Below are 72089 nucleotides of genomic sequence, written 5' to 3' on the forward strand. Positions count from 1 at the left end.
TCTAGCAGTTAACCCTTCTGCTTCGATCATGTCCAAGTCATTCGGTGTAACTCCATCAGGAAGCTTCCAATCGAAGTGATCGATAAAGTAATTGAGATAAGGGATGTGCGACATTAGTTAATTAAACCAAATAATATTCCAGGACATATATATTCTTCTTCCAAATTCGAAGTAATAGAATTAATGTGTTGGTTTTTGATTGGAGATCCAAATTCCCCACTCTCCATTACTCTAATTAAAACATGTACCAAATTGGACTTCATCCATCCTTGAGTGGTCTAAACTGTCAAAAAGTGTGGCAGTTGGTAAAATGCCACATTTTTTGACCTAAGGCAACTTTTTTTCAGGGATAGCCTAAACAAGCGTAACCTTTGCTCTAAAGCAACACTTTCTAATGACCAAAGGCCACGCTTTGTGTACACCCCTTATGGCAACTCTTTTCCAACCCTACAGTGAAGCGTGGCCTTTGTTACCTAGAGCAACACTTATAAAATGTTATCTTCCTAACTATACATGCCACACCTTTGCCAGCACTCTATAGCCACACTTTCAAGAGTGGCCGTAGAGAATATAAAACAAATATTTCTTTTACAAATTTAAAATATTTTTAGGTAATTGCTTGAGTATGAAGATCTCTCACATTAAATAAAATAATAAATAATAAATTTCAAATATATGCAATGAACGTCTAAAAATAAATGTATTCATGTACTGCATTAACTAACAAAGCCAAATGCTTCAAGGTGCATACTAGCAATATATTTTACAAAACCGAACATATTCATATAGTGCCATGGCTAATAAACATCATAATTGTCCAATTGCCTTGATCAGTAACTTCAAACATATGAAATTGACTTCCCGCCACCATCCAGAGCATCGCCAAACATTTCCTACATATTCAAAGTGAACCTAAATATTAGATAGAAATCAATAGCATGCAAGTGCAAGCTCAATTGATGAAATCTCACCTTTATTGTTTTCATACAAAATTGAATGATAATGAAAATCATCAAACTTGCTTGCTACCAGAAGGAAAAAGTAGCATGTCAAATTAGTGGGTTAACCCACCGAGTCATGAACAGTAACCTAATCCAACATGAAAATAAGACATTCTAGTTCTTTTAAAGACATAATACTATAAAGCACAAAAAGATATAAAAATGAGAATAGTAAAAAAAGATCACACCTCACATTAAGTATTCGTAAGACAACTTGGTACAAAGCAACGACTCAAAGATGTTAAGTTGATCAACAAATGTACAATATTTGTGAGCAACATTTGTGCACCGGTACAGACTATAGTAACAAACATGCACTTAGTTTCCAATAAAAATAGTAAAAATAAGTTTCAGAAAGATGCAACAAGTAAAAAAGTAGTAAGAAACAATGCACTTTGCTACGTGAAAACAATACCTGACAAGTAGCCTAACTAATGCTGAAGCATGTAATCCAATACGAATGTAATGAACGACAACTGAAACATTAAAGCTTCTTATTTGCTACAGTAGCAACTTATATAGTCAATCTTCTTGTTCACCTTCATGTAGAACTGGAAAGAACTCATGTGCAAGATCATAATATTGATGAATCAATGAAGTAATGTGTTCCAACAACATAAAAAAATAAGTAGAGAAATAACTTTTTATTTTTTTTAGATACATTATTCCAAATACTCGCTTTTCAATATATTGCAAGCTTATCATGCATTGACTACAAAGAAAGCAGCATTGGGAATTCAGATTTAAAAAAACTAGATCTGTTTAATTCCTTTTGTACGAAATGCATATGATATGACTCTAAAATAATATTTTATGGCAATTTATATTGATTTACTTTAGGTAGCTTAAGAAATAATCTCTTACCTAAGTCACTAAGCAGCAACAACCTGCTGATTTAAGCGACTGAAAAAGTGTCAGATTTATCTGAGTGCATGTGTCAATCTCACTCCTTCCCTGTAGATAAAAGGAAGAATATATATCATCAAGATTATATCATAATTTTTTTAAGTTGCTCCCAATAAGACATCTAGATCTAGTAAGAAGAGACGGGATATTATAAACTATCCAAAGATAGACTGTGTGCTATCTTAACAATCTGGATTCAGTGCACAAGATGGTTCAGAACCAATATAAACAATAGGAGCTATCCACATCTCATGCAACTCTGCTATGAGATTATCAAAAAAAAAAATTAACTACAAAGAACTACATCAATACACAAAATGTAGTCACCTCTCTATATTTTTTAAGACGCATCGATTCTAGAGATAGGGAACTCTCTTCTGAAGACATTAGGTACACAGGACTGAAAAAAACAGAGAGAGATGAATAAATTACAGAGAAAGATTACTTTTGATCCAGAATGATGTCCAAAATTATTAAAATGAATGTGATATCTGAATGAATCTAGAGTTTATTGCTGAGATATAAAATAAGAACACAACCCCCTAGATGTTCTAAACATATATATGATGCACATGATGTTTCTATTTACCAGAAAGGTACTTTAAAATATACCAAGTGCATCTGGCGGACACTCATTTTCTAATGTTTTGGAATGCGGAATTTCTGGTGTCTGATGTCCTTCTACGCGACCGCGAAGACACAGACGCGATCGCAGGCTATTTGGTGAGTGACCCATTTTCCTTATTCGCGTTTGCAATGGATGGTTCACGATCGTGAACGTGTGAATTCTGCTACATCGCGTAATGCCTTTTGTGGGGCTGTAATATTTCTTCTCCGCGTTTGCACTTACCTGTTCGCGTTCGCGTAACACATAATTGGAAACTGGTATTTTTCTTCTTCGCGATCGTAATTCATGTTACTTGGGAAGAAAATATTAATTTCCAAAATCGAGGGCTTTGTTCTATTTTTCATCTTTTGAGCTAGAGACATCGAATTTGAGCAATGTTTGAGGATTCTTCATGTGTTCGATTTGGGTAAGTGTTCTTTATCCGAAATTGATTATATTTCATGATTCCATAGTTGTTTTCATCATTAAATTAGTGAATTGAATGGAAGAAAATGGGAATTTTAGAAAATCTTTCAAAAATGTAAAATGAGGATATGAAGGGCGATTTGATATTGGAATTTGATAATTTTGGTATGGTTGGACTCGTATCGGAATGGGTGTTCGGGTTTTGTGAATTTTACCGAGTTCCGAGGTGCGGTCCCGAAGGTTGACTTTTGGGTTGACTTTTTAGTTTTAATTATAGATCGAAGCTTTATTATCCTGAATTGTTCTATGAGTTTTATTTATGATTTGAAGTTATTTTGGCTACATTTGAGCTGTCCGAGGGTTGTTTCACTCAAGAAGGTCATTTTAGAGTATCGATCTAGCTTCTTTAAGGCAAGTATCTTGCTTAACTTTGTGTGGGGGAACAACCCTTAGGATTTGAGTCATTTGTGCTAATTTTGTCATGTGAAGGTCGTGTACACATGGTGATGAGTACGTACCCGGGCTTAATTATGGAAATTGACCGTTTAGGGCTCTAGGTTCTTATGTTCATTAGATATGAAGTTGTTTTATCTTGTTAAATACTCCATTTACTAAATTCACTCTTACGTATCTTATTTGGAATTAATTGATTCATGTTCTACCCTTACTGCCAATTAAACTCTTATGTGCCTTAACTGAAGTTGTTGCCTCTTTTATTGCCATGCTATCTCTTCTGTAATTGCTTAACCTTAATTGAAGTTATTATTAGCTCTTCCATAATTGCTTAACCTTAATTGAAGTTATTATTATCTCTTTCGTAATTGCTTAGCCTTTATTGAAGTTTTGTTATCCTTTTCATTGTTGACGTATCCTTGCTTGGGATCATTGATTCATGCTCTCTCTTTTATTGTCGAATTGTACTTTTGTGGAATCATTGTTACACATTATCTATCCCTTTTTGAGGTATTCTTGTTGATACCATTATTCCCTGTTGTGTCTTTCTTTGTGAGCTCGTTCTTCCGTTTCTTTGTGTTCTGATATTTTTGAGTTGATTTACTTGCCGTATTCTTATGTTATTATTGTTGTTGTTGTAATCTGTGTTGTTGGGCCGAGGACTATGCATGGTTGTGGTATTGAAACTGTTTTGAGGAAATATTATGGCATAAGGGCACATGTTGTGAAAGTCATTTTATTTTATTGTTATGTTTTGGCACACGTGGTATTTTTGAAAGGATTGTCGGGGTGTTCGCACGTGAGTTGTACGTGCTGTTGTTACTATTGATATTTACACATACGGCGTGACAAGGCGAGCTATATATGTGGGTTTGCGCATGTGGCAAGACAAGGTTGGAATATTATTGTGCGTGGGAGAGACAAGGCAGGCATTTACTTTATTATTATGCACGTGGCGAGACAAGGTAGGCTATGTCAGGGAATGATGTGTGATGACTTGTGATGGCCTGTGGGCATTGTTATTGTTGATATTTGTGTAGTGGTGGGCCTACCTTGTGTGAATTATATCGTGTACATTTTGGGGTGATCGTTTCTTATGTGCCATTCATTGTCTCTACTCTTAATTGTTGACTTGAATTGTGGTAGAACACTTGCACAAGCATACACGTAAACAAATCACTTATATCGGTTTAAGAAGATGAATCCTGATGTTATTGACCGTTTACATGTACTCCCGTGTACTTGCCTTCTGTGTGAGAGTTATCTTGTTGGCACGTGAGTTGTTTGTGCAGTCATGAGTCACTGTTATTGTTGGCACATGAGTGGTCCGTGCGAATATTAGATATTATCACTCTCTTAGAACGTGGGTTATCCGTGCGGTTATGAATTATAATGAGGGAACAAGATGCCAATTGATTAGGGTTCATGAATTGGGACCCGTGATTTTTGATTATGGGGTTTGGTACCTCGTAGAAATTCGGGTATAAGTCTGGTGTAATAGTGGTGGTTCTTAATGAGTTGTTACTTATTTTCCTTTATTTGGTTTTGCCAGACTTATACTGTGTTCATTTTAATCTACAACATTATTACCTATTTGCTTCATGCTGCTAATTATTGTTTCTAGTATTTCATTGCGAGTATTGTTTTGTCTTCCTTACCATGCTTAACTTTATATTAACATTGTTTCCCCGTTATTCCACCTTCATACTTGTTCAGGTTGTTTAGTCCAGTAGGTGTCTTGGCTGTCCCTCGTCACTACTCCACCGAGGTTAGTCTCGATACTTATTGGTTACCGCTGTGGCGTACTCAAGCTACGCTTTTTGCACATTTTGTGCAGATCCCGGTGTTTCGAAATTGGAAGATCAATAGCTAGTTGTTCGATTTTTGTTGTGTTATGACGTGCGTGCGCGGTCGAGTTCGGATTTCGGATAATTCAGGATTGATTTGGAAGAAGGATTCTTATTTTAGAAGCTTAAGCGGTAAGAGTTGAACCAGGTTTGACTTTTGTGTAGACAACTTCTAAATGGAATTTTGATGATTCCAATAGTTTCGTATAGTAATTTTGGACTTAGCCGTACGTCCGGATTTGGATTTGGAGGGTCGTAGGATAATTTGAAGCATTTCGGCGAAAATTGGAAAGTTAAAGTTTTGGAAGGTTAAGAGGTTTGACCGGGAGTTGACTTTGTTGATATTGGGTTCGGATTGCAGTTACGAGAGTTGGATTAGCTCTATTATGTTATTTAAGACTTACACGCAAAATTTGACGTCATTCCGGGTTGATTTGATATGTTTCGTTACTAGTTTTGGAAGTTGGAAGATTCGGAAATTCATAAGTTCAATTCGAGGTGCGATTCGTAGTTTCGACGTTGTTTGATGTGATTTGAGACCTTGAGCTGGTTGGTATGTTTTGACGGGATCCCGCGGGTCTTGGGTGTGTTTCGGATGGGCTACGGGCTATTTTCTTATGTTTTGGAATGCTGAATTTCGGGTGTCTGATGTCCTTCTACGCGATCGCGAAGATACAGACGCGATCACGTAGGCGATTTGGTGAGTGACCCATTTTCCTTATTCGCGTTCGCAGTGGATGGTTCGCGATCGCAAATGTGTGAATCCTGCTGCATCACGTTCTTATTCTTTCTTCTGCGATCACGTAGTGCCTTTTGTGGGGCAGTAATGTTTATTCTCTGCGTTCGCACTTACCTATTCGTGTTCGCGTAGCACATAATCGCAGCTGATGTTTTTCTTCTTCGCGATCGCATACAAATCTTCGCGATCACGATTCATGTTACCTGGGCAGCATATATTAATTTCCAAAATCGAGGGCTTTGTTCCATTTTTTTTTATCTTTTGAGCTAGAGACCTCGGATTTGAGCGTTTTTGAGGGATTCTTCACTTGTTCGATTGGGGTAAATGTTCTTTATGTAAAATTGATTATATTTCATGATTCCATAGTTGTTTTCATCATTAAATTAGTGAATTGAATGGAAGAAAATGGGAATTTTGTAAAATCTTTCAAAAATGTAAAATGAGGATATGAAGAGCGATTCGATATCGGAATTTGATAATTTTGGTATGGATGGACTCGTATCGGAATGAGTATCCGGGTTTGTGAATTTTATCGTGTTCCGAGGTGCGGTCCCGAGGGTTGACTTTTTAGTTTTAATTAATGATCAAAGCTTTATTATCGGAAATTGTTCTACGAGTTTTATGTATGATTGGAAGCTATTTTGGCTAGATTTGAGTTGTCCCGAGGTTGTTTCACTCGAGAAGGTCATTTTAGAATATTGGTCTAGCTTCTTTGAGGTAAGTGTCTTGACTAACTTTGTACGGGGGAACTACCCCCTAGGATTCGAGTCATCTGTGCTAATTGTGTCATGTGAAGGCCGTGTACGTGTGGTGACGAGTACGTACTCGGGCTTAATTATGGAAATTGAATGTTTAGGGATCTTAGGTTCTTATGTTCATTCGACATGAAGTTGTTTTATCATGTTATATCCTCCATTTACTAAATTCACCCTTACGTGTCTTATTTGGAATTAGTTGATTCATGTTCTACCCTTACTGCCAATTAAACTCTTATGTGCCTTAACTGAAGTTATTGCCTCTTTTATTTCCATGCTATCTCTTCCGTAATTGCTTAACCGTAATTGACGCTATTATTATCTCTTCCGTAATTGCTTAGCCTTAATTGAAGTTTTGCTATCCCTTTCATTTTTGACGTATCCTTATTTTGGTTCATTGATTCATGCTCTCTCTTTTATCGTCGAATTGTACTTTTGTGGAATCGTTGTTACACATTTTCTCTCCCTTGTTGAGTTTTTTTTGTTGAGACCATTATTCCCTGTTGTGTCTTTCTTTGTGAGCTCGTTCTTCCGTTTCTTTGTGTTCTGAAGTTTCTGAGTTGATTTACTTGCCGTATTCTCGTATTATTGTTGTTGTTGTTGCTATAATCAGTGTTGTTGAGATGAGGGCTATGCGTGGTTGTGGTATTGAAACTGCTTTGAGGAAATGTTGTGGCATATGGGAACATATTGTGAGAGCCATTTTATTGTGTTGTTATGTTTTGACACATGTGGTATTGTTGAGAGGATTGTCAGGGTATTCGCTCGTGAGTTGTCCGTGGTGTTGTTACTATTGATATTTTCATATGCGTGTGACAAGACGGGCTATATCTGTGGGTGCACATGTGGGAATATTATTGTGCGCGTGCGGCGAGACAAGATGGGCATTTACTTTATTATTGCGCACGTGGCGAGACATGGTGGGCTTTGTCGGGGAATGATTTGTGATGGCCTGGGCGCGTTGTTATTGTTGATATTTGTGTAGTGGTGTGCCTACTTTGTGTGAAATATACCGTTTACATTTTGGGGTGATCGTTTCTTATGTGTCATTCATTGTCTTTACTCTTACTTATTGACTTGAATTGTGGCAGAACACTTGCACAAGCTTACACGTAAACAAATCACCCATATCGGTTTAAGAAGATGAATCCTGATGTTATTGACCATTTACATGTACTCCCGTGTACTTGCCTTCTATGTGAGAGTTATCATGTTGGCACGTGAGTTGCCCGTGCAGTCATGAGTCATTGTTATTGTTGGCACGTAAGTGGTCCATACGGATATTAGATATTGTCACTCTCTTGGCACGTGAGTCGTCCGTGCAGTTATGAATTGTAATGTGGGCACAAGACGCCAAGTGATTAGAGTTCATGAATTGGGAATCGTGATTTGTGATTATGAGGTTTGGTACCTCATGGAAATTCTTGTATAAATGTGGTGTAAAAGCGGTGGTTCTTAATGAGTTGTTACTTGTTTTCCTTTATTTGGTTTCACCGGACTTAGATTGTGTTCAGCTTACCCTATAATATTATTACCTATTTGCTTCTAGTTCCTAATTGTTGTTTCTAGTGTTTCATTGCGAGTATTGTTTTGTCTGCCTTACCATGCTTAGCTTTATATTAACATTGTTTCCCCGTTAGTCCACCTTCATACTTGTTCAAGTTGTTTAGTCCACTAGGTGTCTTGGCTATCCCTCGTGACTACTCCACCGAGGTTAGTCTCGTTACTTACTGGGTACCGCTATGGTGTACTCATGCTACACTTTCTGTATATTTTGTACAGATGCAAGTATTTCGAAGTTGGTTGATCAATAGCTAGTTGTTTGGGTTTTGCTGTGGAGACTCAAGGTAAACCTGACGTCGCATTCGCAGGCATCTGAGTCACCTTATAATATCGTACCTGTACTGTTTATTTCTATTCTGAAACAGTTATATTTAGGAATTTTTCTAGCAAACTCAGTAGAGCTTATGACTTGTACTACCGGTTTTGGTATTGTTGGCTTGTATGGAAATTTCCATTTCAAAATTCATAGTTGTTGGTTAAATCTTGCCATTATTTCTGTAAGTGTTAGGCTTATCTAGTCCTAAAGACTAGGTGCCGTTACGACATCCTACGGAGGGAAATCCTGATCGTGACAGGAATATACATCTTTATGCTTACATGTCAAATCATAAATGTCACATTACCGTCTAACATGAGGAAAATGCATCTCGATGCCTAAATGCCAAGTATGCATGTCATATGAATGATTTCACGGTGATATCCCCAGGTAGTATCACTCTCAACATACTCAAACTGCCGGTCTCAAATGCCTACTTCACCACACACACACAAAAAATCACTCATCAGTGTACGGGTGTATGGCTCATAAGCCCCTCGTCAAAGCACGTGTATATATCATTGTTCCTTCGCGCATTGCTGGTATGTCAAAATCCAGAGGGGCGGGTCCTGTCCAAGCGCTAATGAAAATCCATATGGCCTGCTATGGCGTGCAGCCCGGTCCACAATAATAATAAAGCCAAAAAGGCCTGCTACGGCGTGCAGCCCGATCTACAATAGCCAGTATGGCCTGCTACGGGCCTACGGCATGCAGTCCGATTCATAATAACACTCTCAACATGGCTCTAAGACCCACCTCAGTCATCAACCTCTCAAGTCTCAAGGGCTCACAATCTCGTACCACTCAGCCCAACAACTCCACATGTGGAAAAACAACGATTACATGCGACGTAACAATGAATGATACATAGAGACTGAGGTATGATATGCAAATGAAGAACCATGACTGAATGTGTAACTACAATAAAATCAAACAATTCCAAACAACAGAAGTAGCCTCATTAGGTCTCAACCGAATAAGCACATAGCCGAAACATGATTTCTAACATGAATCACAGCTCTGGTAATCAACAAGTAGGGGAAAACACGGATACAACAGGATATGATAGCAAAACAAGTCTGGTACAGGTCTAAAAGTCAACTTGAATCGTGATTACCCCGGTGCACGCCCACATGCCCGTCCCCTAACATGTGCGTCACCTCAACACATCAAAAATAACATGGTTCCCATGGATAATTACCCTCAACTCCAAGTATAGAAATATTACTTACCTCGAACAAGCCAAATCCAATACCGAGCAAGCCAAACAATACTCTAGAAATGCCATCCCACACGAAACATCCTCCAAACGGCTTGAAACTAGCCAAAAGCAACTCAAAAATATCAAATAATACCTTAGAAACAAACCCAATCGAAAAAGGTCGAATCTTTAATCAATTACTCAAAGTCAACCAAAAAGTCAAACCCGGGTTTGCACCTCGGAACTCGACAAAATTTATAAATTTTGATAATTCATTTGAATATGAGTCCAACTATACTAATTTCACTCAAATCCGACTCTGAATCGATGTTCAAAACTCAAAATTTTACTTTAGAAAAGTTTAGACAAAAACCTCAAATTCTCTTTTGAAATCATCAATCAAATGCCAAAATCAAAGATGAAATCATAGATTATAATCAAAACCACGTACATACTTACCCCAATCCATGTGGTGAATATCACCTCTAAAATCGCCCAAATCCGAGCTCCCCAACTCAAAAAGGGAAGAAAATGAACTCAAAATCCCGAAATTTGATATTTTAATGCACTCCGAGGGGTCCTTCTTTGCGATTGCGGTCTCCAACCTCGCGATCGCGATTCATAAAAAAATTCCAACACGGTTTTTACCCTTCGCGATTGCGGCCATGTCCCCGTGATCGCGATGAACAAACTCCAGCAAGCATGCCTAACTTTTCTAGACAACCTCTAGTATAATAGATATAAGTTTTTGTACAAAACTCCAAATGGCAAACGATTTAATTTTCTGAAAACTAGACACAAAGGGCTACAACTTTTATTTTAGATCATCTCCAAATACTTTATAGATTACAAGATATAAGCTTTTCTAAGTAAGTCATGTGACGGCAAAAATTCTTCTATGCGATCGCGAGAAAGGCTTACGCGATTGCGAGAAAGGCTTACGCGATCGCAATTCCCAAGGCCCAAACAACAATTTGCTCTTCGCGAACGAGGCCCAAAGGTCCTGATCGCGATTCATACCCCTGAAGCCAAAAACCATCAACTAAAAAGGGCCTAGATATGGTCCGAAACCACCTTGAAACTCACCCGAGCATCTCGGGACCCCGTCCGAACATACTAAGAAGTCCCAAAATATAATGCGGACCTACTCTAGGCCTCAGATCACAGATAATAATATCAAAACCATGAATCATCGATCAAAATTAATCTCTTAAGTTCATAAACTTCAAACTTCGAACCAAGCGTTTGATTCAAGCTTAAAATCCGGAATGAACCCAAATTTTGCATACAAGTTCCAAATGACTTATCGAACCTATTCCAACTCCCGGAGCAACAATCCGAACCTGATATCATCAAAGTCAACTTTTGGTCAAACTTATGAACATTTCAGACCTTCAAATTGCCAACTTTCGCCAATTAGCGCCAAAACCTTCTAGAAACATTCAAATGCAAATTCGGGCATACGCCCAAGTCCAAAATCACTATCCGAACTTGACGAAACTATCAAAACTCTTATCTGAGGTCAAATACACAAAAGTCAAATTTAAAAGAACTCTTCTTAAGGCTTCTAATATAAGAATTATTCTTCCAAATTAATTCTGAATCACCCGAAAATCAAAACCAATGATACACACAAGTCATAATACATCATACGGAGCTACTCATGCCCTCGAATCATCGAACGGAATGCAAATGCTCAAAACGACCGATCGGGTCGGTACATATATGTTATGAAGGAGCCACCAATCTTCAAGTTTAGGGAATCAAGTTGGATATTTGTTTCCTTAGAAACTTGGCTACCTTAAGTTTATAATCAAGTTTAAGTTCAGGGCACTAGCAGTGTATAGATTTTTTACACCACCAGATTAAGTTGACCACTAATAATAGGTAATTCCTCATACCAACCTAAAAATGGTAACCTGAAAAATAGCTAAGTAACCTATTATCATTGGTTAAATTGCATTGAGGGTGTCATGTTTTTTGCACTGTCATTGTATGTAACTTAATTTCTTACCGAAAAAAGTGAGTAGCTATGTCGTCTTGCTTTTGCTTTTCATCCTCATTTTCGTCGTAAGAGAGCAAGTTGAGAGGGCACAAAAAGGCAGAATGGGCACCTATGAAGAATATTACCAAGCAAAATCCTAGATAGACCATAAGGCAATAAGGATATGAGTTCATTCTATTTTCCATGACCAAACAGGAGTAATTCTAGTGTACTTTAATAATCAGATATCAGATCATTCAAAAGTACAAAGATTAAGAAAGTTGAACTTGTACTCCTTTTTCCTTTCTTCCACCAACAAAGGGAAAGGAAGAAAGCAAAAGAAGAGAAGAAACTATCATTATAACTAAGCTCAAATGTCATATTTGACTGTTTGAGTAATCAAGCAGTTTGTGTATAAAAACTAAGATTTTCAGAAAGGGTTCGAAATCTCACAAATAATAAGTGGACCAATCCCACCTCCCAAGTAATAGGGTGAACAGGGGCAACCTTAATATGAGCCATATTCAGACACCAAGTATGAAACACAATAGATGGAACATTTACTGATCGATATGTAAAAGAGAAAATAGTCATTGGTTTTACAAGAATTGTCGGTCAAGAGCTCATTCGAAAGAATGCAATACATACAAAAGAATCAAAATGACCTTGCAAACAATTCTTGCCTTTACAGGTCATTGGAATATAGGATCCCGTGACTCTAAAATGTATTTCAAGAGAGATCCTTTCAAAATCCATGAACCCTTTGCAGTCTCTCACCTTAAGAGTATAACTTAGAGAAGGAAGGTGAAAAGAGCTTGAAAGATTGATTTTGCACTTAGGATTTTTGGCGGGTGAAAATCTCCCTTGCTTGTCGAGAACAAACTGTTGATATGATCCCCTTGTCTTCCCTGGAAAACAAGAATAAGTTGTATTAAATCTACAGAATAAGTTTAAATATAGTTCTAGATTCAAAAGCAATCCCTTGTCTCAATGTTCTTCATGAGGATCAGAATCACAATTCTTTTCGTTGACTTCAGACACCGGTATTATTTATCTTTCTTTAACAATAAAGCTGAATATCTTGAAACTATACAACAAGAACTATGAACCACACATTTTTAGAACTTGAAAATAATCAAAAAAATGTTTAAGAAAATAATGAAACATAAAAGGTTAGACTTGGAAACTATGTAGTATTATGTCACACAAGATGGGACAAAGAGTAGGATATTAATCTAATACGTTCACAAAATAGAGATTTTCCTTTTCATTTCTGATTTCTGTGTGCAGAAAGATCATAATGACTTTTGATCTATAAAAATTGGATCTTACAGACAAACAAGTTTGAGGGAGTTAGAGATGACATTGTCATCATTCTATGCTACCTTAGCAGCATCTTTTAGAGGACCCCAGCATTCTACACGATTGTACTTCTTCGAGCTAGAATGGAAATAGACTCGAACAATCGCATTCATTAGTTCTTCATGCTCCTTGAAGAAATCTGAATCCCCATAGAGCACAGCCTCAAGTACCTGGCAGTTCAGAAATGTAAGCAAACTGTAGACGAAATTAGCGATAAAAACCAAATTACAGTTCCACATTGGAATGAAAAAGAAGTCCTTAAGCTCTTGCAATATACTGATTTTGTTTAGTAGTAGTGATACACTGGAACAGTTACAGAGTCAAAAGGAAATTCCAACCAAGTTCCTAATTTCAAAGAGTAAATTCATGAGAAGGAAATTTGAGAACTAGGAAGACCTATTTGGTAACAAGAGCAGTGTCTTAAGCTCATCTCTTTAGTTGTTTGGATAACTTCATAAAGACAATATGAGCCTAACACCATTGTAATAACTTTCAGTTATGCTATTTGTTACATTAATTTGACACAGACGGTTGTGTACCAAACCCTGTGGTAAAGACTAAGGCATAACCGGAATAATTATATTCTTGAATTTGTGTCCTGAGCTATACTTTCTAAGCAGATATTATGAGTTTTATCAATGTAAATTGCAGGTTGCAATTTAATGCAGCTATATGCAAATCAAATTTCAAATTTCCTGGAATGTTTTTTTCCAATCTATCTCCCAGTAAAAAGCATATAAATCATTTACCGAGGGCTTTGGTCTCTAAGCACATAAAGAAGGGCACAAGTATTTTAAGAAATTACCAGTGGCAATTCCTTGGAAAATATATGGTATCGGAACTCAGCAGCCAGCTCTTGTAAGGGATTCGGTCCACTCACATAACAATGGACGTCAAGAAACAAATTGCCTTTCACTTCTGTCCATTCAGCAACCACATCATCCTTATTATACCACCCTTTCAACTGCCATTGAAATATTTCGCACAAGAATTCAAATCAAATTAGAAAAATTTCAACGCAAAGTTCAAAGGCAGATGCTCCTTTAAAAGTGCAAATTCAATGTCATTACCTGATCGTATTGGATATTATTGGAGATGGTTAATGTGAGATTAGCAGTAAAATCACAATGGGAAAGGGTATATGTCCGGGGCACAATAGTGGAGTATGTATCAACTTCTTCTCCTTTTAACAAAACTTCCAGCTTTGATGCTTCAAATCTTGCTGGAGGACCCAAGAGCCTAACAGCCTGAACACGATAACATTATTTTTAAAAGCTACATGGATTTGAAAGTTAGAACACAAAGTCAACTTTATGAGTGTACTGAATAATGTAAAAGGATCTCCTATGATTTTTATTCAAAACCCCCATTTTTATCGAACATTACATCAAATAAACCACTGATCATATCCAAGAAACTAATATAAATAGCAAAATAGTGAATCTACATAATTGAACAAGTCCCACATTAAAATGTTCAATTCCCACTTCCAATAGGCAGAGCACTACACACTGTACAGAATTTATGACACAATGGAAATAAATAAAAAAGAAAGAAAGAAGAACCTGGAAGACAAGGGTGTTATAAGGGGGTTTTCTGTCACTAAAAGAAGAAAGGTGCAGAGTTGGTGAATGTTTTACTTGACAATTATAAATGAAAGAACAAGTTGATGAAGAAGGGTAATTGTCTCTGTTTGGAGAAGATGAAGAAAGTGCAGAGTAGTAATGGTGACTGGCCATGGACTGCATGATAAACTCATCCTCTTCCCTTCTCTCTACTATCTTCTATTCCCCTTAAACATTTCACAACCATATACTTTTCTCCTTTTCTTTGTTTCTTTGTGTTTCAAGAATGTGAAATTTGTGTTGACAGAGAGACTCTTGAGAGAGACAAGGAAGAGAGAAGGAGAATATGTGGATATGGAAAGAAAATGTAACATTTCAGAAGTCCATATATTTTACGAGGGCCCACAAAATCCATGATAATTAAATGGACCAATAGTTTATCTACATTTGTCTGTAACTCTCATCCTCAACTCCAAAATACACAGCCTCACAAACATTACATTTTTTTATATATATTTTATAACTCTGTTATGAATATTCAAATCCTTCGACAGATTTATTTCTGGCTATTTCGATAATTTACACCCGCTCATCCCACTTTATAAGACATTCTTACCAGTTAGAAATTCATTTTTTCCCCTTTGCTAAAAACTTTTCTCACGTTTAGCTATGTTTAACTTTAAAATTTCTAGTGTAAGTTTAAATAAGTAAAATTAAGTATTTGAGTTTAAATATCTAAATTCAACATTTAAAAATCAAGAAATTAACATCATAAAAACATGAATATAACTTGACTCTAGAACCGTTCTTTTACAACCGTGTTTTTTTTTAAATTGAGAAATAATGATAGAGTGTTCTCCTTCTTCTTCTTGTTTCTTCTTCTTCTTTTTTTTCTTTTCTGGGCAATGCTAATATAGAAAGTTAATTGGTCATTAGAGGTCAGAATAATAGTGATTCAACCCACATACGGTTGAGTGGTGGCCAGTGTCTTCATAACGTTAGAGGAGTGATTTCATATGCAGGCATAGGGGTGTACATGGGTCGGGTTGATTAGGATTTTCTAATTACCAAACCAAACTAATTATATCAGATTATTAAATTTAAATATCAAACAAATAAAAGTCGGATTTTTTAATCTCGGATTTTTTGGGTTTTTTCGGGTTTTAACATAAAATTTGTGCTTCAAATATTTCTTTAATCCTAGTAAGACAGAACTATATAAAGTGTTTTCAATAAAATAACATAAATATGAGAAGAGTCATAACATTGTACTAAAATATTCAACAATAAAGATAATAAAATCGCATAAAATAAATATTATTAATAAGCCATAATGAAAACGAACATAATCTAAAATTATGACTAATAAGTACTATTATTTACATGACTAACCACTAAAAGAAAAATAAGTTATACATTTTATCTAAATCATGAAAAAACTAAAAAATAGATATTCAACACTATTTTCATTTATAGTACAATTGAATTGAATGTCTTTTATTAGTATTAGTATTGATTTGATTTTGGTTTAGGATTCATAGTAAAATAGATATCCAATACCATAAAACTTATTGGAGCATCCAAAAATTATAAGCTCAAATTTGAAATAATACATAAAACTATGAAAAAACTTAAAAAATATTTATAAACTACACTACAATAAATATTTTTATGTATTAAATATATTTAAAACTTCTATACATATAATGTCGGATTGGTTTGGTTTCGGTTTGACTTTTTTTAGTTAAAACCAAACCAAACCAAATATGGTCAGATTTGTTTTTCCAACACCAAACCAAATCAAACCAAACCATAATCGGGTTTTTTTCTCTGTTTGACTCGAATTATCGGGTTGGTGCAGTTTGTCGATTTTATTTGTACACCCCTACAGTCATATGTCTATTTACATTTTGAAAATTATAAAATGATTTTACAAAGATATTTTGTATTATTTTTAACTGATCTCCCATAAAAAGATTGTATAACAAAAATAACTTTCTGTCACGACCCGAAATTTCCTCCTTCAGACCGTGATGGCGCCTAACATTTCACTTACTAGGCAAGCCAACGTTAGAATAATATTAACAAATTTTAAATTATTTTTAAATTATTAATAATCAAGAAAACAAAAGCGGAAGCAAAGTTTGTAACATAGTGAAATAATTCATAAAAATAACGGTGTCTAAATACCATCCCAGAATTAGTGTCACGAGTGCATGAACTTCTAGAATAAATACAAATAAAAGTCTGAATAAAATAAAGCTGTCTGAAAATAAACACACAGCTAAAGTAAAATAGACGGGGACTTCAGAACATATTCATTTACCAATTCTTATAGAAGAAATTTCCCCAATAAATACAACAATTAATATAAAATTATATGACAACAAGCATACAATAATTATAATTTAATTATGAAACAAACAATGATAAATAGCAGATTATTATGGAAATCAGGGAGAAAATAGGCAGTTTAATATTTAATATGGTAAATGTCAAATAACAATTTAAGGCAAATAATTCAAATAACATGTAATAATTAATGCAGGAATTCAAGAATTAATATTTGACAAAGAATATGAGAGAAACAGTTATTATAATAATTAATTTATGATTTAAAACAATTTATGATTTTTCAAGTAAGCACGCAAACAATTAATTTGACGACGTATAGACACTCGTCACCTCGCCTATACGTCGTTCACATGCAATTCACATAACAATTAAATTAAGGGTTCTATTCCCTCAAGTCAAGGTTAACCACGACACTTACCTCGCTTTGCAAATTCCAATCAATTATTCAACCACAACTTTTCCTTTTAAATATGTTTCCGAAAGTTTCAAATCTATTCACAAACAATTCAATATACTCAATACGAATCATAGGAATTAATTCCATATGAATTTATAAATTTTCCGGATAAAAATTCGAATTTCATTAAAATATTCGGCGTGGGAACCACATCTCAAATCTCGAAAAAACTTACGAAATCCGAACACCTATTCTGAGACGAGTCCAACCATATAAAAATTATCCAATTCCGATGTCAAATGGACCTTCAAATCTAAATTTTTCGTTTTTGGAAAGTTTTACAAAAATTCCAATTTCTTCCGTCTAAATCCGAAATAAATGATGAATATAGACTTAGATTTATGAAATACAATCACTATATGATAAAGAACACTTACCGAGTTCGAAATCGTGAAAAATTCCTTAGAAATCGCCCCTAAGCCGAGTTATAATTGAGAGTTTGTGAAAAATGGAAAAAATCCCGTTTTGGTTCTGTTTTAAGTCACATGCGTCAGGCCTTCTTCGCGTTCGTGAAGGGCTTGTCGCGTTCGCGATGAGTAGCAGTCTGTGGCCTTCGCGTTCGCGAAGGCTTTTCCCCTGGCCTTCGCGAGGCATTGCTCGCGTTCGCGATGAAGAAATGATCAACCCTCCCCCAGGTGTGCCTAACACTACGCGTTCGCGAAAGGTAATTCCCCCATCGCTTCGGGTTCGTGAAGAAGAAAACTTCATCTGTCCAGTTTACTCTTCGCGTTCGCGAGAGTACCTTCGCGAATGCAAAGAAGGACATGTCAGAATACCTGCTGCAGCAAAATACCAGATTTTCAAAACATCCCGTGGCCTATCCGAAACTCACTCGAGCCCTCGGGGCTCCAATCCAAACATGGACACAAGTCTAAAAACATCATACGAACTTGCTCGCGTGATCAAATCACCAAAATAACACCTAGAATTACGAATTTAGCACCAAATCAAAGGAAATTTTTAAGAAAACTTTAAAAATTTTACAACCGGACGTTCGAATCACGTCAAATGAATTCCGATTCTCACCAAATTTGGCAGACAAGTCATAAATATTATAGTGGACCTATACCGGGTTCCGAAACCAAAATACGGACCCAAGATTAATAAATCCAACATCATTAATTTCTTAAAAATCATAAATCTTTCAAACTTTTAATTTTTTATCAAAATTTCATATCTCGAGTTAGGGACCTCGGAATTCGATTTCGGGCATACGCCCAAGTCCCAAATCACGATACGGACCTACCGGAATTGTCAAAACACTGATCCGGGTAAGTTTTCTCAAAATGTTGACTAAAGTCAACTCAGTTGAGTTTTTAAAGCTCTATTTCACATTTTAATCCCTTTTTCACAAAAAAACTTTCCGAAAATTTTTTCGGATTGCGCACGCAAGTCGAGAAATGATAAATGGTACTTTTCAAAGTATTAGTACACAAAATTACTTATTAAATTTAAAGACAATATTTTGGATCATCACACATTCATAATGAACTATAAACCAAACCTTCCGCATAACTACCAGATTGCATATATTGAATACAATAATTAGAATCACTTTCACAATTAAACGAAAGTAAGATAGTTTAGCTTTCTGTAATTATGGGTCCTTCGGTAGATGACTTCTTGAAAATAACAGAATATACAGTCTCATTTCATGTTTGGGCTTGCTGGATGTTGTTAATTGAAATGGGGGCTTTTGCATCTATACCCGATTTTGGGGTCACAATTGAATATAAAAATTGCATGGGGCGCCCTATTTGGTCGCCCCTTTTTAACTTATACCCACTTTATTTTTCTATTTACATCCGTACCCATTTTTTTGCTAAAAGCATTTTAAAAAGACGATTTTGCCCTTCTTTAATAAAAGACTATTGACAAAACTGTAGACTGCAGGGCAAAATTTCAGCATGTTGTGGTATGAAATTTTAGCAAATGAACTAAATAACTTCAGCATGCATTAGAAAAATCTAATTAGAAAATTACATACTGCAAGACAAAAACTTAAGCATGTTTAGTCTGAAATTTTAGCAAATGAACTAAAAAACTTCAGCTTGTTTAGACCGAAATTTCGGATAAAACTCATGGCAAAACTGTAGACTGCATGACAAAATTTTAGCATGTTTTGGTATGAAATTTTAGCAAATAAACTAAATAACTTCAGCATGCATTAACAAAAACTCATTAGAAAATTATATACTGCAAGACAAAAATTTAAGCATCTTTAGTCTAAAATATTAGTAAATGAACTAAATAACTTAAGCATGTTTAGTCTGAAATTTTAGCAAATGAACTAAAAACTTAAGCATGTTTAGTCTGAAAATTTAGCAAATGAACTAAATAGCTTCAGCATGTTTAGTCTGAAGTTTTAGCAAATGAACTAAATAACTTCAGCATGCATTAGCAAAAACTCATTAGAAAATTACGTACTGCAAGACAAAAACTTAAGCATGTTTAGTTTGAAATTTTAGCAAATGAACGAAATAACTTAAGTATGTTTAGTATGAAATTTTAGCAAATGAACTAAATAATTTAAGCATGTTTAGTCTGAAATTTTAGCAAATGAACTAAATAACTTAAGCATGTTTAGTTTGAAATTTTAGCAAATGAACTAAAAAACTTAAGCATATTTAGTCTTAAATTTTAGCAAATGAACTAAATAATTTCAGCATGTTTAGTCTGAAATTTTAGCAAATGAACTAAATAGCTTCAGCATGCATTAGCAAAAACTCATTAGAAATTTACATACTACAACATAAAAATTTAAGCATGTTTAGTGTGAAGTTTTAGCAAATGAACTAAATAACTTAAGCATGTTTAGTCTGAAGTTTTAGCAAATGAACTAATTTTAGCAAATGAACTAAATAACTTAAGCATATTTAGTCTGAAATTTTAGCAAATGAACTAAAAACCTTAAGCATGATTAGTCTGAAGTTTTAGCAAATAATTTTAGACTGAAGTTTTGAATAAAACTCGCGAAAAAACTGTAGACTGCAGGATAAATAACTTCGGCATGCATTAGCATGGAGTTTTAGCTTCAATGTGAAACAACTTCATGCTATATTAGCATGAAGTTTTAGTTTCAACATGAAATAATTTCATGCTTCATTAGCATGAAGTTTTAGCTTCAAGGTGAGAGGAGAGGAGGAGATCTCACGCGATTAATGCGTGATGCAAGTTTTATATCTTTTGTCAGGGGTGTAATTGTCATATTATTACAGATTTTTTATCAGCTGGCTACCAAATCAATAATTTTTAAAAATAGGGTACAGGTTAAAAAGTGGCACAAATATAGGCTACGACTGCAAATGCCCCCAATTGAACCTATGCCCACTTTGCAAAAATATTCGCAAGCCTACCCACTTTATGATCAACTTCAGACTTATCGGGTCTGAAATTAAAAAAAATAGTCTGAAGTGAAAAAATTACACTTAAGATGCACTTAGAGCCAAATAGGTATGAAGTGCAATAAATGGTTTCATGCACTTAAGGCCAATAAGTTTGAAGTGAAAAATTACACTTCAGATGCACTTAAGGCCAAAATGTCTGAAGTGCAACAAATGTTTTCCTACACTTAAGGCCAATAAATCTGAAGTAAAAAATTACACTTCAGATGTATTTAAGGCCAAATAGATCTGACGTGCAACCAATGGCTTCATGCACTTAAGGTCATTAAGTCTGATGTGAAAAATTGCACTTGAGATGCACTTAAGACTAAAAGGTGTGAAGTACAACAAACGTTTTCCTATACTTAAGGCCAATAAGTCTGAAGTAAAAAATTGCACTTCAAATGCACTTAAGGTCAAAAGGTTTGAAGTCCAACCAATATTTTTATGCACTTAAGTGTAAATTTCCCGAAACAGAAATTTATTCTTCGAATTTTAACAATCCAATATATGATTTAATACCTAAATCTACTCCAAATGAGCTCAAATTTAAAATATAACCTCCAAATATCATCAATAACAAACCTCAATCATCAATTTGTCAAAACAACAATAAATCTAACGAACCCATTTTGCAATTAAGAAAATAAAAAAGAAGAAGCCCTAAGCAATAGTTAAAAATAAAGCGTCACAACAGCTCACCACTTTAAAACATCATAAACTACCTTAAAATATGTTCTCAAATACCATATAAAATCACTGTTGAGGAAGAAGAAGAAGAAGAAGAAGGAGGAGGAGGAGGAGAAAAAGGTATGAAGTTGTTTAAACAGTGGGTACAAATAAAAAAAAAGTGAATACAGGTTAAATAGGGGCAACCAAATAGACCGCCCCATGTAATTTTTCCATTGGCATTGGGCCTCTTATTCTTCTTTAATGAAAATCAATTTATTTCTTTTCAGTTTTCCTTTTTCGTCGAGTAGTAATAAGAAGAATATCATACAACTATGAAATAAAAACATAGGTTTTCGATAAAGTGTTACCCTAGGTCATGGTACCTATTGGCTCTAATTAAACCACCATTTTTAACTATTATATCGAGATTCTATTAGCTATGAACAAAAAGGAGAAAAAAGAAATATCATATTAGTTGTTTATTTTCAGACTATTTAAGTTAATCTTTTTTTTGTGAAAAGAAAAAATCCTATAAATTACCTACTAAAACAGTCCATTACATAGATCCTATTCTAACTTTAACTGTTTAGTCCTATACAAAGGACTAATCAGTTCATCTATCTACTTCCTTCTGTCTATCTGTACAAATTTTTTATCTATCCCAGTTGTCTATTGCTTTTGCTTTCTATATTGTTCTATATCTACATTCATCCTTAATTTGCTAACAAATTACTTGAGAACTTGTTACCAGATCATTCTACACTGCTTCATTTCTGACTCTCCAAATAGCATATATTAAGGCTGCATAGGTTGCAAGTGCAAATTTCCGAATTCACCTCTCTTTTACTGATATGTGCACTCTCTTCCAAGCCCCTGATATTGTGGTTGGAGTTGCTGCAATTCCCAGCCAATTCATTATATGTTGAAAGCAGGTTCTTGACAGCATACAGTTAAAGTATAAGTGCTCCATTATTTCCTCCTATACCCCACATATTCTGTACTCAGTTGCTATGTTAATACCTAATTTTTGCATTCTGTCCAAAGTCATCAGTCTCTGATGAGCTGCTATCCAGCAAATATAATTGTGTTTTGGTATATTTCAGGTGTTCCACACCCACCTCCATTCTTGCTAATTCTCTGTTTCTTCTGTCTTCCACTTGTAGCCACTTTCTATTGAATAAACTCCATTTGCCTTTAACCATCATTATTTATGTATCCATCTCTGGCTATATCTCTTAATGAGCATAGTTTCTTCCAATACCAGCTACAATCATTTCGGGGGTTTATAATTCCACTAGTTAGCATCTTTTACATAGATGTGGTTGATCCATCTTACCCGCAACTTGACTGCCTTATTGGCTACATGCAATACATATTTGGCTAGTGTTGCCTCATTCCACACCATGCATTAATTTATGCCTAGGCCCCCTTTTCTTTTATCTTTGCATACAATGTTCCATGCTATTAGTGGTACTCTTTTACTATTAACTTTCCCATCCCATAGATAATTCCTGCAAACAGCAGTTATGGCTTTGACCTTCTTTGGCAGAATAAAAATTGATGCCCAGTACACATGTAGTTGCATTACGACAAAGTTAATCATTTGTGCTCTTCCAATATAGGATAGATTCCTTGTCCCCTAAACATTTATCCAGCTCATCACTTTCTCCACTAATCCCTCACAATCCATCACAGATAGTTAATTTTCTAGGTGATATAGGCATGCCAAGATAGTTAAAAAGTTTGCCCTCTTGATACATAGAAATTTCACATAGGTCCTCAATGCACCTCTTCTCCATGCTGGCAAAATACATATTTGATTTTATATTATTTGTTGTTAGACCTGATGCCATAGAGAATGTCTTGAGCCCCCTTACTACTAATGTTACCGCATGCCATTCCCCTTCGCAAAACAAAAGCACATCATCTGCAAAACATAAATGATTTAATTTTAGGCTCTTACATTTGGAGTGGTATGAGAACCCCTCATGTTGCCCAACTAGATGATTCTTGATAGGTACTCCATACATATCACAAATACATATCACAAATACTAGTGGGGATATAGGAACTCCTTGTCTTAATCACCTTTTTCCTATAATGTTCCCATATGTGCCCCCAATTATTGCTATAGTCTACCTAGTTGTAGTAATACACTCCATTATCCACTGTATGAACCTTGGTGGAAAATTTAATGTCGTTAGCATTTCCTTTACAAATTTTCATTCTACACTATCATAGGCTTTCCTTAGGTCAAGTTTGATCACGCAACTTCTTGTTATATCCTTCCTGTTTTACAATCTCACAAGGTCTTGACATACCAAAATATTCTGAACTATTGTTCTTTCTCTAACAAATGCACTTTAATTTGGCAGGGAGAAATAACAGTGGGTGTTGAGAATTGGGGTTTTGATGATTAACAATTGTGTCTAGTGAACGTGTGCTGAGAACTAGGTTCTCAAGGTAGCTGATGAAGGTTCTTATAAGGCAGTAACCTTTACACAAAGTTACTGTAGTCCGATATTACTGGAAAGGATTCTTGATGAGATAAAGACTATTTCCCAAGAATATATGACTGCATAGTTTATAGACAAAAATCACAAGATTTGTGTAGTCCTTAGAACTTCAAGATTGCTGCCAAATGAGAGGTTGACTGCGTGTAGGACTCCAAATATCTCGGAGTGCTGGAAAGTTAAATACTTTCCCTATGGACTGTGAAGACCATCCTTTTGCACATCAACTGAAGAACGACAAATAGCATTTCCAGTTCAACACTCAAGTTGATCATCAGTGTGTTCTGAAAATCAGTGTTCTTCTTGAGTCTGTTAGTTTATGTACTAGGAGATCGAGTTGTAATCAATACGTCATTCAAAACATGTTAGTTGGAGTATTTATTTGAGTGTGCAAGTTAGAGTAACTTGTAATTCATTCAAGAAGTAGAAGTAGGAGAAGTGTGTGGATATTGGTATACAAGTCTTGTAATCAGTACATTTGGCTCATTTATTCTTGTGAAGTTGAAGTTAAAATCCTATGTAGTAGGTCGTGGTATGCACCTTTAAGCTTGGTGATTTTTCACATAAAAATTGTTGTTCTTGTTTTACTGTTTATTTCATTTACGCATAAGGAGTAGGGAAAAGAACCATGTTCTTTAGTAATTTAGGAAGGCACTCAATCTAACAGTTGGTATCAGAGCGGGTTCTCTCAAACGCAGTTAACACCTAGAGAGATCTTGGAGAAAAATGAATGCTCCACCTGGAATTACCGAAGGACATTCAACTACCAGACCACCTCTATTCAACGGAAAATACTACAGTTGGTGGAAGGCAAGAATGGAGGATTTCCTAATGGCTGAGGACTATAAACTATGGACAATAGTGAATCGAGGACCACTAACTCCCACCAAACAAAATGGGCAAAATGAAATTGTTCCCAAAGACCCATTTGAATTTGTGGCAACAGACTTCAGGATGATGGAAAAGAATGCAAAGGCCAAGAAGATTCTCATTTGTGGACTTTGTCCTGATGAGTACAATATGATATATGCATGCTCCAATGCAAAGGAGATCTGGAATGCACTTCAATCTGCTCATGAAAGAACAAATCAAGAGAAGAGATCAAGGAATGAGTTGCTCATGAGAAACTATGAGCTTTTCTCTATGAAGGAGCGTGAACCTATTCAGGAGATGATGACTAGGTTCACTATAATAAAAAATGAACTGAAGTCATTGGGAAAGATATTTACTTCTAAGGAACTGGTTAGCAAGGTTCTAAGGATTCTCCCTACATCATGGGAATCAACAGTCATAACCATTCGGGAAGTAAAGGAGTTGGATAAAATTTTACTGGACGAGTTGATTGGAAACTTAAGGACTCATGATATGAGAAAGCTGGAATTGCGCAATGAGGAACCAAAAAGAGATAAGGCACTAATTCATCTAAAAGAGAAAACAGCGACAAGCCTAAGCATATTGACAATTCTTCTTATGATGGGTGTTACAAGTGTAACAAATTGGACCACATGATCAAAGACTGTCCAATGTGAAAAATTGAATGGAAGAAGGAAAGAACTAAAAAAGAAAAAAGGGATAAGATGAATGAACGAGGCCTAAACAAAGGCAAAATCCTAGGCAAGGATTTACTGAGGCCATGAAACAAGCCTTTTTACTAGCAGCATATGAAGACGGTAGAAGTGACAAAGAGGAGGAGAAGGAATACGGGTCTATTAGTCTTTATGCTTTGATTGATTCACACGAGAATGTTGAAGCTGAACCCCCCATACATGTAGGAATGCACATTGGAAGACCCCCTCCTTTTGATGGACACCACTACGATGAATGAAAGATAAGTATGGAAGTGTACCTTCAGGATACTGATTTTGACCTATGGATAATTGTCAAATTATGGTCCAATGACACCCACCAAAGTGGATAGTGATAAAAATAAGAGCATCAAAAGAGAGGAGGAATATGATGCCGAGGATCGTCAAATAATGCATAAAAATGCTAAAGAAAAGGATCTGATCTATAGGAGTCTTCCAATGAGTGTTCTCTACAAGGTGTCTTCTTGCATCTCTGCTCGTGACATATGGAGGACTCTGGAGGCAGATTATGGAAATGAAAATATTGAGGTTGTCCTAATTGAAATTGAAGAAAGCCAAATAGAAGATGAAGTGATAGGAATAATGGCTATGAGCAACTCATAGGTTGAAGATGAAGCAAACCAGGTAAGTATTTCTAATTTGAAAGAAAATATCCATGCTATGTCTAAAAACAGCTAATGGCCATAATAGTAACCATGATGAGTGATATGGATATGTTAAGTGCTAAAAATGATCAGTTAGTAAGCAAATTTTCATGTGTTAAACTTGATCTTAAAAGGCTTGAATCTAACAAAGTTGATCTTGAAGGACAAGTCAAGAATCTCAAGGACGAAGTCCTTGAACTCACTTCTCATAGTGAGCAACAATATTCTACTAATGGTAAGGGAATAATGAGTGATTTGCAAAAACAATGTTGAAAAGGAGCTGAAAGAGAACAAAAATAGTTTGTATGATGTTGATTGTAGAAATAAAGTACTACAAGAGAACCTTGAAAAGGCAAAGTATGAACTGTCTAGGCTAAGCAAGTGGCATAGATCCTCTGATGCACTAAATTGGTTGAATGAAAATTGTAGCACTAATAAATCAGGAATTGGATATAAGAAACCTGTACCTAGGTTTGATCCTAAGTATGTATGAATTTCTGATAATAAGATGTACACTCACTATGGGAAGGTAGGACACTTCAGAGATACTTGTCCTGCCTTAATTCATGCTCAGTTCAAAAATACCTTTGGGTTAATTTAATATGTGGAAAAGGAGGAAAAAACCTACAATCACTCCCCCCCCCCAACCTCAAACTAAGTGGAGGTCAATAAGAACAGGATAGTTAATACTCTCCCTTTCTAGGCAAAAAGAGATTTGATTCATCCCTTTTCCAATAAAAAGGGATCCAACCTTGTCTGGGTTCCCAAGACAAACATGTGATTTTTGTTGCAGGCTAAAATGAGAGGAATAAATCAATATTGGTATCTAGACAGTAGATGCTCAAGACATATGACTGGCGAAAAGAAGATTTTTCTCTCACTGACAGTCTTCCAAGGAGGGAGTGTGTCATTTAGAAATGGGAAGAAAGGACAAATAACTGGTATTGGTAAAGTTGGTAAATCACTCTCTCATTCTATAGAAGATATGTACTATGTTGTGGGACTCAAGCATAATCTTCTCAGCATTTCTCAAATGTGTGATAAAGGTAATGAGGTAAAGTACAATATGCTCAAAAAACTGGATACAAATGAAATTGTTCTGAAAGGAAAGAGACATAACAATGTCTACAAGATATCTATTATGTCTTTTCCTCATAGTGAGCATACATGTTTCAGTGTAGTGGAAGATGACCCACTACTATGGCATAGAAGATGGGACATGCCAGTCTGTCTCAACTTAACAAACTGGCAGCAAAGGACTTGGTCCTTGGGCTACCAAAAGTTGAGTTTACATCAGACAAAGTCTGTGATGCCTGTGTCAGAGATAAACATATAAGGTCATCTTTTAAATCTAAGAAAGTTTTAGTACTTCCAGACCCTTGGAACTTCTTCACATGGACCTATGTGGACTAATGAGAGTTAAAAGCAGGGGAGAAAAGAGGTATGTGTTTGTGATCGTTGATGACTTATCTAGGTACACATGGACCTTGTTTCTAGCATTTAAGCATGAAACCTTTGATATATTTTGTGTGTTTGTCAGAACGATTCAATAGAAACTAGAGAGTGTTGTATCAAGTATAAGAATAGATCATGGAACTGAGTTTGAAAACCCTAAGTTTCTTGAATTTTGTAGCATTCGTCGCATTGGACATAATTTCTCTACACCCAGAACCCCACAATAAAATGGTGTTGTGAAAAGAAAGAACAAATCTCTAGAAGATATGGGCAGGACTATGTTGATTTTCATTGGACTGCCTAAAAGCTTTTGGGCTGAGGCAGTCAATACTGCTTGCTACTTGTTAAACAGGTGCATGGTTAGACCCATTCTTGAGAAGACTCCCTATGAGTTACTTCGAGGAAGAAAGCCCAACATCACTCACTTAAGAGCTTTTGGGTGTAAATATTTTGTACTCAACAATGGAAAATAAGCTTTAGGTAAGTTTGATGATAGAAGTGATGATGGAGTTTTCCTGGGATATTCACCACATAGTAAAGCATACAAAGTATTTAATAAAAGAACTATATGTGTAGAAAAAAATGTTCATGTAATTTTTGATGAGTCTAACAACATGACTGAGAAAGGTGCAGGATGAAGACTATGATATAGGGCTCACTAAAGAAGGGACTTCTGGAGAATATGAACAACAGCCTGAAGGAGCATCAGGTAATAATGAATGCGATAATGTGATCAAGAAGAACATGAAGAGAGGGATCTACACTGGTTGATACTCAGATACACTAAAGAAGCCTTCAAACCAATCAAGAGTGAGGCGGACTATCGACCGGCTGGCAACCAATAAAGAATCATAGTGACCGGCAAGCGACATGAGCGAAGGTGAAGATGCACCCACCGGCACTGGTCCTTTGGCCTACTCCTCTACTGAACCATCTCAGGGTATGCAAGTTAGGCCATGAAAACATCAAATCTCACATCCTCTTGAGAATATCATTTCTTATCCAAATACAGGAGTACAAACAAGGTCATCCCTGAGAAACCTGTGTGCACTTACTACATTTCTCTCACAGATTGAGCCCAAAAACATAAATAAAGACCTAAAGGATCCAGACTGGATAATAGCCATGCAAGAGGAGCTGAACTAATTTGAAATAAGCAAGGTCTAGCATATGGTGCAAAGACCCAAAAAGAGAACTGTTATAGGTACCAGATGGGTATTTAGGAACAAGTTGGATGAGCAAGGAAATATTACAAGGAACAAGGCCAGGCTAGTGGTTTAGGGATACAATCGGGAAGAAGGAATTAACTATGATGAAATATTTGCTCCTGTAGCCAGAATGGAAGCTACAAGAATGCTAATAGCCTTTGCTGCTCATATGGAATTCACTCTATATCAGATGGATGTAAAGAGTGCATTCTTGAATGATTACTTAAAAGAGGAAGTGTTTGTGAAATAGTCCCCTAGTTTTGAAAGTGAAGAGCTCCCTAATCATGTTTTCAAATTAGACAAGGCATTATATAGACTGAAGCAGGCTATAAGAGCTTGGTATGAGGGGCTTTCAAAATTTCTTTTAACCAATCACTTTGAAAGGGGCAAGGTGAGCAACACATTATTTCTGAAGAACAAAGGAAATAATCTTCTGATTGTGCAGGTGTATGTGGATGATATTATCTTTAGAGCTACTAATGAAACAATGTGCAAAGAATTTGCTGAAATGATGGGCAGTGAATTTGAAATGAGCATGATGGATGAGTTGAATTTCTTTCTTGGGCTGCAGATCAAACAAACACCTACTGGAACTATGATTCATCAGCAAAAATACATTAAAGAACTCTTGAAGAAATTCAATATGGATTCTTCAAAGTCAATTAATACCCCTATTGCCATTGCACCAAAACTGGATCTAGCTGAATAAGGGAAAAATGTAGAGCAAAAACTATACAGAGGAATGGTTGGTTCACTATTGTATCTCACTGCAAGAAGGCCTAATATTGCGTTCAGTGTGGGTCTATGTGAAAAATTCCAGGCTAATCCCAAGGAGTCTCACTTAAAGGCAGTCAAAAGAATGCTCAGATATCTTAAAGGAACTTCTAATTTGTGTCTATGGTACCCAAGAGGATACAACTTTGACTTAGTTTGTTATACTGATACTGACTATGAAGATTTTCATGTCGACAGAAAAAGTACTTCAGGAACAACACATTTCCTTGGTTCCTGCCTTGTGTCTTAGGGAACACAGAAGAAAACGTCATCGACCCTATCTACAACAGAAGTAGAATGTGTAGCAACAACATATTGTTGTGCTCAATTACTTTGGATAAGACAACAACTCAGGGACAATGGTATTTTTGTTGATTATGTTCCTATTTTCTGTGACAACACCAGTTCTATAAATATTGCCAAAAATCTATGTCAGCATAAGAGAACTAAGCACACTGATATAAGACATTTTCACTAAGGCACTAAGCAGGGACCACTTTGAAAAAAAACCCAGACTAGAACTAGGATTGATCAAGGCATCTTACTAGGTTGAACCCCAATGATTGGTTAGAAAAGAAGTCAATGGCTGTAGATAGTTGAGGTATCAAATGCTTGATTCAGTCTCATACTTGCTCTAAGTATACACACTTGCCTAGAAAGTCTAACTGTTGACTATCCTTTATGATATTGACTTACTGTGCTGGAAACTTTATTGCAGAAACGACTAAGGAGTTGCAAAGGATTTTGTTCTCTGACTCAGGTATGTTTCATCTTGTCTAAAGTCATTATAACTTAATAACTGAAATTACTGTTACTCTCAGACTTCCTTAATCCAGTAAGAATCACTCCTAGTTGTTATCAAAGTCAAGGATCAAGGGAGAATCCTAGTGTAGTTAAACTCCCATTACTTCTAAGAGTCCGTTCGTCAAAAGTAATCGTTATTAGAGTCTCGTTAGAGCTCAAACAAGTTACCTTCTCTCTTCTAGTCAAATTAGGATTATCCTCTTTAAAATCCATCTATTAGAACCTCTCTCTCAACTCACTGTTTCTCTCAAACCCTAAGCAAGAACCAAAGAAAAATTCTTTGTCCTCTTTCTACCATGACTAAGTCTAGACAAACCCCTTCAAAAACAAAATCATCGTCAAGGACTGTGAATAAATTAAAAATTGAGACGTCCACGCCAAAGAAAAGTACAAAATCGACTAGTAATTCTGAACCATTAACCTCTATTTCTCCACCTATGCCCACTGATGTCCCTGCACTATCACCCCCTGTTACTGTTCCACCTATAGTTTCTACCCCCACTACACCTCCATCTCCAAAACCAACCACCCATGCACCAGTAACCGTCCCACAAATTACCTCCAAACCCACTAAGGTCAAGGCTACTTTAAAAAAATCAGTAAAGAGTGAAAAAATAGTTGATCGTGCTACTGCTAAGGGGGAACCAAAGGTAAAAGAGGCTACTTCTCAGAGAGAATCTGCAATCGTTAAGGATGCTCGGGAAAAACCTCCTCCATCAAAAAGTTGTTGAACCTTTGAGTGACACACCATATGTAGAAAGTAATACTGTAGAAAAGGAAGTAATAACTCAGCAAAAGAAATTTAGAAATAGTTGTAGTCCTGCCTGTGATTGAGGTGGAAAGTAAGAAAGAAACGAGGGATAAAGAAGGTTCTGATGGTAGTTCTAATAGTTGGACTGATGATGAGGAATATGAGAAAACTAATAACGAAGAAGAAAGAGAATCAAATAAGGAGGGAGAAGAAGTGCAAGAGAAAGTTCAAAGTTTTGAAGAAAAGAAAAGTGAGAATGAGGGTGATTCGGGTGAAGGGAAGGAAGGTGAGGTAGAAGAACAACAAGGTGACCGAGTGGGAGATTTAGAAGAAGAAGAAAAAAGGAGGAAGAAGATGACTTTGAAAGTGAGGGTTGTTGCACCCTATTTTGCACTAGTCAAGACAGGATTCAACTTATGGTTCCTCTGTTGTTGATGAGAGAAAGTCGCCACCTAAAATTTAAAAGTATACTAGGGTACCTATTTCATTATTAAGTCATGTTCTTTATTGGTTTTCTAACTGGTGAGATCATGGATTAGGTTTTTTGTTCTTCTAAGGGGAAGGTGTTAGGCACCCCTTAAAATCTACCTGAGGTAGCTCCATAGGATTTAGACTAAGTTTGGGATCAATTATTCGTAAAATGCTTTGATTAATAATAAGGAAGACTATTTACTGTACACCTAAGGATGATATTGATAGAAAGAATGCGGAGTTTTAAAGGGGTATGAATTTATAAAAGGGTTCATAAGAGATGTTAAAAGAGTTTTGATATTGGTACATAAGTGGTCTAGATTTTATAAGTTTATAAAAGAGATTGAGTTATGAAAATACTTTGATTTGGGGGAATGGTTATTTACCTAATGCTAAAAGGATGTTTGTGAGAAAGCATATCTAGAATTTACCTTAGATTCGAAAGATTTTCAAAGAAAGGGTCATTTGCTGGAAATTTCTTAAAGGCGACAATTTTCTGAAGTTCTGATTTTCTTTCGAGAAAACGAAGTTGAAATCTGATTTTCTCTTTAGAAATAAAGCTGCTTTTCACTAAGTTCTGGATTTCAAAAATCTTTAAAGAAAAGAAGGGTGAGTGAAAAAACATAGTGATTAGCGAGCAGATTACAACTAGCGAACTAAGGATCTACTATTAACTATTTTCTCATTTTTTAAAATCCTATATTGTTTAAGGCTTGCCTAAGTTCATATGATACTAAAACATAAAGAAAAAAGAAAAGCATATGTTCTAATATATGAGTGTTATATATATGAGAGATAAAATATCAATAAAGACATAACAAATACAACTAACATTAAACTAGTAGAAGTAGTAAACTAAATTAATGGGGCAGTAATAATGATAAAAGGAGTTTAGGAAAAGAGGACTGGACTCTGGGATTGGGCCTCAAGAAGATAGCCCCAGCAGTAAAGAAGAGCGAACACATCTGACTTTGGACCCCTAGACGCGATGCAATATAGCTGGAATTGGGCCTGCGTTCATCAAGAACTCAGAGGCCCAAATAGATGTACATGTGAAAAATAAGAAGGTCATTAGATATACATCCAATACATTTAACATATTTTAACTACAGAACATATTTTGATATGCATAACAAATACATAAACAGATAATTGAAGCAAGAATAAGATTAATATGGTAGAGGAAATTATACATTAATGCGGTGGATTTACTTAGCAAATAATTCACATTGGAAACCTTTCGTTGTCATTGAGCACTAAACCCTTAAAGAAATAAATGTGTCAATGAATTAAGAGCTAAGGAGGAAACCCCACTCAAGGTCGATGCTCCCTTTGGATCCCCCGACACTTCAAAGTTCCCAAGGGACTCAAGGCCGAGGGTAATGCTTGTGCTGGGGAGGTGCAGCCCAACCTAGAGTCGAACTCCGTTCCCAATTACCCTTAATCACTAACGTCATGTTTTCCTTATGGGTTTAAGTGCCAATGAGGCCCTTCCAATTTAAACTAAGTACTAAAGTATTACAAAGCCCAAAATATATATTTTCCTCTTAATAAAAATAATACAAAAGAATACATACTACTATGATACTAAATAGGGAAACATATCAAGGAAACCTAAAGGAAGAGGGGTCAAGTTTAGAATACACACAGATACAAAGAGATTTCATAATCACACCATTATAGGAATGAATTACTAAGGCATAACATATTCAAACAAGTATTGATATGTTACGACTCAAAATCCTAACCTGTCGTGATGGCGCCTATCGTGGTACTAGGCAAGATGAAATTTAAGAATATTTCCAACACTTTTAATAGAAAATGAATTAAAGAAGTTTAAACAATAAAAGTTTTCATAAACGGGATAGAAACCCAAAATACAACGCGGAAGTTCCCAACCACCGGGGTGTCACAGAGTACATGAGCATCTATACATCACAAGTCTGGAAAATACTGTCTATGATAATCTGAAACTAAATACAATAAGTGGAAAGATAGTGAAGGAGAAACAAGTTCTACAAAATGCCAAGCAACTACCTCGATAGTCTCCGAGAATCCGAACTTCACAACTCAACAATCGCCGTGACCGGAAGCACCTGGGTCTGCACACAAGGTGCATGGTGTAACGTGAGTACAACCAACTCAGTAAGTAACAAGACTAAATAAAGAATTGAAAAAAGTGATGAGCTTCACAGTTATAGTTCAATTACAATGATTTCAATACAGAAAAGTAGGCATGCTCTCAAGTTAGATAAATTAGATCAAACAGTTACTCCGTGACAAGTTTAAGTGAAACAAAGTGCAATATCTTTCAAAAATTTCAAGATAGTGATACATGGCAGCTAAGTGCAACAATAATGAAAGCAAATGCATCCTCTCAGGGCCACAGTCACTCAGCCCTCATATTCACTCAGCACTCATCACTCGCACTCAGTAGGTGCCTGCGCTCACTGGGGGTATGTACAGACTCTGGAGGGGCTCCTTAAACCCAAGCGCTATAATCTGCACGGACAACTCACGTGCTATAGTATAAAATCTGGATCCGCACGGACAACTCATGTGTTGCACGGACAACTCACGTGCTATAGTATCAATATCTCACAATCAGGCCCTCGGCCTCACTCAGTCATCAATCTCTCCAGTCTCTCGGGATCTTAGTAATCATGAAAGTCAACCCCAACAGAAATGATATAATGTATGAACAAAGAACAATAGAGACTGAGATATAATAAACAAGTAAAATTGTGACTGAGTATAAAATAACAATTTAGCAGATAATTCAACATGTACATGACCTCTGTGGGTCCTTACAGTGCCAACACATAGTCTAAACATGATTTGTGGTTCAATTTCTCTACTACATGGAGAATGTACAGATAACAACAGATTATTCAACTACATGGTTCCATGGAATTTGACCAAGTCACAATTTCTACGGTGCACGCCCACATGCCCGTCACCTAGCATATGCGTCACCTTAAAACCAAATACATGACACGTAATACGGGGTTTTGTACCCTCAAAACCAAATTTAGAACTGTTACTTACCTTAATCCAAGCAAATTTCTAATCCAGCACACCCTTGCCTCGCAAAATGGCCTCCAAATGCCTCGAATCTAGCCATAAACAATGCGATATAATCAATACGGGCTAAAGGAATCAACTCCATAGAAAAATGCTAAGCTATTAATCAAAATAAAAAATTGGCTCAAACGTCGGCACCAGACCCCACGTCTTACAATTCGATAAAAGTGACAAAACCTGAAAGCCCACTCAACCACGAGTCTAACCATACCAAATTTATCAAAATCTGACACCAAATCGTCACCCAAATCCCCAAATCAAACTCTCCAAATCCCTAGCCTCAAACTCCCAATTTACACCTTAAATACACACCACCTAGGTGGGAAAATCAATGGGGAAGTAATATTATTGATCAAAAATGAGCACAAGAGACTTACCTCAAGAATCCCCTTAAAAACCCTCTCAAGAATCGCCTAAACTGTGCTTGAAATGTTTGAAATGAAGCCAAAATCGCGAACCCTTGTTTTTAATAATCTGCCTAGGCTTTCCGCTTCTACGGACACTTAACCGTTTCTGCGGCGTCGCAGAAGCGACATTATCCATGCATATGCGGTCCATACCGCTCCTGCGGTCCCTCACTTTGCTTCTGCGGGCTCGCTTCTGCGATCATCCAAGCCGCTTCTGAGGTCCCAGCTCACCTGTCCACTTCCGCTTCTGCGGTCCCCCTGCCGCATCTACAGAACTCCCTATCGCACCTGCGTGCCTTCCGCTTCTGCGCACCTCTCGCTACACCTGCGGCCACGCAGGTGTGGAAAAGTCCTCGCACCTGTGACCACCTGCACGATCCCCTCCAAATCTCGCACCTACGCAAGCCAGCCCGCACATGCGAGCTCGCACCTGCGATCAAAGCTCCACAGGTACGGTTACACCAGCAGAGGTCCATCTTCAGCAATCACTCAACTTCAACTTTTGATCCATTAACCATCCGGAATCAACCCGAGGCTCCAGGAACCTAAACCAAACATACCAACAAGTCCTTAAAACTCATACAAACTTAGTTGAGCCCTTAAATCACATCAAACAACTTCAAAAACACGAATCGCACCCTGATTCAAGCCTATTAAAACTAAGAAAATTCAACTTCTACAAAGGACGGCGAATCCTATCAAAACACGTCTGATTGACCCCAAATTTTGCACACAAGTCACATTTGACATTACAGACATACTCCAACTTCCGAAATCGGAATCCGACCCCGATAGTATAAAGTCCGCTCCCGGTCAAACTTCCCAAAAATTCAACTTTCGCCATTCCAAGCCTAATTCTACTATAGACCTCCAAATCATAATCCGGACACGCTCCTAAGTCCAAAATCACCCAACGGAGCTAACAAATCCATCAAAACTCTATTCCAAAGTTCTTTACTCATAGATCAACATCCGGTCAATTATTTCAACTTAAGCTTTCAACCTTGAGACTAAGTGTCTCATTTCATTCTAAATTCACTCTGGACCCGAACCGACTACCCTGGAAAGTCACATAACAACTATAAAGTATAAATGAGCAGTAAATGGGGGAACGGGGCTATAACTCTCAAAAACAACAGGCCGGGTCGTTACATCCTCCCCCTCTTAAACAAACATTCGTCCTCGAATGGGTCTAGAAACGTACATGGAGTCCCAAATAGGTGTGGATATCTGCTCCGCATCTCCCGCTCGGTCTCCCAAGTAGCCTCCTCAACTGGCTGACCTCTCCACTGCACCTTCACTGAAGCTATGTCCTTTGACCTCAACTTACGAACCTGCCGACCCAAAATGGACACTGGCTCCACTTTATAAGTCAAATCACCATCCAACTGAACTGTGCTAAAATACAAAACATGAGACGGATCGCCGACATACTTCTGGAGCATAGAAACATGAAACATTGGATGGTCACTCGACAAACTAGGTGGCAAGGCAAGCTTGTAAGCCATTTCCCCAATCTTCTGGAGTATCTCAAACGGCCCAATATACCGAGGGCTCAACTTGCCTTTCTTCCCGAACCTCATAACACCCTTCATGGGTGAAACCTTGAGCAGTACCATCTCCCCAACTATGTAAGCAACATCACGGACCTTCCTCTTGGCATAACTCTTCTGTCTAGACTGTGCCATGCGAAGCCGCTCCTGAATCATCTTAACCTAGTCCAAAGCATCCTGGACCAAGTCAGTACCCAATAGCCTAGCCTCACCAGGCTCAAACTAACCCACCGGAGATCTACACCATCTCCCATACAAAACCTCATACGGATCCATCTGAATGCTCGACTGGTAGTTGTTGTTGTAGGCAAACTCCGCGAGTGGCAAAAACTGATCCCAAGAACCCCCAAAATCAATGACACAAGTGTGTAGCATATCCTCTAATATATGAATAGTGCGCTTGGACTGTCCGTCCATCTGAGGGTGAAACGTTGTGCTCAACTCAACCTGGGTACCCAACTCTCGTTGCAAGGCTCTCCAAAATTGCGATGTGAACTGCGGGCCCCGATCTGAAATGATAGACGCTGGCACACCGTGGAGGCAAACAATCTCTCGGATGTAAATCTCAGCCAACCGCTCTGAAGCATAAGTAGTCCCAACTGGAATGAAGTGTGCAGACTTGATCAGCCGATCCACAATCACCCCAATAGCACCGAACTTCCTCAAAGTCTGTGGGAGCCAAACTACAAAATCCATGGTGATCTGCTCCCATTTCCACTCTGGAATCTCTAACCTCTGAAGCAATCTGCCCGGTCTCTGATGCTCATACTTCACCTGCAGATAGTTGAGGCACCGAGCTACAAACCCCACTATATTCTTCTTCATTCTTCTCCACCAGTAGTGCTGCCTCAAGTCCTGATACATCTTCGCGGCACCCAGATGAATAGAATACCGCGAACTGTGGGCCTCCTCAAGATTCAACTCATGTAGCCCATCTACATTAGGCCACAAATCCGACCCTGCATACGCAATACTCCATCATCCCCAATAGTAACATCTCTGCATCACCGTGTTGAACCGTGTCCTTCAGGACAAGAAAATGGGGATCATCATATTGGCGCTCTCTGATGCGATAATATAAGGAAAACCGAGAAACCACGCAAGCTAGAATCCGACTGGGCTCCGAGACATCTAATCTCACGAACTGGTTGGCCAAGGCCTGAACATCAACGGCAAAAATGTCTCTCACCAAGAGGAATGAATGCAAGGCTACCCATACTCACCGCCTTTCTACTCAAGGCATCGGCCACCATATTGGCCTTCCTGGGATGATACAGAATAGTGATATCATAGTCCTTTAGCAGCTCCAACCATCTCCGCTGCCTCAAATTTAAATCCTTCTATTTGAACAAGTGCTGGAAACTCCGATGATCTGTAAACACCTCACAAGACACACCATAGAGATAATGCCTCCAAATATTCAATGCATGAACGATGACGGTTAACTCCAAATCATGGATATGGTAGTTCTTCTCATGGGGTTTCAACTGATGCGAAGCATAAACAATCAGTCTACCCTCCTGCATCAAAACACATCCAATACCGATCCGTGAAGCATCACAATGCACTGTATAAGAACCAGAAGCTAAAGGTAGAACTAGCATTGGAGTTGTAGTCAAGGCAGTCTTGAGCTTCTGACTGCTCTCCTCACACTCATCCGACCATCTGAAAATAGCATCCTTTTGGATCAATTTGGTCAAAGGCGATGCAATAGAAGAGAAACCCTCCATAAAGCATCGATAATAATCGGCCAAGCCGAGAAAGTTCTGAATCTTCGTTGCTGAGTACAGTCTAGGCCTACTCTGAATCGCCTCTATCTTCTTTGGATCCACCCGAATCCCCTCACTGGATACCACGTGCCTCAAGAATGCCACTAAACTAAGACAAAATTCACATTTGGAGAACTTGGCATAAAGCTTCTCCTCCCTCAACCTCTATAACATAATCCTCAAATGTTGGGCATGCTCCTCCTGGCTACGAGAGTACACCAGGATATCATCAATGAACACTATGACAAACGAGTCAAGATAAGGCTGAAATGCACTATTTATCAGATGCATGAATGCTGCTGGGGCGTTGGTCAGCCCAAACGACATCACAAGGAATTCATAATGACCATAACGGGTCCTGAATGCTGTCTTTAGAATATCCGAGTCCCGAATCTTCAACTGGTGATACCCAGACCTCAAGTTAATCTTAGAGAACACCTTCACTCCCTAAAGCTGGTCGAATAGATCATCACTGCTTGGCAAAGGATACTTGTTCTTGATTGTAACTTTGTTCAACTGCCTATAATCAATGCACGTCCGCATAGTACCATCCTTCTTCTTCACAAACAGAACCGGTGCACCCCAAGGAGACACACTAGGCCTAATAAACCCCTTATCAAGGAGTTCCTGAAGATGCTCCTTCAATTACTTCAACTCAGTCGGTGCCATTTGATACAGTGAAATAGAAATGGGCTGAGTTCCCGGCACCAAGTCAATACCAAAGTCAATGTCCATACCGGGTGGCATGCCCCACAAGTCTATAGGAAACACATTCGAAAAATCTCGCACCACCGGAATAGAATCAATAGAAAGAGTATCAGCACCAACATTCCTCACAAAGGCCAAGTAAGATAAGCAACCATTCCCAATCATCCGCTGGGCTTCAAATATGAAATCACTCTGCTGGGGACAAAGTCTAAAGAACCTCTCCACTTAATCCTTGGCAACCCCGGTATCGCCAACATCACGGTATTAGCGTGACAATCCAGAACTGCATGACATGGAGATAACCAATCCATACCCAAGATCACATCGAAGTCCACTATACTAAGCAATAAGAGATCAGCTCTAGTCTTCAATCTCCGAATAGTCACTACACACGACCGATATACACGGTCCACAACAATAGTATCGCCCACTAGCATAGATACATGAACAAATGAAACTAAGGACTTACGGGGCATATCCAAATAATAAGAAAAATATGATGATACATACGAATAAGTAGAACCAGGGTCAAATAATGGAGGGGCATCCCTGTGGCATACTGAGACAATACCTGTGATCACTACATCGGAGGCAACAACATCTGGTCTGGCAGGGATAACATAGAATTGGGCCTGACCGCCCCCCGATAGGCCTCCCTCTAGGGCGACCTCTAGCTGCCTGGGGCCCACCCCGAGCTGGCTGAGTGGGTGGTGTAACTTCTGGTGTTGGTGCCATCGACCGAGAACTATGCTTTGGAGCCTCACTCAACAACCTAGGGCAATCTCTCTTGATATGACCATAGTCTCCGTTCTCGAAACAACCCATCCTCTGACAGAACTGCTACTCCTGATAACCCGAGGAATTACCTGTAAAAACCTGAACGGACGAGGCATGGTGAGAACTCTACGCCGGTAGTGCACTGAATGAAGACTGGCTTGAGTGAGCACTATAAGAACTGTGGCTAGCTGATGTGCCATGATGAGTTGGACGAGTCGTCTGAATAGGCCTATAAGGATGACCCCTGTTGTAGTAGGACTGCCCCTAGAAGGTACACCACCGAAACCGCCCAAAACTCAAGGCCTCTTGGCCTCCCTCTTACCACGCTCCTGGCTATGGACCATCTCTATTTTTCGAGCAATGTCAACCACCTCGTCAAACGTGGCACCAGATACCCTCTCCCTAGTCATAAGCAACCACAACCGATATGTGAGGCCATCAATGAACCTCATGATCCTCTCCATATCAGTGGGAACCAACCAAACGTTGTGGCGAGCTAACTCAGAAAACCTCATCTCGTACTGGGTCACGGACATGCCATCCTGCCGAAGCTGCTCAAATTATTTGCACAGCTCCTCCTTGCGAGACTGCGGCACAAACTTCTCCAAGAAGAGAACGGAGAACTTATGCCATGTAAGTGGTGCTGCACTGACCGACATGTGCCTCTCATAAGCCTCCTACCATCTGAAGGCAGCCCCAGAAAACTGAAAAGTAGTGAATGAGATCCCACTGGTCTCCAGAATACCTGTTGTACGAAGAATCTGCTGGCACTTATCCAAGAAGCCCTGGGCATCCTCCGACTCACCACCGCTAAGCCTCCCAAACCTCTCAAGTCTCCTTTGCTCATCATAAATCATAAGGGGGACCACCGGGGCCTGAGCAGCTGCAACCGGCTGGGCTGGTAGTACCTCCGGTGTCTGAAGTCCCTACATCACCTACTCTAGAGTACGGGCAGCGGGGGTATGAGTACCTCCCCCGGCCTGAGAAGTGGCTGGCGCGGCCTAAATCGATACCACCTGAGCAAGGCCAGTGCAAACCATTAATATCTGGGACAAAGTCTCTTGAAGGCCTGGAATCACAATGGGCACAGCTAGTGTCTGAGCTGGCCCCACTGGCTCAACTACATCTAGAACCTACTCCTGAGCTGGAGCAACTGGTGGATCTGCAGGTGCTGCTCTAGCTGTTGTACGAGCTGCACCTCTGCCCCTACCGCGACCCCTACCACGACCTCGGCCTCTCGTGGCCCTAGCTGGTGCTACTAGTGGTTGTCCATCCTATCCGGTAGCACGTGTCCTCACCATCTGTGAGAGAATATAATACATAAGTTTAGTTACCGGAGCCAACAAATCTGCACGATAAGAATACAAGAATGTGAAATTTCCTAAGGGTTCGGCAGCCTCTCGAAGATAAGTACAGACGTATCCGTACCGATCTGCAAGACTCTACTAAATCTGCTCATGACTCGTAAGACCTATGTAACCTAGGCTATGATACCAACTTGTCACGACCCAAAATCCTAATATGTCGTGATGGTTCCTATCGTGGTACTAGGCAAGCCAACATTTAAAAATATGTCCAACACTTTTAACAGAAAATGAATTAAAGCAGTTTAAATAATAAAAATTTTCATAAACGGGATAGAAACCCAAAATACAACACGGAAGTTCCCAACCACCGGGGTGTCACAGAGTACATGAGCAACTATACACCACAAGTCTGGAAAATACTGTCTATGATAATATGAAACTAAATACAATAAGTGGAAAGATAGGGAAGGAGAAACAAGGTCTGCGAAACTCCAAACAGCTACCTCGATAGTCTCCGAGATCCGAACTCCACAACTCAGCAACCGCCTTGAGCGGAAGCACCTGGGTCTGCAGTGTAGCGTGATTACAAACCAACTCAGAAAGAAACAAGACCAAATAAAGAACTGAAAGTAGTGACGAGCTTCATAGTTATAGTTCAATTACAGTGATTTCAACATAAGAAAGTAGGCGTGCTCTCAAGTTCGATAAATTAGATCAAATATTTACTCCATGACAAGTTTAAGTGAAACAGAGTGTAATATCTTTCAGAAATTTCAAGGCAGTGATACATGGCAGCTAAGTGCAGCAATAATGAAAGCAAATGCATCCTCTCAGGGCCATAGTCACTCAACCCTCCCATTCACTCAGCACTCAGCACTCGCACTCAGTAGGTACCTGCGCTCACTAGGGGTGTGTACACACTCCAGAGGGGCTCCTTCAGCCCAAGTGGTATAATCCGCTCGGACAACTCACGTGCTATAGTATAATATCTGTATCCACACGGACAACTCACGTGTTGCACGGACAACTCATGTGCTATAGTATCAATATCTCACAATCAGGCCCTCGGCCTCACTCAGTCATCAATCTCTCCAGTCTCTCGGGCTCTCAGTAATCATGAAAGTCAGCCCCAACAGAAATGATATAATGTATCAACAAGGAACAATAGAGATTAAGATATAATAAATAAGTAATACTGTGACTGAGTACAAAACAATAATTTAGCAGATAATTCAACATGTACATGACCTCTATGGGTCCCTACAGTGCCAACACATAGTCTAAACATAGTTTGTGGTTCAATTTCTCTACTACATGGAGAATGTATAGATAACAACAGATTATTCAACTACATGGTTCCATAGAATTTTACCAAGTCACAATTTCTACGGTGCACGCCCACACGCCCGTCACCTAGCATGTGCGTCACCTCAAAACCAAATACATAACACGTAATACGGGGTTTCGTACCCTCGAAACCAAATTTAGAACTGTTACTTACCTCAATCCAAGTAAATCTCTAATTCAGCACACCCTTGCCTCGCAAAATGGCCTCCAAATGCCTTGAATCTAGCCATAAACAATGCGATATAATCAATACAGGCTAAAGGAATCAATTACATAAGAGAATGCTAAGTTATTAATCAAAATCAAAAATCGACTCAAAAGTTGGCCCCTAGACCCACGTCTCGAAATTCGATAAAAGTTACAAAATCCAAAAGCCCATTATACCACGAGTCTAACCATACCAAATTTATCAAAATCCGACACCAAATCGTCACCCAAATTCCCAAATCAAACTCTCCAAATCCCTAGCCTCAAACTGCCAATTTACACCTTAAATACACACCAACTAAGTGGGAAAATCAGCGGGGGAAGCAAGATTATTGATCAAAAATGAGCACAAGGGACTTACCTCAAGAATCCCCTTGAAAACCCTCTTAAGAATCGCCTAAACTATGCTTGAAATGTTTGAAATGAAGCCAAAATCGCGAACCCTTGTTTTTAATAATTTGCCCAGGCTTTCCGCTTCTGCGGACACTTAACCGGTTTTGCGGCATTGCAAAAGCGAAATCACCTACTTATCTGTGGTCCATACCGCTCCTGCAGTTCGTCACTCCGCTTTTGCGGACTCACTTTTGCAAGCATCCAAGCCGCTTCTGTGGTCCCAGCTTATCTGCCCACTTCCTCTTCTGCGGTCTTCCTACCGCATCTGCGGTGACGCAGATGGGGAACTCCCTATCGCACATGCGCGCCTTCTGCTTTTGTGCACCTCTCGCCAAACCTGCAGCAACGCAGGTGCGAAAACGTCCTCGCACCTGCGACCACCTGCATGCTCCCCTCCAAACATCGCACCTGCGCAAGCTAGCCCGTATATGCAAGCTCGCACCTGCGATCAAAGCTCTGCATGTGCGGTTACAGTAGCAGAGGTCCATCTTCAACAATCACTCAACTTCAACTTTTGATCCATTAACCATCCGAAATCAACCCAAGGCCCCCGGGACCTCAACCAAACATACGAACAAGTCCTAAAACCTCATACGAACTTAGTCGAGCCCTCAAATCACATCAAACAACTTCAAAAATACGAATCGCAGCTCGATTCAAGCCTATTAAAACTAAGAAAATTCAGTTTCTACAAACGATGCTGAAACCTATTAAAACACGTTTGATTGACCCCAAATTATGCACACAAGTCACATTTGACATTACGGACCTACTCCAACTTTCGGAATCGGAATCCGACCCCGATAGTAAAAAGTCCACTCCCAGTCAAACTTCCCAAAAATTCAACTTTCACCACTCCAACCCTAATTCCACTACGGACCTCCAAATCACAATCCGGACACGCTCCTAAGTCTAAAATCACCCAACAGAGATAACGGAACCATTAAATCTCTATTCCGAAGTCGTTTACTCATAGATTGACATCCGATCAATCATTTCAACTTAAGCTTTCAATCTTAAGACTAAGTGTCTCATTTCATTTTGAATTTAATCCGGACCCGACCGACTACTCTGGCAAGTCACGTAATAGCTATAAAATACAAAATGAGCAATAAATGGGGATGAGGCTACAACTCTAAAAAATGACCGGCCGGGTCGTTACATGATAATATTACTTGGTACCTTAAAGACATCAAAGCAGATTCAAACCAACAATAATAGTCAGCAATTATTACAGAGATATTATCAAGGTTGTGGGACTGAACCTTCATCATGATTACAAACTTACAGATTTAAACATGGGATCCCTAAGGTCTTAATAGGATCATGCTTCTAACAATATTAATAAGTCAATATATTCAAATAATATCAACAAATGAACTTCAATAAGGTTTGAGAGCCAAGTTCAGCTTCAGGTTAACAATAATTGGGGGGGGGACTAAGCATAACTCAAGGTAGAACATGGTGTTGTAGAGTTAGAGGAGGGACACTAGTATGAATGAAGCAATGATCTCATATAAGTAGAGCAACTTTGCACATTACATAACACATTACAGAGCCATACCAACATGTTGATAAAGAAAGGATATGTAAGACATTGTATCAACATAAGTTCAAACTCAAACATGGATCTAGTTCAGCATATAGATATGAAGTGATCATGTTTCAGTTCCCAAAACTATCAATTGGTTATGGCAGTATGTCTAAATCCTATTTTTATAGAGGTCAAGTTAATGATAGATGCATACAAACTTCACATAAACTCAATAGTGACTTAAAGAGATTAAGGACAGGGATGTATTGTACCAGTTTTGGAATTACACATGTATATAAAGATCTGAACTGACTATGGAACAAGCAAGCTCAGTTGTGCAACAATTACTAGTTAACTTTGTCCAAACAAAATCATGACTTACACTAAGAATAGTTTAACCTTACAGAATATATATGCAGCAAATATTCATGAGAAGAAAACAGTTTGGTGTAAATAAGATAGTTTCCTATGCATATAATAGTTGAGCATGGTCATGAGAAAAGTTATAGTAATAACTTAGATATCACTCTCAGAGTAAACAGGTACAGATACAGAGAAGAAAAATATCTAGACACTCAGATTCTTTCAATTTAGTTAAATGACATGGACATACTGTATATCATGTTAAGATTACCAAATAATGAACTCAACCATAAGGCAAATAAGGTACAAGGCAACAAGATGAAATCTCAGCATAATCATCTGTGAAGGGAAAGGCATGAAGTTCAGATGAACATGATTGGTTCAACAATAATGATGTCTAAGACAAAGTAGAAAACAAGAGTGATAACTCAGTAAGATAGTTGGACAAACACAAGCATAGACAAGAAAGTATTTAGACATTGTAAGTTCAAACTTAAGGTTAAGGAACATTGATACAAGTCTTGAACCAGTTCAGGTTTCAATTTAGCAATAACTATCAAGTAGCAAACTTAGCTTCTAAAACTCACAAAATTACAGAACTGCAATAAAACAGGAATGAGTTCATTGTAAGTCACTGAGAGCTATGAAGTTTACATTGAAATAAACATATAAGAAATTAGGCATGGAGACTGTAAGAAAACTCAGAACATAGATCAATAATTATCATTTACCTAATCGATTATTATTCTAGAGAATCATAACAGAACAAGTTGATCATAAAAGGTTGTCAAACTAATAAAACATAAATATCAAATGTCAAACACATACAACATAATATTAATCGATAGAACTTACATCGACATATCTAAATCATTCAGAGAAATGAACGAAAGAAAGAGGGAAAGAAAGATGTTGACCTTCTTAAGGGCAGCAGACCAAACTAATTCCTTTGTTGCTCAAAGATCCCAGAGATTTCAAACTCGAACTAGCAAAAGAAACTCGGCAAAAGAGAGAAAAAAAGTAAGAGACCTAATATCAGAAACCCTAATTTTCTTAGTGTTTGGGACTGTATGTGTTCAGTGTTAGGTCATTTTGGTGTGTTGGTGTTAGATTGTGTGTTGGTGAGAACATTAAAGACCACTTTTTATAGTGGCATTCAATGCTCTAGGGCTTCAAGAATTCAAAACTAGTAGTAGAGAGTGACGCATGGTAGATGATGATAGCTAATCGAGTGAAAATCAGAAGACAAGGGGGGAATCCAGTAATGATTTTACCTGAGTACTGAAGTGGAGTGAGTCATTAAACGTTGAAGCACAAGAAACCATCGGTCAGAACCCTAATACCCATAGGTCATTTCATTTGACCTCTGGGTGTCGAATATTGATGATTAAGCCAGTTAACACCTCCTGCTCACTTTGATTTGAAAGAACGAAAGAAGAAATTAGGCGAGTTTAAAGTTTCACCCTTTTGGTCTGATATCTTCGACTAGGGTTTTGAAATCGAAAGGCTAAAATGGAAAGCACGATGGGACTAAAAGTGCAGGAACAAAAGGAACAACCATGCATGCCATGGATTTGAAAGGTCAGTAACGATTTGAAGTTTCATCTCTGAGATTAGGATTCAGATTTTGGGAGATTTGATTTTTGGTGATGAAATAGGCAGTGGTTCAGCAGGAATCCTGGATATGTGAGACAAACAAGATGATTTGAGGTTGATTTCACGACCTTGCACTAATTTGTGCAACCTCTGTTGATTGATGACATTAGGACAGATGAGAGAAAATAGAGAAGAAGGGGAAAGAAGAGCGGCTAGGCGGGTAGGAAATGATTTAGGGTTTTGGGGGCGAGACCAAATGGTCTCTGAGTTAAAATATGGGTAAGAGATCTGGGCTGTTGGATCATTTGATCAACGACTCTGATAAATCGGGGTGTTATATATTTTAGAAAATCAATTATGGGAAATTGCAGGGACTGTTGGATCTGTATGATCCAACGACTAAGATAATTTCTGATAGTGGGTAGAGATTTAAACGGAAAATAAGGATAATTTGTGACCGTTGATGATATGAATCAACGGTCCAGATTGCTTGTGTTTGTTTTGTGAGTAGGATTAGAGGGTGATGTGTCAGGTCGTGATTGGTTGAGAAGTAACGACAAGGATTGCCAAGTTGAAAATGGATGGGGTGTTTGGACTGAGTTGTTTTCCGTTTGGGCTTGCACATTTGGGCCAAAATGATTTAGCTAATAGCCAATTTGTATTTGGTTGAGAATTGCAATGGTAGCCTTTTTGTGTTTAATCCCTTTTTGAAATAAATTAATTTAAATAGACTTAACAATTTTTAATAAAATATGGCAAAATTATAATTGTTATATGTACTACTAATTATTGATTAGTTATCTATAAATGATACTAATTTCAAAATATTAATATAGTAACCTAATTCATTGGAAATTAAGGAGGAATTTTGTCAAATTATAAAACCTATGTAATGTATATACAAAAGTTAGTTTTATAATAGCAAATACATTTGTAATTACACAATATTAGTACTATGTGATTAATTTTGAAATTAATACTTAATTAATTTATAAAATAGATATTCATTAATAGAAAAAATACATTTAAAGTATTTATTGTAAATTGTTAAGTGTGAATAAATTAATTTTAAAAGGGAGGATCAAAATTGGCCGTCAACAAGGGTAATAAAGAGGAAAAGGAAAGTGAAGGTGAGGAAGACAATGCAAGTGAGGAATCTAAAGGCTATATGGCTATTGGGATTACAATCATGGCCCCTTTAGAGTAAGTGCGTGAAGAGGAAGGGTCTGAAGAACCTAGGTCTTCCTTAACTCCCTTCGTAGGAGACGAGGAAGTTGACAGTGATGAGGATGATTTGCCACTGCCTGAGGTAGGAAAGAAGAATAGGAAATCCCCTGAAAACCCTGCAATAACAGCTTCACAGGAAGAAAGGAGGTGCCCCCTCTTACTAGGACTCCTCTCACTAGGAGCAAGAGAAAAGTTATTGATGCACAAATAATCAAGGAGGCTAGGAGTTCCAAGAGGACAAGAAAGAAAGTTCCTACTGCTGAAACTGTAGTTGAGTTGGATGAGAATGATGAACCTGGTTTTTTCCTAATGGGAAAGAAACCATCAATGAAGAAGAATGCTACAAAATCCACCAAAACAACTGCCACCTCTCAGAAGACCAACAAAGTAAAGAATAAAAGGGTTGAGTCAGGGGTAGTTGACATGGTGACTGAGTTCAAAAACAGAAAGGTGTTGAATGGGAAGATACTTGCTAACACTATGAAAAGGGCATGGCCCAGCTTGTAGAGAAGCTTGACTTGCAGGGATGGACATACATGTTTGTCAAAGCCCTTCCCCCTGTGTGTACCTACAGTGGTTGAGTTCTGCGCTGACTTTCATTTTGATGGCAATGTAGTAAAGAGTTTTGTGAGAAAGTTTGAGTTGGAGTTTGATGCTGAAGAGCTTGGGCTGCTACTGAATATTTCTTCCCTGGGATTTGACAACTTTTTGAAGAAGAAATGGCTTTCAATTGACAATTATGTAGACATAGACATTATGGTTACCTGAAAGTTCTCCCAGATGTTTAAACTGGATGCTCCCCAAAAGGTGTATATGACTGACATGAAACCTTTTCACAGGCTGCTATTCCATCTTGTGAACTCTTGCATTATGCAGAGATCTGAGAGGAGGCATGAGGCCACCTTGCTTGATATCTCTATGATGGAGTTGTTGGACACAAGTAGAGCCATCAATCTCCCTAGCTTGATGATCCATCATATGACAGGGGTTGTAGATACCTCCAAGCCCAAGCATGCTATGCCATATGGGTTCATGTTAACTGAGCTATTTGACAAAATCAATATATCCTTGCCTGAGGTGAAGTTTAGGAATCACAGTGATGTACTAGATGCTATCACACTCAAGCAGTGTGGCTATGCTGACATCAAGGCTAGAGGGCCAACTGGTTCTGCTATTCTTCCTGGGAGCAGTAGGGTTGCTGAGCTCTCTAAAAGCTTGGAGTTGGCTTTAGAAGAAAATGCTAAGCTCAGGGAGGACAATGATGAATTGCGGAAGAAAACTAGACAACTTAGGGAGGAGCTGAGCAGAGACAGAGTGGCTCATGATCAACAGATTACTACTCTTGTGAAAGCCTTGACACCCTCCACCTCTCACCCCTTATCTTGGTCCTTTGCCCCTTGTCTTGTGTCTGTTTCTGGTTTGCTCAGTGGTGCTTTGTTCTTTTATTTTTCTTGTCTATCTCTGAGTAGTTTGCAGGATGTTTTAGTTTATTTTGTTTTAATATTTTAGTTCAAGGCCCTGAGCTTAATTTGGCACTGCTTAATGAACTCTCTTATGTTGTCTACATGCTTCTCACATAGTCTATATCATCAGCATAGTTCATTTATCTTGATGTTTCCTGTGCTTGTGTTCAAGCCTCAATGACCATGAATCTTGCATTAACTGTTGTGTAGCCTGTCTCACAGTTGTTTTTTGCGATGATGCCAAAAGGATAAGATAGAGTGGGGGGATGGGGGATGTACTTGTTCTGTAAGATGTGGAGATATTTGTTCAAAGTTTGTGTTGTTCACAATCTGCTAATGTTCTTAACTGTGATGTACTATGTATGCTTATGAATGTTATTACCTAGTTTATGAGCACAAAGTTTGTCATCATTAAAAAGAGAAAATCTGTTGAGAATTGGGATTTTGATGAATAACAATTGTGTCTAGTGAACGTGTACTAAGAACCAGGTCGTGAAGATACCTGCTGAAGGTGGCAGTAACTTTTACACAAATTTACTGTAGTCTGATATTGCTGGAAAGGACTCTTGATGCGATAAAGATTGTTGCCCAAGAATATCTGACTGCATAGTTGATAGAAAAGAGTCACAACATTTGGGGAGTCCTTAGAACTTAAGGATTATTGTAAAATGAGAGGTTGAATACGTGTAGGACTCCCAAAGATCTCGGAGTACTGGGAAGTTAAATACTTTCCCTATGGACTGTAAAGACCATCCTTTTGCATATCAGCTGAAGAACGACATATAACATTTCCCATTCAACACTCAAGTTGATCATTAGTGTGTTCTGAAAGTCAGTGTTCTTCTTGAGTCTGTTAGTTCATGTGTATTAGGAGATCGAGTAGTATTCAAGACGTCATTCAAAACATGTTAGTTGGAGTATTTATTTAAGTATGCAAGTTAGAGTAACTTGTAATTCATTCAAGAAGTAGAAGTAGGAGAAGTGTGTGGGTATTAGTTTACAAGTCTTGTAATCAGTACATTTGGCTTATTTGTTCTAGTGAAGTTGAAGTTAAACTCCTACGTAGTAGATCGTGATTTTTGCACCTTTGAGTTGGGGTATTTTTTCACGTAAAAATTATTGTTCTTGTTTTACTGTTTATTTCATTTACGCGTAAGGAGTAAGGTAAAGAATCAAGTTCTTTAGTAATTTAGGAAGGCACTCAATCTAATACTGGGCAACACATACTTCAGTCTATTGCACATCACCTTGGATATCACTTTGTGTATTGTATTACAACATGCAATTGGTCTGTAATCCCCTACTCTTTCCACATGTTTTTCTTTTGGGATCAGATTTATGATATTGTTGTTTAGGATTTTAAGAAGTTTACCATTAATAAAGAATTCCTTTACACACTCTGTCACATCCACATAGTTCTTTTTTGATAAAAGTTTGCAATTTTGTAGAGCCTTAAACCTCCAATTTTAAGTTTCACCGCATTAGCAATTCAATATTTGAAGCAGATTAATTCAAGAGCATTTGTCCACTTTGTTAATACTTTTATTCAAATCTAGATATGTCTTCTTCTTCCATTTGAACATTTTCTGGTTCTGGTGCATTGGGTGGGGGTTGAGCATGAGGAGCCTGCTAGTATTGCCACTCTTAATTACCTTCCAAACTAACTCTACTGCTTCACATCTTATTTCTCTTGTGACAACTAAATATAATTAAACTAGTAATTACGTCTGAACATTTTGTTTTTCTATTTTCTTATATAAATGTCTTTAAATTATAAATGTTAAAGTTATAATATTGGTCAAAAAACGTCAATTAGAGCAAGAGTCTTCTTTTTTTAGTCTCGGTGCAAGTTAAGCTAGGGATGCTAACATACACTGTCTATTGAAGAGATGACCCAACACCGCCAACAGGGCGACCGTCCGACGACACTGACGGAGACGATGGTAACATCGACAATCAAAATTCAACATAGGAGGATTCCACTGACATTTGGCAGCTTTCTCCCTTAGAAATTCCAATCAATCGAGGAGGAGAGTGAAATTGAGGCGAATTTTGAGATTACCAAACAGAAATCTCCTGTTAGGGGAGGTAAAAACGAGCAAGTGAAGAAGGAAATCCATGCACCTCACAAACTACAGTTCTCTTAAATTGGTACTGCTACACATCCAACACCTATGGAGGTGAGGGGCACAATAGAGATGAGTGATGGGCAGGTCAATAATCGTGGATCGCAAATGGGGAAACCTCTTACCTATGTTCCTCCATCGATGAGGGATGGTAAGTTGGTGGTTAAAATTGCCGCATAAGACATAAAATCCCAGGAGAAATTCTAAAATTCGGCCCTTATTGGATATGTGCTTGGTGATACACCATATGCCTGATCAATGGACAATTATGTAACAACGGTATGAAATTTTGTTACAAAGCCTAAGATATTGTATCATGATGAAGGGTACTATATTTTTAAGTTCCATACTATATAGGATAGAGATTTGGTTATGGATGTTGGCCTATATACATATCACAACAAACCTTTCATATTGAAGAATTGGGAAATAGATTTCTACTTTGATCTAGAATGCCTTAGCACCCTGCAGGCTTACCAGTGGGCTATTGGTTCCCTGAAGCTTTGAGAAAATTGGCTAGTGGAGTAGGCAAACCATTGTATACAGACAAATTCACTGTAGAATTGGAGAAGATCTCGTATGCTAAAGCATTGGTTGAAGCATATGTGTCTCAGCCCTTACCAGAGTGTATTGAAATTGATACACCATTTAGTTTTTTCAATAGCAAGTGGCATATGATTGGAGACCAAAGTTTTGTGTAGACTGCATAAAATTTGGGCATGACTCAGACAATTGCAGAAGGAATACTTCAAAGCATAAGGAAGAACCTTACCAGGAAGTGGCTAATAAAAAAGGAAAAGGAATAGGAAGAAATCCAAAACAAATGGACCAGTCTAGCAAGCAAAGATGCCAAGCACATAACAGGAAGTACAACTAGGAGGAACTGATTCAGGGACTAGTCAGGTTGAGGCACAACAACATGCCTCCCTGCCTTTAGAAGAAGCCTCTCATTATCAATAGAGTAGGTTAATGCAGAACAGTAAAGGGACAAAGGGCAAAGCCATAGCGGCACAAACTACTAAACATAGTGATCCTAATAGCGGAATGCATGATCCTATGATAATGTAGAATGCCAACAGATTTGCTTCCCTAAGAATTGATGAGCCTAGCACTACATGGGAAGGTCCCATATATGCACTGAGGGTGGTAAATCCTCTATGATTGTGTGAACTTAGAATATTAGAGGGCTGAACAAGCTCTCAAAACAGAAAGAGTTGAAGCTCATTCTGGCAAGACATAAAGTAGACATCATGGATTGTCTGGAAATCAGAGTTAAAGAAAGTAAAGCAACACAAATACTTCAGAAAGTAGCTAAAGGATGGAACTATTAATGTAATTACAACACAACAGTCAATGGCAGAATTTGGCTCTTATGGAGAGATCATATCACTATACAAATATTAGCAACAAAGGAACAATACATTCATTGCTCAGTAGAGGATGTCATTGGCCACTTTAGCACAGTACTCACTGTGGTATATGCAAAGAATACACCACAGCACAGGGAGGAATTGTGGGTTGAACTACAACAGGTTGGTGCACCTATAAGTGTACCATGGATTCTCTGTGGAGATTTCAACAATGTTCTCTCTACTGAGGATAGAATTGGGCAACCAGTTATATCTACAGAGATCTAAGGCTTCTAGGGACTACTTAATAGTTTGCAGCTGACTCCACTAAGATCAATTGGAAGGCATTTTATATGGTGTAATAAGTAACATGTTACCAGTAGAGTCTATAGTAAGATAGATTGGGCATTAGGCAATCTCCCTTGGCTACAACAATATGAGGATGTGGAGGTTGACTTTCTCAACCCAGGAGTATCTGATCACATCCCTATACTCCTGAGGCATGGACAATAGAGGAGATTACACCCAAAACCATTTAAATTGTTCACTAATGTAATGGAACAATCTGAGTTTCATGCAGTGTTACACAGGGCATGTAATCAGAATAAAGGTGTAAATGTTATGATTAGTAAATGTAGAAAGCTATATGATTTGAAGCATGAGCTAAAGGATTTGATTCATTATATGGCTTCATATGCACAAAGACTGAATCAAACTAGGCAAAAACTAGAGGTTGTACAAGCCATCATACTTACTCAACCTTTTTGTGTTTATTTGACCAGGAGAAGGAACTGCTTGCTGAGATTGATAAATGGAGTAACATTGAAGAACAAGCCCTAAGACAGAAATCCAGGGCAAGTTCGATTATGTGTGGTGACACTAACTCTAAGTACTTGCATGCGCAATGGAATATCAGACAAAGAAAAAATACAATCACATATGTATATACAGATGCAGGGATAAAACTCACAGACCCTACACAGGTGAAAACAGAGTTTATTACATTCTTCACAGGGCTAATGGAAAATTGCAGTGGTCACATTATATGTCCAAACTCAGAAGTTATAAAAAAAAGGACCGTGCTTGAGTATGGAACAGAAAAGTGCATTGATACAACCAATGACAAAGCTCCAGAGATTGATGGATATCCTATAGAGTTTTTCACCAAAAACTGGGACCTAATGAAGAAGGAAGTTTATGTTGCAGTGCAAAGCTTCTTTGAAATAGGAAAACTTTTGAGAAAGGTGAATTGCACAACTATTATACTGATTCCTAAAGTTAGCTCACCATCTCAGGCCAAAGACTATAGATCTATTGCTTGTTGTAATACCTTTCACAAGATTATTTTCAAGGTTTTACAACTAAGAATCAAAAAGGTGATTGGTAATCTAATTAGGCACTCACAGTCTGCTTTTATAGAAGGAAGAAGTATCATTGACAATATACTCTACAACTATGAGTTGTTCAAAGGGTACAATAGAAAAGGTGTCTCTCCTAGATGTGTTATGAAAGTAGACTTAAGAAATGCCTATGATACTATAGACTGGAGGTTTTTGAGAAGAATGCTCAATGATCTTGGGTTCCATTTAAAATTCATTGAATGGATTATGGAATGTGTTGCCACTGTCTCATACCCCTTAGTGCTAAATGGAAGACTTACAAAACTATTTCTGATTAGACAAGGGGATCCCATGTCCCCATACCTCTTTATCATTGCTATGGAGAACCTGCAAAGAGAAGTGATGCAATTGGCAGAGAATGGTGATTTCAATTTCCATCCTAGATGCAGGAAGTTGGGCATCATCCATATATGTTTTTCCTGATGATTTGCTCATGTTCTGTAGAGCAGACATTGAATCCATCAAACTCCTTCGGGGCGCTTTTCATAGGTTTTCTGCAGCTTTTGGGCTACAAGCTAACACTGATAAAATCTCTATTTACCTAGTTGGGGTGGATGCATATGAAAGACAGGCTATCATGAAGCTACTGGGGTTTGAATAATGTACTACGGGAGTGCCATTGTCATCTAAAAAGTTAACTGTACATCAATGCCTACACCTAATTGAGAAGATCACAGGAAGAATCAATTGTTGGTCTGCCAGGCTGCTTTCTTACTCTAGTATATTATAACTGATCAAGTCAGTATTGTTTGGTATTCAGACCTACTGGGCACAAATATTCCTCCTCCCCAAGAAGGTTATGAAGATGATTGAAACAGTGTGCAAATCATTCTTGTGGATTGGTGTGGCATCCATCACAAAAAAGCACTGGTATCCTGAGAAAATATTTGTATGCCTCAAACTGCTAGTGACCTAAATGTCATAAGTCTGTGCATTTAGAACAAAGTTGTTGTACTCAAACAGTTATGGGATGTTGTAATGAAAAAAATACTATTTGTGGATAAAATAGGTACATAATTTCTACATAAAAAATAGAACTTGAGCACATGCCTACACTTAAGGCTGCAACTTGGGTGATCAGGAAAATCTTAGAGACAAGAGAGACCCTGAAGAGTCAATCCACGCATGGCTCCTTGATTGATAGACTGAAGATATTGCTGGTGCAAGAGCAATTTTCGATTAAGCAAGCCTACCTCATGCTGATGCCCCGGTATCAAAAGGTCCCTTAGAAGAACATAGTCTTGTAGACAAGCATCCATCCTAAATTCAAATTTATCCTATGACTGGTTGCACATAAAAGACTAGCCATAGTGGACAAACTATACAAAATTGGTGTGCAGGTGCCTCATGATTGTGCATTCTGCAAATCAAGTACTGAACAATAGAGCATCTATTCTTTGAATGCTCAGTAACAAAGAGAGTGTGGAGCAGACTACTGGTTTGGTTAGGCATGGGAAGGAACATAGCTAGTTGGAAAGAGGAGCTCAGCTGGGCATGTCGCATGGCTAGAAAGAAGACAGGGCATAGGATCATTGCTAGCTATGTGTTTGCTATGCTAGTTTACAATATATGGAGGGAAAGAAACATGATTAGATTCCAGCAAGGCACTTTTGAGGAGCACATAATCTGCAGAAAGATTGTCCTTTATGTGCACACTAGAGGCAGAAGATATCCATCCTCGCAGCACACATTACACAGCTTAGATCGATTTCCTTAGTGTTCTTTATATGTAATGTAGTGTACATCTTCTGTATCTAGTCTTATGAGCAATTCCTAGATGTGTAATAGACATGGATAAAAACTTGTAATCTAGGATTAAACTTATATTCAGGAAAGTAGTTGGTCAGCAACTACTTGGCATTGTACAAATATGCTTTTGATTAATACAATTTTGACTTTAATCAATTTTTTTTTTATAATATTAGCCAGCCAACATAAAGAATGTTATTTCAAATAGTTAAGTATTGAAACTTATCACTTTAATGCTTTCACATAAGGAATTCACATAACGAGATTTAAGAAAAATACTAGTGAGAAGTGTTACGTCTAGGTAGGGGTGTATAACGAAAACCGACAAATTCCATCAAAATCGATAATCCGAGTCAAACCGAAAAAATAATTCGACTATAATTTTGTTTGATTTGGTTTGAGGTTGAAAAAAATCAATCATAATTGGTTTGATTTGGTTATAACTAAACAAAGTCAAAACGAAACCAAACCCGATATTATATGTATACAAGTTTTAAAAATATTTTATACATAAAAATATTTATTATAACATTAATTATAAATATTTTTTAAACTTTTTCATAGTTCTCTCTTTTAACATGTTATTTCTAGTTTGAACTTAGAATTATTGAATGATCCAATATGTTTTATTGTTCATAAATATTTGTAACTCAAATAAAGCCCAAACTAAAACCAAATCAATACTAATACTAACAAAGGAAATTCAATTCAATACTAAAATGACGATAGTATTGGATATTTATTTTTTTAGTTTTGTATTGGTTTAAATAGTGAAAAGGTATAACTTTTTTTTTTAATTGTTTAATCATGTAGTTAATGATTTTTAGTTTTTTTTATTAGTTGTACTTATTGTAACATGACTTAATACTTTTAGATTCTGTTTATTTTCATTATGGCTTTATGCAATTTCATTATATTTGTTGTTGAATATTTTATTACAATGTCACAACTCATCTCACATTTTTTATGTATTATTTTCTCGGAAAACACCTTATATAGTTGTATACTACTTAGTACTTTTAGATTATGCTCATTTTTATTATGGTTTATTAATTAATAATATTTATTTTTATGCAATTTCATTATCTTTATTGTTAAATATTTTAGTACAATATCATGACTCATCTCACATTATTTGTGTAATTTTCTTGGGTAACACCTTATATAGTTGTATCCTACGAAAACTAAAAAAAATATTTGGAGCACAAGTTACATGTTTTGTGCTATGAAAATTTTACGAGGAAAAAAAATAGAAAACCCCGAGAAAACAAAAAAAACGAGATTGAAAAACCCGACTTTTGTTGGTTTGGTTTGGTTTAGTTTATATATTTAAAAATTCGACACAATTGATTTGGTTTGGTAATTGAAAAATTCGAACCAACCCGACCTATATAAAACCCTACCTCTAGTATTTGAATATGAGATCTAAAACAAATTTTGAACCATTTTCACAATCACACTAACTAGCATAAGTGTATTCTACAATTTTTCGGCGAAGAAAATCCGACGCTTTAGCTCGACTGGTTTCACATTTTAATTATTCTGCATGAACGGAAAACCGGCTCCTTAACGTAAACAAGTTTCGTGTAAAATCAAGCATCAGTGGGTTTTTCCCCCTATTCAAACCTATCATTTAAAGTTTTAACAAAAATGAGAGGTGTCGGTGAACGGTGATTCATGTCTAGGTAGAGAACACATTAGTCTTATATCATAATAAAATGTGATAGGTGAGAGAAACTTCTCCAATTTGGCACATGCAAGGGTCCCAATTTCTCTTTCATTCCGATTCAAACATTTGTCGGTGAATACTATATCATTTAACCATCCAATTAATTAATATTTCAATAATCACACCCATATGACTTTAAGGTAGAGATCACATTAGTCTTATCATAATAAAATAAAATGTTCTTAGTCTTTTATAAGCACATCAATAATAGTGAAGTCACCCTAAAAGGGAATAATAAAAAAAATGGTCCTCTTCCTCACTCTAAGCTGGGATGAACTATTTTATTATTCTTTCTTTCTCTTCTAAATTATTTGGTAACTTGTTTTTTGGTTATCCGTTAGACTAAAATTTGACTGAAATTGGTCAATGATTCACTCATCTTCCGGTACACGATTCAGAATTTCAGATATCACATCCTTAAAAGTATTGTACGCTCGTAGCACTTTAGATTTAAAAAGTTAAGGATCCGTTTATCCGTAGATAATTTTTTCTTTTGTTCGATTTTTAAAAAAAAAAACGTGTTTGTCCATAAAATTTTGCAAGTTTTTGGAAATGATTTTTTTCAAAAACTACTTTTTCAAAATTTTCAGAAATTTTTGTTTCCCCACTCACAAAATTGTAATATTTTTTCAAGCGAAATGTATGTCTAAACACAATTTCAAATTTCAAAAAAATTATAATTTTTATGTCCACACGCCTACTAAGTATGAATTTAAATTTGTTTTTGATAAAAGTCTAATTAAGAGCATGTTAAGACATATGTTTTTCATAACTTCATTTTACATTGAATTGTATTATATTGTTAAAATAATATTTGTATAGACTGTATTATTTGTTGTACTTCAATAACATATTTTGTGTTTAATTTGATTGTAGCATAATGCATGATAACTGATAGACTTATTAAAATACCTTTAATTACTGTGAAGATTAAAATGATCAAACTCAAAAACCAAAAACTAAAAAACAAAAAAGATAACAAGAAAGTGACGAGAAACATGTATAGTGAGTGACAGTAAGAGTATACGAAAAGGAAGGGCTTAAATATGATGAAGACAAATTAAGGTAACGAGGTGATGTAAAAAAGAAAAAAGTTCGGTAAATAGTACATGAAGTTATTAAACAATAATAAGGATAAAATGGAAAATAGAAATAATATAACAATTCCACCGCACCAAGCTCGTTTTTATATATAAAATAAGTCATTCATTGTTATAAGTCGTAATAATAGATTTAATTGACAATATAATACAATAATAAGTAATAATAAAAATAAATATTATAAAACTATTCAACTTCTGTATGTTTAATACAAGTACAGAATTCAAACAACTAGTAAGTATTTTGAGTTATTGTTCTTAAATATCACGGAGTAGTCCTCACTATTTGGATAGTTCAAAACTTAGACAAAATATGGAAGACCTTTTTTTGTCTTAATAAACAAAAGAACCATGCGGGGGTTAGGCATAGGGGCGGGCATATTTTGGTCCGAACTGAAAAAACCGACCGAATCGAAAATAATTTTATTTTGTTTTCGGTTATTCGATTTTTTCGATCGGTTTCGGTTTAAAATTTTAAAATTCCAGTTTTTCGGTTCGGTTTTCGGTTATTAGTTTATTTGGTTCGGTTAACCGAAAAATCGAATTATTAGCAAACCAACAAATTTTCGGTTGGTTTCAGTCAAATTTACCGAAATTTTGAAAGAAAACCAACAAATTCGTCAGTCCAATTATTACACAGAGAGAACCCAATATGATAATGTTCAAATCGAAAACCGAACCGAAATAAACCGAACCGAATTTCTTAAACCGAACTGAACCGAACTTATTTCAGTTCGATTTCGATTACTACTTTTATAAAACTGAAAACCAAATAAACGAATCGAATTTTTTAAAATCGAACCGAACCGACTAAACGCCCACCCCTAATTAGGCATAGACCCCAATCCGTACATAATCAAAAAGGATAAGTACAATGTGGAAGACCCAAATATGCAAAAGATTGGGGAACATTCTCTGTTGTCCGGAAAGAGTTAATTTGCACCAGTGAACAACTAGGTTGTTTTCTTTTTCTTCATAGAAATATATGAAACTATTTACTTTTCGTTTTATTTTATGTAGCACTATATAACGATATTCTTTTATATTTATAAATAATTTAATTTTAATAACATAATTTAGAGCCACAAAACTCATATATATCATATTTAATATCACAAGGTTTAAAGATTTTTCTTTCTTATTTAACTTCGATACAATCAAACTTTGGCATATAAATAAATAAATAAATTGAAATAATGGGAGTATAACTTGTATGAATTGACAATAAACCGTTAGCTGCAGTTGTTTTTTAGGTTACTTCTTATAGTAAAATTCTTTTACAATCAATTTTGTTTAACGACGTTTTTGATCTGTCAATTTTTGGCGCTGGTCTTATCATATGATGGTAATCCTAGGCTGTCGGTCATGAGTAACATCACTCATCATACTTATATTTTCATAAAATATTTGCCTACGCGTGAATGCAACCCATCTCTTTGCAATGCCTTTATAAATCTCAAACAAAATCAAGATTCTGAATTCCCCCAACCCAAGATCTGATATTTCCACCCTTTTAACAAGAAAATGAGCTTCAAACACTAATTTGCTTTGCCCAAGTTTGAAGTTCCTATATACCCCCATCATAAAAGGTACAATTTTCCCTTTCTTTCTGTTCCCATAATAATGTGAATCTGTCCTCTTTATACCCCTTTTCCCTTCATTTTCCTCTTTTTTTGGAAAAAGGGTGAGCTTTATTTCTGTTGGTTAATAGAATGCTCTAACTTTTTGCTTTGTTTTGTATTATTTGATTGTTTTTTGGTTTGCAACTTCGAGATGGGATTGATCTTGCAAAATGACATTTTTGTTCTGTAATTTTGTTATGTTGTTAAGGGATCTTGTAGTTTTGATACTCATATCCTGTTTTAGTAGTATCATGGACTAGAAATGTGGTTTTCTTGTTTGAGAGTTTGACAGAGTAATTACAGATTTACCAGACACGGACAAGAAAACTTGATTTTACTATTTTCATGAGGTTTATGATGAGGTCTATATATCAGCAGAGGCGAACCTAGGTTCTAGAGTCGCTGGGTTCAGAACGAATTTGATCTTATCATAAGTATACATCTTAAATTTTTATGTAACATATCTAATCATAGTTTGAGCTGAAAGCAATGGGTTCAGTTCAGTTGAACCCGTAGAACGTGCCTAGATCTGCCTCTTTGTATATGTGGAATGCTTAGAGATCCAAAACTCAGACATGGAAAGCTTTTTGGTGGAAAAATGTTGTTAGAGTTTCTTTTGGAATTGAGCTAGGCCAAAATTCAGGTTGTGTAAATTTTTTGGAATTCACTGTGATGTTTTTGAATGAATTCTTTCACGAGTTCTCATGAGTATTTGAGTGTTCACCTAGTATTTCATTAGACGTGCTTGATAAAAAACAATTGCAGCCTTTTCTCTTAGTTTTATAAAAGAAAAAAGCTAGAAATATCTAAGGGATGTATGATGTGTTGTGTAGGTAAATTTTGTCCATACCTGCATTTAAATGACAGACTTTTGATGCTTGTTTCTGTTGTGGTTTTACCATTCTCTGTTCTCGAACCTAGTTTATCAGACATTTTAGGCTACTACATTTGATATTTCAATTATTTTTTCTCAAAATGTCCAGGGACGGATAAGATCAAATATTATGGCTGGGGGAAGTAGCTCCCATTTTGGTGGCAGGAAATCATCCGATTGCTGTTCAAAAATCAATGTTGTGACTTCTCTTGGAATTTCTTTAGTTGGGATATGGATGCTGATGGCATTATTTAGTATGCCTCTTGTAAACTCAGAGATATCTTCAACATTGAAAGTAACCAAGAAACTTTCGGGGCAGTATACAGGCATTTCTGGCGATTTTACAGTCAATGCAAAGAGAGAAGAGGATGTAACATTCCAGGGGGAGAAGGGGTTTAGAAGGGGAAGGTCTATGGAGGAGTTTTCAGATGAAAAAGGGCTGGATAGTTACCAAAATGAGGAAAGGGAAGGAGAAAACTCTAATTTAAGTAATGGAGAAGAAAATCAAGAAGATTCTGGATCCACTGATGAATCACAGTCTAGCGGTGAGAGTTCAAATCTAGAGAGCGAGGAAGTAGATTCGAGAGAGAAAGGCTCAACTTCTACCAGTGGCGAGTCAGATAATGGAGGTGAAGACTCAAATCCAGATGGTGCCGAGACAACAGCAGAAGATGAGAACATTGTCTTAAAGTCAAAAAAGGGAGAGGAAGAGAATGAGATTTTCCCAGCTGGAGATCAATCAGAGATTTTAAAAGAAACTACTACACAAAATGGGCCATGGTCAACTCAGGCTGCTGAGTCTAAAAAGGAGAATGAGTCACAGGATTCACCAAAGTGGAAGACATGTAAAACTGATGCTGGACCAGATTATATTCCTTGCCTGGATAATGTGCAAGCTATAAGGAAGCTCCCAAGTACCTCGCACTATGAACATCGTGAGAGGCACTGCCCTATTGAAGCTTCAACTTGCCTTGTTCCTTTGCCTTCAGGATACAAGCAGCCAATTGGATGGCCTAGGAGCAGAGAGCAGGTATATCTTGTTTCTGCTTATATATCCATTTGCTGCTGATTAATAATTTGATAAGCCAAGTAACTTGCATTTTATGGTTGGACAGATATGGTACTCTAATGTTCCTCATGGAAAGCTAGCCAAGGTCAAGGGGCACCAAAACTGGGTCAAAGTTACTGGAGAGTACCTTACTTTCCCTGGTGGAGGTACTCAGTTTAAGCAAGGTGCTCTTCATTACATAGATTTCCTCCAGAAGGCAAGTTTTGCTTAAGTCTCTGTGCTACTGCATGCTATCTATAATTATTGATTCGTAATCGTGGTGTTAATTTTTCACTCCATGCATCACAAATTGGTTAGTTTGTGGCTTTCTTTAGATTCATATGGCAAAATGTACATCATTTGCTTTTAATACCAATTTGAAGATCAACGATAAGATAATTTGATTTAGGTGATACTTCCACGCGAAACCCAATTATATATTACTCTTAGAATTTTCATGGGTACTAGGTGCCGTTAGTAGGTGTTCCATATGATTCAATTTGACTTTGTTGTTTATTTTAATCAACAAACCAGAAAACAAGTGAATGTTTGTGATTAATGAAAGAGCTGAATATTAAAGGAATGAAGAACAGAGAAGAAATCTTAAAAGAGAGAGCATAAGACTAATACAGAACAAGGATTACTTTTCATTGTAATCTAAGTTACAATTTATAAGAAAAACTTAACTACTAACTTCATGGTCCTGAATATCAGCACATGATCTACTTTAAAAAAACTAACAAGATACTGGGAAAAGTAATAACTGCAGAATTAAAACTAAGTAACTGCAGTCAAAGTAACTGCAACTATTCACAGCTAAACTGCAGTCCTAAATCATAGCAACTAACACTCCTCCTTGCTTTAGGATCTGCAGACACCAAGTTTCGATCTCAAAGACTCGAACTTGTGAACTGACAATGGTTTGGTAAAAGCATCAGCTAATTGATCATCTGATTTGCAATAAATGAGAGTCACCTCCCCATTCTTCTGGACTTCTCTCAAGAAAAACAACTTGATATTAAAGGGTTTCGTCTTTCCATGGAAAACAGGATTATGAGAAATAGCTATTGCTGCCTGATTGTCAACAAATATCTCAGTTTCTTCTTTCTGCTCAATATGAAGATCTTTTCCTCAACCACAATGCTTGATTCACCGCAGCTGCTGCTGCCACAAATTCTGCTTCCGCTGTCGATTGAGCTATTGTATCCTGCTTTTTGGAACTCCATGAAAAGACACCTGAACCAATAGTGAAACAGTATTCAGAAGTGCTCTTCATGTCGTCAACTGAACCACCCATCGGAAAAACCAGTTAGTTTGAGTTGTTCACAACTTTTAAACTTGATTCCAAAATCAGTCGTTCCTTTGACATATCTGATCACCCTTTTTGCCGCCTTTAAATGCACTTCACTTGCACAATGCATGAAGCGAGATAGAATACTTACAACATCGAGAATGTCAGGCTTTGTTGCTGTTAGATACATCAGACACCCAACCAAACTTCTAAAATATGACTCATCCACTTTCTGTGTTCCATCTTCTTTGCTCAATTTTTCTTTTTGATTCATCGGAGTGCTCATCTCATTGCAGTCTTCCATGCAAAACTTTTTTAGTATCTCTTTTGCATATTTTTTCTGACAAATGAACACTTCACCCCGATCTTGTTTAATCTCCATGCCTAGGAAGTAAGACATAAGCCCAAGATCTGTCATTTCAAACACTTTCATCATTTCTTGTTTGAAATCTTCAATTTGATATGCACTACTTCCTGTAACCAGAAGATCATCAACATAAAGTGAAATAATTAGAGTATCATTTCCACTATATTTGACATACAAAGTGGACTGAGATAAGCTTTTTTCAAAGCCTAAACTGAGTAAATGGTCATCAATTCTATTGTACCAAGCTCTTGGAGCTTGTTTCAATCCATAGAGTGCCTTTTTAAGAAGATAGACTTTATCTTCTTCTCCTTCTTTCACATAGCCTTCTGGTTGCTCTACATAGATCTCCCCCTGCAGGAATGCTGATTTGACATCTAACTGGTACACTTTCCATTTCTTTTGTGCTGCAACAGCGAGTAAAAGCCTAATAGTGTCAAGTCTCGCTACTGGTGCAAAGGTATCTGAGTAGTCCACACCGAATATTTGAGCATATCCTTTGACAACGAGCCTAGCTTTATGCTTGTTGATTGAGCCATCAGCATTAAGCTTAGTTCTGTACACCCATTTGACTCCAATCACCTTTCTGTTTTGAGGTCGATCAACTAACTCCCATGTTTTGTTCTTTTTAACCATGAGCAACTCCTCTTTCATTGCAGCACTCCAATCTTCATTCTTCTTCTTCTTCATAATGAGCAGGTTCCCAAATTGCAATGTTACTTCTCTGATAAACATCAGAAAGTACTCGTGTGCCTCGAACAGGAATGTGATCCACCAAATCATTTTTCCCATCTCTTGTGATACTTTGATCTAATGTATCTGAAGCAGGCAACTTGAACTTTGAAGTCAGATCCTTCTTATCTGCATCGTCCCAGTTCCACCCTTCATCTTCCATAAAGTGCACATCTCTACTTACAATAATCTTTCCCGTTTGTGGCTGGAACACTTTATAAGCTTTTGCAACAGAACTATAGCCAATAAAGATGCCTGGAAGTGCTCTTTTATCTAATTTATCCCTCTTGATTTGTGGAACGTGAGTGAAGCACAGACATCCAAATATTCTAAGAAAATTCAGAGATGGTTTATAATCATACCATGCTTCGAAAGGTGGTTGATTCTTCAATGCTCTTGTGGGAAGCCTGTTTTGTAAAATAACAGCCGTATGAGCTGCTTCTGCCCCGAACTTGCTTGGGTAGATTCTTCTCATGTAACATGCATCTTGTCATCTCTAGGATATATCTGTTTCTTCTTTCACTAACTCCATTTTGTTGCGGAGTATAAGGAGCAGTAAGCTGGTGTTCAATGCCAGATTCCTCACAAAACAAATTAAATTCTTCTGAGGTGTATTCTTTTCCATTATCTGACTTTAGAACTTGAATTTTGCAGCCACTTTGGTTTTCCACCATTTTCTGGAACTTCCAAAACACTCTAGCTACTTCTGATTTGAATTTCAAGGAATAAATCCAGCACATTCTTGTAAAATCATCAATGAAAGCAATATAATATCGACTACCTGCTAATGACGGAGTTCTTTGAGGACCAGATACATCTGTATGGATCAATTGCAGCTTGTGAGTGGCTCTCCAGGTTGACTTAGGAAAGGATTTCCTATTTTGCTTTCCAAACTGACATGCTTTGCAGTATGGAATGGGATCATCGAACTCTGGAAGATCATTTGCCATCCTTTTAGATTTTATTCGCAACAACCCCTCATGATGATAGTGCCCGAGCCTCTTATGCCAAACTTCTGTGACACTTTCTTTGACTTGAAAAGCAGTTTGCTCCTCCTCCAATGGATTTAGTGAGAAACTCTTGCCCACCATTTTGACCTTGAATATCTCATGGCCTGATGGATCTTCTATCACACATGCTTTGTTTACGAAGTGAAGTACGTATCCTTTCTCCATTAATTGACCAACACTTAGCAGATTTTGATCAATATCTGGGACATAGAGAACATGTGTGATAAACTTAGTTCCTGAACAACTTGCAATGGCTATGGTGCCCTTTCCTTTAGCATGAATATACTCACCATTTCCAATTCTAACTTTCTTCGTCTCAGTGCTCCTTAACTCTTTGAACAACGCCTTATCATACGTCATGTGGTTAGTGCAACCACTATCGATTAACCAACTTTCATTTGAATCGCGACTTGTGAAACAAGTTGCAACAAAGAGTTGATCGTCTTCTTCTTGTTCAACAACTTGAGCTTCTACTTCATGTTGCTGAATTTTGCTTTTGCAAATTACAGCTTCGTGACCCTGCTGATTGCACTTGATGCACTTTGCATCAGGTCTCCTCCAACATTTGAAAGGAGGGTGACCTTTTTTGCCACAATGTTGACAAGGCGGAACGTTTGTCTTCTTGCTTCCAGTCTTGATTTTGTTGCTGTTTCCAACATTCTCATTGTTTGCTCCTTGGATCTTTTTGTTCTGCTTCTTCTGGTTTCTTTTACTGTCTTGATACTTCACTGGTAAGGATCCTTCAACAGCTCCTTCTTGTCTCATAACACGTCGTTGCTCTTGTGCTTGAAAAGCACTCAAGAGCTCTGCTAGTGTGATTTTGGGCAAGTACTAGTATTTTCTAAGGTTGTAATGGTAGCCTCAAATCTTTCAGGCACCATTACAAGGATTTTCTTAACGATCCTTGAATCGTTTAAAGTGGAACCCAACAATCTGACACAATTTGCTATGTTAAGAAGTCTGTCAGAATATTCCTTTATGGTTTCACTCTTTTTCATCCTTTGCAACTCAAATTCACGCACCAAATTCAGCACTTGCATTCCTCGAACTTTTTCATCTCCTTCATATTCAGTCTTGAGATAATCCCATAACTCTTTTGCTGACTTCAGAGACATGATACGAGTAAAGATGGTGGATGAAACTGCAGCAAACAAGCATGCCTTTGCCTTTGACTTTCTGATTTTCCTCTCCTTGTAATTTTTGAGTTGAGCCATCGTGGGATTGTTTGGCAAGGGAGCAATTTCGTAATCATCTTCAACAGCCTCCCAAAGATCCAATGCTTCCAAATAGGTCTGCATTCTAACTGCCCAGATCTGATAACTTTCTCCATCAAAGGTTGGTGGTGCGATTGAAGAAAAACTTGTTTCTCCATTCATGGCGTCCACAGAATCTGCTTGCACTCACACAGGCCCCTCAAGAAAAAATAGCTCTGATACCAATTGTTGTTAATTTTAATCAACAAACCAGGAAACAAGTGAATGTTTGTGATTAATGAAAGAGCAGAATATTAAAGGAATGAAGAATAGAGAAGAAATCTGAAAAGAGAGCAGAAGACTAATACAGAACAAGGATTACTTTTCATTGTAATCTAAGTTACAATTTATAAGAAAAACTTAATTACTAACTTCATGGTCCTGAATATCAGCACATGATCTACTTAAAAAAAACTAACAAGATACTGGGAAAAGTAATAACTAATAACTGCAGAATTAAAACTAAGTAGTTGCAGTCAAAGTAACTGCAACTATTCACAGCTAAACTGCAGTCCTAAAACATAGCAACTAACAGACTTGAACAATGCTTTCAAGATTTTGATTTGTTCCTGCATATTAGACCAGAGAAAATAAGCTTCCGGAGACTCTATAGAAACTTAGAGCGGCCTCCTTTCACTAATGTGTTTTGCATATCAGTGATCAGTCAATTGGCTGAAATTTATCACCACAGATTTCATGCTGAAGATTATGTACCTCTTCCTATTGTATGCTTTGCTGATATTGGTTGCAATGCAGTCCCTGCCTCAAATTTCATGGGGAAAACAAACACGTGTTATTTTGGATGTTGGGTGTGGAGTGGCCAGCTTTGGAGGATACCTCTTTGAAAGAGATGTACTAGCAATGTCACTTGCCCCCAAGGATGAGCACGAAGCCCAAGTACAATTTGCACTTGAAAGGGGCATCCCTGCTATATCAGCTGTTATGGGAACTAAACGACTACCATTCCCCAGTAAAGTGTTTGATGCTGTCCATTGTGCACGTTGTAGAGTTCCATGGCATATTGAAGGTGAATCTCTCTCTCTATCTTTACAAGTTTTGCTTGGTTTTGGAACGCCAGCCGATGGTAAACGTCCTAATTTATTGCAGGTGGCAAACTTCTCCTAGAATTGAATCGTGTCTTGCGGCCCGGTGGTCACTTCCTTTGGTCTGCTACACCAGTATATCGGAAGGATGAAGAAAGTGTTGGAATTTGGGAAGGTAATTGTGGCTCGACTTAGTTGACTTTTCTTATTTGCAAATGAAAGTCATAGATTAATGTCTCTCTCCTTGATTGATTGTCTTGCAGCTATGTCTGAACTAACTAAATCAATGTGCTGGGAACTAGTGGAAATCAATGAAGATAAGCTAAATGAAGTAGGTGTAGCTATATTCAGAAAGCCAACTTCAAATGATTGCTACCAGAGTAGAACACAAAATGACCCACCTATGTGTGAAGAAGCTGATGATCCAGATGCAGCCTGGTACTTTTCTTTTATTCACTCAAGCACGGGCTTTTGTTATAGTTCTGTATAACAATCGTAAATCCAAATAGTCTACCCGGAGACACAAGTTTATAAAGCTATAGAAAATATGCTATTAGGGGAGAATGGAAATTTACTTGTCTACATTATATATGTCCACTTAGCCACTACATGACATAGTATGTTATTTGTCTGTGTAAAGACTCAAAATCAAGAAGGCATACATTTTATTGTACTCATAGTGCTTATGGTTTGACTGGTCCGAGCTTACACCTATCAGTATGGTTTCAACTTTCTGCTTTGATTTGAAAAAGAGAAAGGGGAAATAGCACCATATAAAATTATATTTGTTAGGAGGTTCGGAAACAGCCTCTCTACCTTCACAAGGTAGGGGTAAGGTCTGCGTACATACTACCCTCCTCAGACCCACATGTGGGATTACACTGGGTTTTTTGTTGTTGTTGTTGTTGTCATCTCTTCTATTACAGATAAAACTACATTTATTCATCTCCTGAACACTCGACCTGAAAAAAAATCCTAACTCGTTATTTTCTCAATTCAGGAATATAACACTTGAGGCATGTATGCACAAAGCACCAGCAGATGCATCTGAACGTGGTTCAAGGTGGCCGTCAAAATGGCCATTGAGGTCAGAGAAGCTTCCTTATTGGTTGACAAGTTCTCAAGTTGGAGTCTATGGAAAAGCAGCCCCAGCAGACTTTGCTGCAGACTATGATCATTGGAAGCATGTTGTGTCAAAATCGTATTTAAATGGTCTTGGCATTAACTGGTCTTCAGTAAGGAATGTCATGGATATGAAAGCTGTTTATGGAGGGTAAGTTTTTATTAGTCGCTATTTTGCTCATTATCTCTTAGCTACTCATTTCCTCTGTGATCACTGCCTTTCTTTGAAGATTAAAGGAATAAAATTCACAAAGAAGCTTTGGCAAAATTTAGAGTGATTTGATGAAATTAATTGATGATTGCTAGATGAAGTTTCCATAGATGAGACTTTTAGAATAACACATCTAACTCAATTAACGCCTCCCTCCCTCCCTCCCTCCCTCCCTCCCTCCCTCCCTCTCTCTCTCTCTCTCTCTCTCTCTCTCTCTCTCTCCCCCTCCCTCTCTCTCTCTCTCTCTCTCCCTCCCTCCCTCTCTCTCCCTCTCTCTCTCCCTCTCTCTCTCCCTCTCTCCCTCTGTGTGTGTGTATCTGTGTGTTTCAAAGAATATTGTCTGAAAAGACTTGCAATCTTTCGGAATCAATATGAGCTTACCTATTAACAGTATACAATAGAAGTAAATGATCCATATAGGCAATATATACCAACTAGTTGGAATTACAACTTAATCAATGTTACATTTACATTAAATCCTTTATTTGTTAGGGTTCCTTTCATTCTTGTTAGACTCGTATATCCATGTTGGGATAGTGTGATATTTAGATAACCTCTCTAGACAGAACCCCTAATTTTTTTTCGTCTTAAAAGAAGAATATTTTAGTATTGGAATGAAATGAACTTGCATAGAGTTGAACGGATACAAAAGGATTCATATAGCCAACCCAACTAATTTAGAGTTGATTGGCTGATTCGAGTCGATATTAGGTGCATGTATTACCAGCATTTAAACTAAGTCCACTTTTTTCATGCTCTTGATAAATATCTTATCTTCGATGATACAGATTTGCTGCAGCACTGAAAGACTTGAAAGTCTGGGTTATGAATGTAGTTCCAATTGACTCGCCTGATACACTTCCAATTATATATGAACGCGGCTTCTTTGGCATTTACCATGACTGGTGTGAATCCTTCAGCACGTATCCCAGATCTTATGATCTTCTTCACGCAGATCATCTTTTCTCCGATATTAAGAAAAGGTTAATCCTACTGCACCCGTGCTGTTAACTTGCTGGCAACAAATTTTTGTTTAGTTATGTTACATGTGATACTTACTGTTGTTGACAGGTGCAAGATAGTACCAGTATTTGCAGAAGTGGACAGGATTCTGAGGCCAGAAGGAAAGTTGATTGTGCGGGACAATGCTGAAACTATACTTGAAATAGAGAATATGGCTAGGTCAGCAAAATGGAAAGTGAAGATGTCTTACTCAAAGGATGGTGAAGGATTGCTATTTGTTCAAAAATCATTTTGGCGTCCAAAACAAGAACAGATAATCAAGTCAGCCATTGCATAGGCACAGAAGATAAATTTCCACAATTGGATAAGCCTATGATGTTTTTGGTATAGTTTAGTTCGCTACCACTAAATTATTAGAGAAGATAAATTTCCACAATTGGATAAGCCTATGATGTTTTTGGTATAGTTTAGTTCGCTACCACTAAATTATTAGAGAATATCATTCCAATATAGTGAGTATTCGAAGAAAAATCATTGCGATATAGTGATCATACTGTATGTATGATTCAGGTCTATTACAGCTCTGCTATCATTCCATATATTTATAAGTTGAATGAAGAAAGATGAGAAGAATACTTGATTTTCATTATTTTCAATTCATTTTTTTGTTGTAATAATGTGATGTAGCTCTATTCTAAATAGAAAGAAAGTTAAACTAGGCTAAAAAGAACATGACCTATGTTTCTGAGGAGGTGGTCAAGAGATTAATCCAAGCAATCTGCTGCTAAAAAGAATAGGAATTTTCAGAAATGACTATTGTTTAGTGGCTAATAACTTCTTATAACTATCATATAATTATTTTTCGTAGCTACCTTTTAATTGTTATGGTAATGTGTTCGATGTATTCGAGTTACTGTATTCATGAATACAATAGCAAAAATTGGCTAAAAAATAGGACAGTCCAGTTGTCAGCCGCTGTATTCACATGTATTCATGAATACAACGTAATAATAGGTCTCTCCAGTTGTTTAATAACGGAAAGCTGCTAATTTAATGGGATACACTCTTAATATAACTCACCTAAATCAATTATAACACACAACATTATCAATTCAATTAATGAGAAGATTTATCAAACGTTAAACACCAAAAAACAGAGCATTCTTAAGAGTTTCGGTCCCTTTTTTTTTTTTTTTTTCTGATACACTTCGAGTTTTTTTTCTCTTTTTTTTAAAACATTGTTCGAGGTTCTGCTCGGAATTGATACAAGTATCTACAAAAATACTTTGAAATTCGATTTTCTGTATATGAATACATCATGTATTTATGCCTGATACAACCTGTACTAGTAACCTACTGCCTGCATATTTTATAATAAACCTAGTGCTTGTATTCTGTTGTATCTAACAGTTATGTTCAATGTATTCAAGTTTATTTTTGGATCTGCATATTTCACTGTATTGTTGTTTTAAATACAGATGGATACAGTTAGGTTGAAAATACAGATGAATACAGTTAGATTGAATGCATAACTAATTGATGAATAACATAAAAATGATAGAACTAACAA

General features: G+C 37.2%; 2 protein-coding genes and 1 long non-coding RNA gene across 3 annotated transcripts; 1 reads left to right on the forward strand and 2 right to left on the reverse strand.

Annotated features, from left to right (window-relative positions):
- Positions 1 to 689: 689 nt before the first annotated feature.
- Positions 690 to 2657, reverse strand: LOC142166873 (uncharacterized). The gene is made up of 3 exons (XR_012697291.1): positions 2235 to 2657; positions 1866 to 1955; positions 690 to 893 (listed from the first exon to the last, which is right to left on the reverse strand). It is a non-coding gene; the product is annotated as an uncharacterized LOC142166873 (long non-coding RNA).
- A 9679-nt stretch (positions 2658 to 12336) lies between these two features.
- On the reverse strand, positions 12337 to 15081 carry LOC107804241 (magnesium dechelatase SGRL, chloroplastic-like). The gene is made up of 5 exons (XM_016628092.2): positions 14726 to 15081; positions 14231 to 14407; positions 13966 to 14124; positions 13184 to 13330; positions 12337 to 12706 (listed from the first exon to the last, which is right to left on the reverse strand). The coding sequence occupies exons 1-5, from the start codon at positions 14906 to 14908 to the stop codon at positions 12590 to 12592; spliced, it is 783 nt and encodes a 260-aa protein (XP_016483578.1). The 5' UTR covers positions 14909 to 15081; the 3' UTR covers positions 12337 to 12589.
- Positions 15082 to 60328: 45247 nt separating this feature from the next.
- On the forward strand, positions 60329 to 71168 carry LOC107804239 (putative methyltransferase PMT26). The gene is made up of 9 exons (XM_075226480.1): positions 60329 to 60575; positions 61592 to 62512; positions 62598 to 62747; positions 67937 to 68207; positions 68288 to 68398; positions 68487 to 68661; positions 69224 to 69496; positions 70345 to 70539; positions 70628 to 71168. The coding sequence occupies exons 2-9, from the start codon at positions 61613 to 61615 to the stop codon at positions 70854 to 70856; spliced, it is 2304 nt and encodes a 767-aa protein (XP_075082581.1). The 5' UTR covers positions 60329 to 60575; positions 61592 to 61612; the 3' UTR covers positions 70857 to 71168.
- Positions 71169 to 72089: the final 921 nt, after the last annotated feature.

The sequence above is a fragment of the Nicotiana tabacum genome, chromosome 12 (assembly GCF_000715075.1).
Source record: "Nicotiana tabacum cultivar K326 chromosome 12, ASM71507v2, whole genome shotgun sequence".
Classification (NCBI taxonomy): Eukaryota; Viridiplantae; Streptophyta; class Magnoliopsida; order Solanales; family Solanaceae; genus Nicotiana; species Nicotiana tabacum.

What these genes read in the sequence shown, in the direction of transcription:
- LOC107804241 (XM_016628092.2), bottom strand. Translation starts at nt 14,908, where the DNA reads ATGCAGTCCATGGCCAGTCACCATTACTACTCTGCACTTTCTTCATCT. An exon ending in ATAACACCCTTGTCTTCCAG is followed by an intron (nt 14,408 to 14,725) that starts GTTCTTCTTTCT and finishes TATCGTGTTCAG; the next exon opens with GCTGTTAGGCTCTTGGGTCC. An exon ending in CTCTAAAAGATGCTGCTAAG is followed by an intron (nt 12,707 to 13,183) that starts GTAGCATAGAAT and finishes CTTGTTTTCCAG; the next exon opens with GGAAGACAAGGGGATCATAT.
- LOC107804239 (XM_075226480.1), top strand. Translation starts at nt 61,613, where the DNA reads ATGGCTGGGGGAAGTAGCTCCCATTTTGGTGGCAGGAAATCATCCGAT. An exon ending in AGTTCCATGGCATATTGAAG is followed by an intron (nt 68,208 to 68,287) that starts GTGAATCTCTCT and finishes AATTTATTGCAG; the next exon opens with GTGGCAAACTTCTCCTAGAA. An exon ending in ATGAAAGCTGTTTATGGAGG is followed by an intron (nt 69,497 to 70,344) that starts GTAAGTTTTTAT and finishes TCGATGATACAG; the next exon opens with ATTTGCTGCAGCACTGAAAG.